Source organism: Chenopodium album, chromosome 14, assembly GCF_948465745.1.
Source record: "Chenopodium album chromosome 14, dcCheAlbu1.1, whole genome shotgun sequence".
Lineage (NCBI taxonomy): Eukaryota > Viridiplantae > Streptophyta > Magnoliopsida > Caryophyllales > Amaranthaceae > Chenopodium > Chenopodium album.
The window spans coordinates 35,307,893-35,379,981 of record NC_137847.1 but is presented as its reverse complement, the minus strand read 5'-3'; the positions used below and the strand labels follow the sequence as shown (position 1 = coordinate 35,379,981).

The following is a 72,089-nucleotide window of genomic DNA, read 5'->3' as shown; positions in this document are numbered from 1 at the left end:
CCCCATATTAACAATTGGGAACATGTCTTTGTTGTTACAAGGCCTCTTGAAGAGCGAGACTGTGAAAATGCATGGCCATGGTCAGATGGATTTTAGAAATCATATGCTTATTAACTATCGAACTCGAAAATCGAGAAACATTTCTGGAGGTAATAAGGATGACGAAGAATCTTATCTTATAGTTAGACCTGGCAAATGGGTCATTCGGGTCGGGTATGGGTCGGGTCATTTCGAGTCGGGTCAAGTTCGGGTCAAAAAGTTATCGGGTCATGTTCGGGTCGGGTCGGGTCATTTTGGGTTTCGAGTTTATTTCGGGTCGACTGATTATTGGGTCGGGTCGGGTATTGGGTCAACATTTTGGGTCGAGTTTGGGTCGGGTCAAGTTTGGGTCGAGTCAGTTCGGGTCGGGTCAATCTTTGGGTCCAATTTTCGGATCAACTTCAGGTCGGGTCGATGCATTGGGTTAAATTCAACTCTGTATATATATTTATTTATTTATTGATGAGGAACTCACTATATTTATTAAGGCAACTTTTTTCATGGAACATAGTAATTGTTTAACTATAAAATATTTTGTAATTTCATTTGGTATTGAACATTATGTTATGTACGCATTATTATTGTACTATTTTTTTCTGGACTTGTGAGAATTGTGACTTTAATTTCGAGCTTTAGTTAAATTTTTTAATCTTATGGACAAACTCTGTAGAATAGTCGTTAAATTTCAATCTTTTTACGAATTTTTAATAACTTGTACAGATAAAAGACCGAATAAATCGAGAAAATTTATGCTCAAAATATGTAAATTACTTACACTGTTACACATTACAAAATAATAAATAAAATTTTAAAAAAAAAAAAATTAAGTCAGTTTGATTGCCGTTTTTTTTCTATTTCGCGTCGGTTTGCTCAGATAAAGTCTTTAGCTTAAATAAATCTGGTCATTTAAGGTATAAGATAATTTTGGTTCGGGTCACTTTTGGTTTCGAATCTATTTAGGTCAATAAATTCAAGTTACAGATCGGGTCACTTTGGGTATCGGGTCAACTTCGAGTCGGGTCAACTTCAGGTCTCGGGTCAACTTTGGGTCGGGTCATTTCGAGTCTCGGGTCAAATTCGGGTCGGGTCTTTTTAGGTCGGGTCGTTTCGGATCGGGTCATATCGGGTTTCGGGTCAAGGTCGGGTCAATTCCACTTCGGGTCGGGTTGATTCGGGTTTTAGGTCAATTTCGGGTCACTGTTTTCGGGTCGATTTCGGGTCATGGGTCGTGTCGTTCGGGTCGGGTCATCGGGTCTAGGTCAAGATTGCCGGGTCTACTTATAGTTCATGAAGAGACGTTAAGTGACATAGGAAATAGGCTATACACAATTAGCACATTCGAACAAGTGTATTATTCCGATAGTGGATTCAGAATGAATTAGGAAAGCTAATTATTCAGTGAGATCAAGTGATCGGAATGACTAGCTGCAGGCCGCTTCCGATCAGTAATATTAATGCACAATTAATATTACAACTTTATCTTGACTGAACACTTCGGGTCACACCCAATCGTGTAACCGAACCAAAGCGACGAATTAATCCAAAGGATTAGATAAGTCAATAGTTTTAACGAACAAAGGCGTCGAATTCCAAGCTTAGAGCATTGAAGCCGAGCGTCGTAAGTCGAGTCAAATTTAGAAATCGTTGAGACGGAAAAATCAACCTAACAACAAGTCATCGCACCGAAAAATCCTAGTCTTGAAATGGCCTAGCCAATCGAGGGCTAGGAAGGCTAGCATGGCTAGCCAAAGCCATTGGCACAAGGTATGGCTCGGCCGCAAGGTCAGCATGCATAGCATGGCCGAGCATGCTTGCAGAGCAAGCCCTGCGCTAGGGGTGCTAATCGAGCGAGTCGATCACGAGCTAGGGGGTGCTCGACTCGTGATTGAAAACTAGAGCTCATGCTCGACTCGTGATCGTTACTCGTTAAGCTCGTTAAGGTAGTTCTCGACTCGTGATCATTTTTTTGCAGCTCGACTCGAGCTCGAAAATGCCCGTTACTCGTTAAGCTGCAATGGCTCGAATCAGCTCATTAACTCAAAAACTCGATTGCTCGGCTCGTAACTCGCTAAGCTCGATAGCTCGGCTCGTCATCAGCTCGTCTAATTTAATTTTACTGTTTTTTATAATTGTAACTTAACTATTTAATATTTTCAACTAATATAAACTACTTATTTTTACACACATAATTTTTTTAAAAATACCAAATAAAATCTAATAGAAAAAATGTTTTACAAATTCAAATTCTTACACAACAAACAATTAAAACATCAAACTAAGTACTACAATCATTATCAAATTTATCACATAACCAAAGAAAATGAATACAGGGAATCATTTTTTTCTTCAATTTGTCTTTGGTTGCAATTTCTTCCTTCAATCTTCTCCAATATCCTAAAAAAAATAACACATTTCAAATCCAAATTAATAAATAACAAACTTATAAATTAAGTCCAATACCTCAATATTAGGAAATTGGAAGAATGATTTCTTTTGGTTCTCCTTCTCCAAAGTTATTCTACAATCAAAATAATAGTATTTAGTTAAAATAATACTTGTAGTAGATACAAATTATAAAATATATATAAAAATAAAAATAAAAAAAGTTAATGATTGTTTTGTAATTGTTTCAATTGAAATTAAGACTAGTAATGGTCAGCAAAGTAACGAAATCTTAAAGCTAGCAAAAAGAAGGAATGATTTTATAGCTAGCAAAGTTCTGTTTCGATCATAAATCATAATATACAAACACTAAATCAAACGCCTAATAAATTGTATATTATGGGTAAACGAATTCAATTTCCACACGATATGAAATGCCCAATTAATTGTATATTTTGGCTAAAAATCACCCAAATTAATCATCTAATTTCTCAAGAACATACAAAATTGTCCAACTATTTGAATAAATTTATCAATAATCTAATAAAACTACAAGAACAAGTGAGCAACTACAGATCTACATGTACAGAAAGTAATAAAACACACCTGCCATATTAAAAGTTGTTTCTTTGTCAAAACTACCTTTAAGTTGATGTTGCTCTCTTCTTCCTTCCTCGATAATTCATATCCTCTATGAGCTTTACTTCAGATTTGAGAAATATTTGAAAAAAATTGGAGGGATGAGTGTAGTACAGTAGCGGCTAGGAGAGGAAGTGGTCTAGGGTTTTTGTTTTCTTTGGACTGAGTAGGAAGTGGCTAGTGGAATTGTGGAAACTAGAAAGTCTAGATTTCTAGAAACTACGGAGGTGAATTACTTTTTGTTATTATTATTATTATTATTATTAGTTTATTGTATATACTACGTATATATATTTGTATATGGGACTTTTTTTTTAAATAATTTTTATTATAATATTTTAAGAATAAAATATCATCGAGCTGCTCGCGAGCTTATCAAGTCGAGCAAGACCTTGCTCGACTTGTGCTCGTTAAGATTTCGAGTCGAGTCGAGTCGAGTCGAGTTGAGTTTTGACCGAGCGTTGACCGAGTCGATCTCAAGTTGCTCGCGAGCTGCTCAACTCGATTAGCACCCCTACCCTGCACGCAAGGCAAGGCCAACCGCACACCATCTGTAATACCCAGTATTTTTAATGTATTTAATAAATTATTTATTTAATCGTAAAGTCTATTTTTAGGTCAACCTATTTAATATTGGAATATAAGTAAAAACAAGTTTTAATATTGGGTCAATAATTATTTAATTTAAACGTAGCACATTTTAACAATAAGGCCAATGATCCTATTTACTTATATATTTGGGCCAATTATTTCTCCATCATATCATTTCTCAAGAGGCCCAAACAATTCTAATTTACCCTACTCTATAAATACCTATTGAATCCCCAAAATTTTACCACCCAAAAGGTCAAATGGTCAAAGGTATTACTTTTCTTCCTTATTTATTTTTCTTTCCTTCCCGTATCTTTTCCATTAGCATGGGATTTTGGTGGGGTTTAGATGGTAGTGCTCACGCTGCTACCACAACCTTCCCTACTCCTCTATTTCTACTTTCCTTTTCTTTTTCCCTTTTATTTCCCACGTGAGGCCACTTCTCATGGTTCTCCGAGCCTGCATGGATGCTGCTGCTGCTGCTCTTCCACCCGTCGGAAATCGACGCCGCCCACCTGCCGTGAGCCAGCCGTCGGCCGCTGGTCGTCCATCACCTTCACCATCCATTCATCACCCCTTTCTCATCTCTCTCCTATTTTGTTTTATCTTTTAGTTTGTATAATTATATATTAGTATTATATTTGGATTTTTATTGTTGAAACTTGTTTAATTAGTATTAAAATTTATTTTGGATGGTTAAAAACTAAGATTTCAGATTATAGGTTTGGTTTTATCATTCATATTCATACTTTATAAAGTTTAGGTTTTTGAAATGTTAAAGATGGGATTTTTAGGGTTCTTCTATAAATTAATTTGGGGGTTTTGATTACCCATTGATTTTAATTATTAATCAAGTATAAAGAGAGAGTTTTAATGAGTTTTAAGGGGTTTTTAATCAAGTAATATTGCTGGAATTTTATTTAATGTAGTGGTATTGTGGTTTGATGAAAAGGGTGTAATTACCCACTAAAGAGGAGTTTAACTAAGGGTTTTAAAATAATTTTCAGAATATTTTGAGTGGTTTAAGTGAATTTAAGTTGTTGGAAATTGTGTATACAAGTGTAATTGATATAAGGTTATTGTTCCTTTATGTAGGAGACTTTGATTTGGATTAGTTGATCAAGGTTGCGAATTTTGGTAACAATTCGAGGTACGTTCATATACTTGATAATTATTTGAATATGTAGAAGCATGCTAGGTGATTAATTAATTCCATGTAGTATCATGATAAGTATTGGTTGGAATTTGTTGTATGGTTGACGTTGGAGAATGATTTGTGATGTATGAGTTATTTGTGATGGATTGGTGATTGGAATTAAATATGATAGCATGTTGGATATGAACCACACTTTTATTATTAGCATCATTGAAGGCATGTTTGATGAAACTAAATGTTTAATTTGGTTTTGAATATGGAAAGGAAATTTTATTATGATTCATATAATTTTTATTGATGCTTTAAGCATGGGAATTGAGTTATCAAGTGTCTTAGTACGCAAGAATAAATTATATTGTGGTGTTTATGTGCACTTAATGTGTTTTTAACACCGAGGGATAGGATTTGCGGCGCGTTTAAGGTGTCTTTGACACCGAGGTAGATTAAAAAGAATTCAGCATTAAAAGTTATGTGCTCACTAATTATTCAAGAATTAATTTGGTATGATTAGTTGCTTGTATAATTATAATGTTTGATTTCTGTTATAGTTGAGAGTCATCACCAAGTCTAATAATATGTAAACAACGTAAAGTGAAAGAGATTACGCACCAAAACTCTTGGAACGTATGTACCTCGACTATGAATTTATGGGTTATGGGGTTTTATATATAACCATAACTTCTACTGGGATCGGAGTACAGGACACTGTATTTTCCTTTTATTATTATTATGCGTAGGACATCTGTCACTTCATGTGACATTTGCCTACCCAGTTAGCTCCCGGTGTAGTTTACCTCAATTTATTTGGGGAAAGAATTTGGTTGAAAACCCGTTCGATGCATAATCAAATTAAATGGACATTGGTATTTGTCTAGTTAATGTTGAATGTCTTGTATGCTTGTTTATAGGTGCAACAAGGTAAGTTGTGTGATGATAGAATGAAAGCATGTTGGTGTGTTTTGTTACGCTTATGTACTTAGCATTACTGATTGTGTGTTTGCATGTTTGTTTAGCCTTGTATTTGTCTTGGCCTTACGACGACCCATTTCTAATGGCGAGTAGTGGGGACAATTTAAAGATAAGCTTTCCATGTGATGCGGCATATTCATATTGGGGTTTGAGTGAAGAGCGAACCCTATTCTAGTTTTGCTTTGAATATGCATTATTATTATTTATTATTGGATTGTTATTGTTGTTTGTTGAGACTAACACATTGGTTTTAAATGCTTTTGATTTTGAAAGGGCCTGCAATGGTTCCAAGTTATAGGTTTGACTTCGTTGACTTTGACATGACTTTACTTTTATTCGGTTGGACCTTTGGACTTTGACCTTGTTTGAAAGGTTTTGAAAATGTCTTTCGTTGTGTACCTTTGATAAAAGCCTTAGCCGTTATCACGGTGGCGATAATGCCCTTGTTATTTCCTATTTTGTATTTTAAAAGTGTAAAACAGATATTTCAAGAGGGGGAAATTTCCAAGGTGTTACACCATCGCACGCAAGGCCAGCAACAAATGCTAGTAGGGCCTTGCACGAGGTAGTAGCAGCTAGCTAGGCTCGGCTAGCATGAGCAGTGCAGCAGCAACAACCCACAATGATGTGAGGCATGCTTCTTGGGCCGCACATGCGTGCGGGCTCACTAGAAGGCCCAGTCAAGCACCAGGCCGTCAGAGTGGCGCGCCTTGGTGCCAAGGCTGGGGCCAGCTGGCGCAGGCTGATTGGTGCACATGGGGAGCCCGACTTTGTGGGATTGCTTGGGGAGCAAGGGGTTGGTATTCCCCCCTTGTGGTCCTTACCTAACCCCTTGCTCTCCTCATGCCACTTGTTGTTTGTTGATTCATTTGGCTTTTAATTTGATTTTAGAATTAAATTAAATTTTATTTTGCTTTTTTACCAACTATCCCACATTGAAAGATGATGGGTTTTCAAGGGCACTTTTCCCTATAAATACCAATCATTTGACATTGGGAAAGAGCACTTGAGTTGGTGAACTTGAAGGATCTCCAAAGAGAAAGAAAATATTTATTCTAATAACTCTAAGTAATTTTGTTCTAGCCCCGACTAAGCTTCGGGGTAGGGGCCGATTCGGTTCAGTAGCGAGGGTGTAAGCCCGTTGGAAGTTTGCGCGCTTGCGGAACTCAAAGCTTCCAAGTCCGAGCTCTACGGTTAAACGAAGCACGCTTCAAAGGTGAGCTTTTTCTCTATTCTTCTTGTTAATTAATTGTGATTTTAATTAATTATTTTTGCATGTTTAGTTGCTTTAATTTATGTATGGATTAGGTGGGTTTCCTTCCACGTAATGTTGGACACACTCGAAACCCAACATACCGTACTTAGATTACAAAAATACATCATGATGCGCAGATCGTATTTAGTAATCTAATGGGCCATACTAGTCATCATATAGCAACATTGCATCATATATATTATAAAATTGCCACATAATAAATATCACGTAAACATGCTTGCCTAAACAACAACAACGAATGTTCATAATTAAGGAAACATGGTACTAGAAAATTTCATATTTTAATCTGTAATTTGATAATATCATATATTAATCATGACCATCTTTAGAATATCATATTTTTAAAATTAGGCTTGAGATAGAATCAAATCTTATTTTAATCTTAAAAGATAAATCATATTTATCTTTAGAGATTATACTAATAAACTTAGAAGATTCTATCCTAATTACTAGTCAATCACAAAATTTTAAATCTGTTACCTAACTAATTATGGATAATCAGATTGTCAACTCAATCCTTATCTTTTTTAATCTTGCTCAATAATCTTTAAAATCTTCAAAGATTAAAACAAATTTTAAAATTTGAAATTATCTTAGATAAAATAAGATTTTATCGAAAATTAAAATAAAATAAATAATTTTAATACCACATTTTTTTATTTTAAAATATGTTGCCACATTAGCCAAGGAAAGACCCCAACCAAAGCAGCAATAGCATCTGCACTACACGTAAGTCAGGGAGAACCCCAGCAAACGCACAACCGTAGCCAGGAACAAAGCCAAGCCACAGTGCAACCAGCATCCTAGTTGGAATTGTTCCAGTCAAACACCTTTATCCATGGATGGAATTCGCCCCTAACATCGTCTGAGAGATGCCATCGCGCGTCGCCGCTAGGCCGAACCCAACCACCAGTCGAACGCTAGCAGCAGGAGAAAGTGCAACAGTTGAACTTCACTAATGCCACCTATCCGCCACTCGCCGCCCTCCCTGCCCTTCTCTTAAACTACTTGGCAGCCGCCATGGCCACCGGGCGGTGGTTTGTCCATCCAGCCACGACTGCCCCTGTCAAAAATTAAAATCCTTCCCTTTTTTTTGAGATTTAATCTAATTTTAAAGACTTTTGTAAAATTTAATTAAATTAGGTCCTTTGAATTAAAACATAATATTTATGCCTTATTCAATTTTGAATTAAATTCTTAATTCAATTTCAATATTAAGGCTTTTCATAAAATTAATTCAAATTCAATCTAACACTTAGATCAAATTATTGATTATACAAAAAAAAATAAAAAAAATAAAAAAAAAATCATATTTTATGTATCAAATCAATCCAATTAAATTCATAAAACATAAAATATTCAAAAATTATCAAAATTAAGCACAAAAATCAAAAGTTAAGGCTTTATTTTAATCAAAATTTTCAAAAAAATAGGGCTTTATTCGGATTTTGCTAGGAAAAATTGAACGATTTAAATCAAATTTAAACAAATTCCAAAACTTAAATCTCCATTTAAAATAAAGATTTAACCATAATTAGAATTCTCCCTCTTAATTGAATTAAAATTGTGGACATCAAAGAATTATGATCAATATGCATAAATGCATGAGGCTAACTAATATCACTATAAGGTTTTAGGTACTATATTGCTGAATTTCACAAATCATATTCGTTTGCACCTAAACAGGATCTACCATTGACACGTGATTTCCACGAGCGATCGACCACGCACGATTAGGAGAATAAGAGCCCCAAGTGTTGCTCCTCTACTTGGACCACGGGCTAAAATTGAACCTCCACTAATGCTAGTTAGTTGGACACGAACACTTCGAGCAACCTTCTACGGAGAGGGGAGGAGAAAACCGGCCACCAACATCACTATACTACCACCGTGCACCACCTTGCACCAGGCAGCCGTACGGTTGTACGGATGTGAGGAAGGGAGTGAGGAGAGAGATTGCGTGAGGCTAGGGTTTGGTTGCTAGCTAGTCCTTTCTCAATTGACTACTTAAATGTGTTGTATCAAACCCTAAGCAAGACCTCTATTTATACATCACATGTATAATTAGAGTCTAAACCAAGCCCAAATACTCTCCCTTTAATCATATATGACCGACCACCTTCCATGAGGCCTAATAATGGGCCTCATTCCTTGAACAATCCATGATCCTTATGTGTGACGTCATAAGATCCATTCTATTGGGCTTTGGAGTATTTGACTAACCCAAAGATCATTTATCACGTCTAGCAACATACAATGACGACCCAAAAGAACGAAGTTATTATCTCCGTAATAGGGATCCGTTAATATAACTAGTAATTGGACTTGACGAAGACATAAATATTTCACTTGCAACAAAGGGGAATTATTTGTGAGACATAAAATATTCCTTTATTGAAAGTAATGAGAACCGGAGGTAGTATATCTTTTTAAAAAAGTTATGCTCAAACTACCAAACATATTAAGTAATTGTGTTAATTTTTGTACCAAATGGGGTATTACTCGTACCGTGTTGGCGGACCGTACCACAGGCCGAATCGTCGTGCCGCCCATGGGTTCGTGTCGTGCTCGTGCCGAAATTTCCAAATCGTGTTCACGACGTGGCCCACGGCCCACTCCTTGGTCTTCATGTTGTGTCGTGCCGTGCGGCTCGCAGGCCTGCACGACCTATGCCCAGCTCTACGTAGAATAAGTTATATTGGTAAACATATTGCAACAATATTTGTGTTTTCTGATTTGTTGTCCACCTGCCATTTTACCAAGTTAAAATTCTTTACCTTAACAAAATTTGGTTGTTTGATGAAGCTTTATCATCATCCTCCATTAATGAACTCCATGGTAGAAGGTTAATTTTTCTCCCACGACAAACACCTTATCCTATTGACGATAACCATTCCATTAATTTTCATCGTTTTTCTAAGTGGTTTCTTAGAAATTAGAGGCGAAGCCGTCGAAATATTTCCATTGTTAAACTTTGTTGGGAGAAATGAATGGACATTGTTGAAGAAACTAATCTTGATATTTCATAAGTTTTGAAGAAATTTCACAATTTGGATTATGAGGAATTGTTGGATTTTTTAGAGATGGGGTTTTGTGGTAGGGGCGGATACAGGGGTTCAAATGGGTTCATTAAATCCACAATTTTTTGAAAAAACTTTTAAAAGTAATATTTGTTAGGAATAATACTAGATGTTGAAGTGCAGCTTAGTGGCAATTTTTTTCATCCATCAGTCTGGGAGATCAAGGGTTTGACCCCTACCCTTATCTTCTTTTAAATTTTTTTTGGGACATTCATATGACATCGATTTTATAAAAGAAAATTCCTATCTCATTTTCCCCCAAATTGAAACCCTAACCTCAACTTTTTCTCTCTTAACTCAACATCGCCACTCCTCATAATTCCTAGATACGTCAATGTTTGTGGGGAGGTTAGGGGTGGCAATATCATCCAAACCCGATGGATAACCATCCACCCGATCCAAATATATGGATGAAAACCCGAACTTAAGCGGATGATGGATGGGTTGGGTGACGGATCTGGTCAAATACGGATGATGATACATCCAACCCATCGCCCGACCCATCCATCCACCCGTTAAATTTATATATAAAAAAAATTATCTTTTTTAATAACTTAATGTCTATTGTAATGTTAGGAATTGACATTTGTTTTTAATTTAGTAAAAAGGAACGAGTATTAGAAGGATGTATCAAACTTTTAATTAATTGATCACTTTTTTTTTCAAATCTTGATTTTAATTATTAAAGTGCAAAGTTGTATTTATATATTTATCCATGGATGACAGATGGATCGGATGTGCATGAAGGAAAATTAGGTGATGGATGGGTCGGGTGATGGATGGATCATTGGTGGATGGAGGCGGATGAAGTATCACCCGACCCACCTCCAATCCATTGCCATCTCTAGGGGAGGTGGGTCGTCACAGTTTAGGAGGATGGATTTAATAACAATAAGAAGCATTAGGTAAGAGGCGAACATCCGCATGTTAGTTTACTTTAACCATCCAAAGAGAATAACACTATTATGTTCCATAAGGTTAACTCAAGTAAATAGCAAATTAGCCATTTATCCTTCAATTTTTATGTGAGATTACATATTTACCTCTTGATAAATATTTCAAGGTGATTACTTGGGCACAACTCCCCTAGTTCCTTGTTTCTGTAAAAATACTGTCATCACTTTTACTCCAAACTAAGTTAAAATCTCGTGCAATACACGGTTGTTAAATATTTTTGATAATAATTGAACCAAATATAAAGTATATGTACAAAAGATATTCAAAATTATTTCATTTGGGTGTATATGGAATATGATTGTCAAACTGGAAAGAAAATATCATAAGGTATAAATAGTTTATAAAGTGAAGAGAATAGGGGAAGAAAAAAAAAAGTCCCTGGACTAGGGTTCTCTGTCCTTGCCTAGGGTTTGGTGTTCGTGGCTTTTTGTTGTGATTTTTTTCGTGGTTCTTCTCTGCAATTTTCACCATTGTTGTCAATTAATCCCCTGTTTTTTCAATCCGGCTGCTGCTTTACAACAACAATGGCAGAGGATATCATCAAGGATTGGGAGAAATAAAAATTAATTGATGAGGAGAATGTTGTAATTAAGGTGAATGAGAAAGATATGATCCTCCGAATCAAATTCGATCGACGCTTGTTAGAACACTGTGTATGATGAAACCCTACAATGTTGAGGCTATAAAGAGAACCTTGATGAATGTGTGGAGAATGAATGACAATATCGTGGTTAAGATGATTGATACTAATGTTTTTATCTTCTAACTTTCTAACGAGGAAGACAAAAAGAAAATCATTGAAGGGATGCCATGGTTTTTCGATGGAAAATTGTTACTTATTGGAGAAATAAATGGTGACGAACAATCTTCAGCAATTACAATCAATTGAACCCCCATGTGGGTGAGACTCATTGATGTTCCTTTTGATAAGCAAAGCTATAGAGTTATTAAGGAAATTGGTGACTATTTAGGGGGATTCATTGAATTAGATGATTCTGACCCTTTAGGCCTGGGGAAGTTTGTTCGAATCAAGATAATGATTGATGTCCATAAGCCATTGAGGATAGGGCTTTTCATGGCAACTGGTGACTCGAAACCAAAATGGATTAACATTAAGTTCGAAAGGCTCGCTGATTTTTGCTGCTTTTGTGGCCTCCTAGACCACACTTATAAAGAGTGCAAGAAGAAGCTAAGGAGATAGAGGGAGATACGAATTCGGAAATTATTTATCAATACGGCCCGTGGATGAGAGCATCTCCTTTAAAACTCCCAAACTCACGCAATCAGCATTGGATGCTGGAGAATTGGACAAAAAGTTCTTTAATAGGATGTGCTTGAGTAAATGTGGTCATAAAGTTTCATATAATGACCCAAATGCTATTAAATTAGAGCCTGTGGGGGTAGCGAGGAAGCTCAAATTTGCTGCTCTAGAGCTGGATGGTGGTGATACCAGCCCTCGTCGAAGAGAAGCTCGATTAAAGCCTGTGACAGATGCAAATACCCAACAACTTGTGTTGCAACCAAGGAGGGTGAATGCCGATGGTGATGTTGAGACTATGATGGGGAGTGTGCCCGTGGAAACTTCGACTGATGATGAGGGAGTGGCTAAGGCGAACCATGGGGATGGAAAGAGTATGAAATTGTAGTGCAAGATGTGATTGGGATAAGGGATGCTAGTGAGGATAACGGGGATGGTCTAGTGAATACAACATCAAAAACTTGTAATACTGTGAAAAGGAGTTGGAGAAAAATTGAAAAAATAAAGGAGGGGGACGTTGTAATGGGGGAGTTAAGGGGACAGAAAAGTAAGGGTGTTGGAGCAAAAAGGGGGTTAGATGGGTGTGGGAGCAGGGAATTTAAGGGGGCGTGTGGGGAAGAAAAATCCAAAAAATTAAAAATAATAGTGAGCTCAGTTGCTGGAGATGGGGTAAATCAAGTAGAGGGGTGTGGTGTGATCTAACCCCTTGAAGAACAATGAAAAATCTAAGTTGGAACTGTCAAGGGCTTGGCAACCCTTGGACAGTTAAAGCTCTTCGGGAGTGGTGTTGGAGAGAGAAGCCAAATATTGTCTTTTTAATGGAAAAAATAATTGATGAGGATAAGTTGACTAGAGTTCGAAATAGGTGTGGATTTACAGATGGTATTTATGTGAGTAGCTATGGTAATTTAGGTGGCATGGGATTTTGGTGGAGAGACATTAATGTACGGGAGAGTTCCTTTTCGATACATCACTTCATTGTTGACATTTTGTGATCATGAAGATAATCTGAAGTGGCGTGTTGTTGGAGTATATGGTTGGCGAGAGCAAGAGAATAAACACCTTACATGGGCAATGTTGCGAAGAATTAAGGCGAATAATACTCTTCCGGGTGTGATGTTTGGTGAATTTAATGAGATCTTGAGTCAAGAGGAGAAAGAAGGGGGCTAGGGGCATGCCTCGAAGTGAGAATCTTATGGATGCTTTCCGCAATGCAATGGATGATTGTGAATTGATAAACTTGGGGTACAAAGGTAGCATTTTTACTTGGAAGAAAGGAAACTCCCTTGCTACTTTGAAAAGAAAGAGACTCGACAAATTTATGGCGAATAGTGCTTGGTGTAACTTGTTTCCCTTACTATGTAGTGCACCATTTCCCGATTTATCGTTCAGATCATGCCCCAATTCTTTTAGACACAACCCATTACTATGAAAGAGGGAGGAACGAGAAAGTGTTCAAGTTTGTCTTGTGGTAGATATCTAATGAGGAATGTATCAAAGTTGTTGAAGAGGCGTGGTTGTGTAGTGTAGGATTACAATCGGCGGGCTGAATAGCAAGTTTTGGGGAGAGTTTGACGTCTTGGACCAATAAATGCTTCGATGACTTGAACAAAAAAATTAAAATAATAAAAGGCAAGCTCAAGGAGGCACGAAATAGGGACCCCGATGCTGCTATGCTGGAGCAGTGTAAAACTCTTTCTAGCCAATTGGATGTCCACCAAATGCAAGAAACGTACTGGTTTGCCCGAGCTAGAGCAAATGAGCTCAAAGACGGGAATAAAAATACCTCGTATTTTCATCACAAGGCTAGTAATTGGCGACGCATTAATAATATTAGTCGGCTATACAATGATGGTGGTGTATGGAGGGCAAAAAAAGAAGAGTTGGAAGGGAAAATTGAAGCGTATTTTGCGACCTTGTTCCAGACTTGCATCTCACAGAGTTCAATATTAGTCGGCTATACGATGACGGTTGTGACAGATGAATTGAATGAGATGCTATGTGTGGATCCGTCAACAGATGAAATCAAATTTTCTCTTTTCTAGATGCATCCTAACAAAGCCCCGAGACCCGATGATATGCATGCTCTATTTTTTCAAAAATTTTGGCATATTGTTGGGAATGATATTATTGGTTTAATTTTTTGAAGAGTTGGCGGCGTGGAGAATTGAGTTTGAATGATATTAATAAAACTTGTGTGGTTCTAATTTCGAAATATGAAGACCCTAAATGAATTACAGAATTTAGACCCTTAAGTTATTGCTGTAATGTGGTGTACCAAAAAATCTCAAAAGTTATGTCGAATAAACTGAAACCTTTTCTGGAAAAAATCATTTCAATTAATCAGAGTGCTTTTGTCCCTAAAAGGTTAATTATCGATAATGCATTGGTAGCTTTTGAGATTTTCCATGCTATGAAGAGAGGAGGTGAAGGAAAGGAGGGTACATTTGCTCTGAAGTTGGATATGAACAAAGCTTACGATAAAGTAGAGTGGGGTTTTCTGGAAAGAGTTATGTATAAAATGGGTTTCTATGATGGCTGGATTCGAAGGATTCTAGATTGCTTATCAAGTGTCTCGTTCGCCTTTAAGATAAATGGGAAAATTTCTGGTTTGGTATGGATCTTTGACAAGGGGATCCGATATCACCGTACTTATTTCTCATTGTCTTTTATGCTTTCGCAACCTTGTTATTGAAAGCGACTACAGATAGATTGATTCATGGTGCAAGAATTTGTAGGGATGCCCCCAGAGTATCACATTTATTTTCTGCCGATGATAGCCTTCTTTTTGCTAAAGCTACTGTTAGTGAGTGCTCGGTGATAGCTGACATAATCAGCAAGTATGAAAGAGCATCAGGTCAAAATGTTAATCTGACAAAAACAAATGTCATTTTTAAAAAATATGTGAGTAAGTCTCGTTGTGTGGAATTATTGGTATTTTGGGGGTGAGAAAAGTACAAAAACATGTAAAATATTTAGGCTTGCCAACGATCATTGGGAAGTCTAAGATAGCTATTTTTGCCAGTTTAAAAGAAAGAATTTGGTGGAAAATTCAAGGGTGGAAAGAAAAGCTGCTATCTAGACTTGAGAAGGAGATTTTGATTAAAGTTGTAGCTCAAATGATCCTGACTTGTATGATGAGTATCTTCAAAATCCTAGAGAGTTTGATTGATGAGATTCATGCAGTCATGGCTCGATTTTGGTTGGGTTCATCGGAAACATCTAGGAAGATGCATTGGCACAGTTGGGACTCTATGTGCAAACCGAAGTCCCAAGGGGGCCTTGGCTTCCGTAATCTCAAGGTTTTTAATCAAGCCTTATTAGCAAAACAAATGTGGAGATTATATAATAATCCGAACCTGCTTCTTCATGCAATACTCAAAGCCCGGTGTTTCAAAAATAGTTCGATTTTTGAGGCATATCGAGGGTATGATCCAAGTTACTCTTGGAGAAGTTTGTGGGGAGCAAAATTGCTGCTTCTTGAGCGGTTCAATTGGAGGATTGGGAATGGAAAAGATATGCGTGCTTGTTCTTGACTCATGGATCCCTGGAAATATTATTCCTCCTCATGATACAAATTTTGATCCTAAACTTTGATTGACCAGCATTGTGGCGAGTGGAGGGTGGATAAATTATAGCTGCTCTTTTCAAATGAGGTATGTGCTCTCATCCTTCAAATACCGCTATCTACGGATATGCTAGATGATATGAGTTTTGGGGGCATACGAAGGATGGGCTGTACAGTGTGAAGTCAGCATAGCACTAGGGAAATTGGTCTTAGCTCAGGCGGGTTCTAATGTAGGCAACTTTGTAGACCATGGGGTATGGCGCATCACTTGGGGAATTGGTGGTCCACCCAAGCTAGGGCATTTTGTATGGAATGCTTGCAAGGGAAGCATGGCAGCTTAGAGGGAGATGCATAGAAGACACATAGCTTCTGATGAGCTGTGTGGAAGGTGTGGGATTGAAACGGAATCTATATCCCATGCTTTATTAGATTGCAGAATGATTAAACATGTGTGGCGAAATTATGAGTTTGACTCTATCATTTCTGACTCGCCTAGGCATGATCCTTTCTCTGAATGGCTGCTATGGATGGCTGATAAGGTGGACAAAGTGAAGCTTAGGACTATCTTGACAATTGCGTGGGCTATGTGGTTCTATAGGAATCAGAGAGTACGTGACAATGCTACTCTCGATGCTGATTTTATTGCTGTAGGTTTTCTCCGTATGGTACACAAGTATAACTCGTATGCAACCAAGGTTCTCAAGATACCTAGGTTGCCTCGTGTTGCTGCGGTTAACAGGTGGTTGCGCCCCTCAAATGATGTTGTGAAGCTGAACGTGGATGCACATGTGGGTTTGAGTGCTAATGGGGGTTTGGGGGTGGTTGCTAGAGACTACAAGGGCAACATTCTTTGGGCTGCTGTCAAAAAATCTCCTGCCAATTAGGATGTGGAAGTAGTCGAGGCTGCTGCGGTACAATATGGTTGTCAAGTAGCTAAGCGCTTTGGGCTTATGCATGTGTGGGTTTAATGCGATGCTGAAGGTGTGGTGAACAAGATTAAACAGGAAAAGAATGGTCGTTCTCCTATTTTGTTGATCTATGATGACATAGATCGTCTTGCCAAGTCTTTTCATGTTTATAATATTTCTCATGTACGTAGAGCAGGAAATACGATTGCCCATCTTGTAGCTCAATGGGATAACCGTGGTAGTGACGAACTTGTATGTTGTGGTAATTTCCCGCAAAGCATTTTGGCTAACTTGACGTGAAATAAAATTCCTACTAACGTCTTCCCTAAAAACAAGTGTAATAGAAGGATTTGCTTTTAGTATAAGTTAATAGATGCTTTGACTTTTTAAAGGGTCGTTTAGTTAGATCATTTGAAATGGATTTGTATGGAGCTAGAATCCATTCCATCTATTGTTTTGTTTGGGGAGTGTTTTAACTACAAAATCTCGTAACCAGGTGGTCAATGAATTTTAATTCTACCCCATTTGAACAATAAAACCAGACAAGTTATACTGACTTTTAATGAACTAAACAGCTTCTAAAATTGTTGATCCACATTGATTATGATCGCATGAAAGTTCTAGATTTGTACTTTTGTTGGCCAAAACCGATTACTTGGGCGTGTATTAAAGAATTATATTAGGCTATGGATGTTGAACTTGTATAATATAAGATGATTTTACATTGATGCCTTGATGGCTTGAGATTTATAATTCTGTATGAGTTGGTTTGGAGCTAAAATGTATTGAATCAAATAGCTATAGTGCTATACTAGGAGAGAGAAGGCAACAAATCAGAACAAAATTTGCACCTCATGCCACACAAATATACAATTGCAGTAGACTATACATGTTCATCAGCACCAATTAGTAAGCAAAAATAATTAACAAATGACATTGCTTATCTCAACCTAATCATAATGCATCTGCCGCTGTTTGAAAGTCAGTAATCTGATATCAAGAAGCTCCTGACGAGTCATCTGTTCCTTTCCAAACTTTGTAGGTATTTCACCCCCGATAAAATGAATATATATATATATATATGCACAGTAATGAGTGATCTGTTAAGGTGGTTAGCAAAGAATGTCGCTGGCGTAGGTTGGCTTTATCCTTTTCCCAACGAAGTAAAAAAGGTCAGGTATTTTGGGGGGGATCTGTGCCTTCCAATAACAAATTTGGTTGAGCACTAGAGATTTCTCATCCTCCAAGAGATTTCTGTCTATATCCATACTTCATCCTCTCAAAAAGTTTCTCCTTAATTTTCCGTTTCTTATCCATTTTTATCCTGTATCTTTGCCCCCTTTCTCTTTCATATATACCTTGCCAATGCACCTCCCCTGTCAGAGGCCACAACCAGGCTTCGCGTTGCAGGTCACCATCATCCGCAGCTTCTGCAAGGTCTTCGTCCATGATTTTCAAGAGTGTGAAGTTGAAGTATTTAACCCACATGAATCCCTTTCGTTGGTCTACTGGGTGCTGCTCTTCAAGCAGACCTGTATGTGGATTGACATATACCATCCTCCGTGCACTATGATAAGCCCAGACATTGACTAGAAGCTCCAAAATCCGGCAGTAACAATGCTTTTTCTGCAAGAGGAAATAAGCAATTTATAAAACAAATGTTATCTTTTCAGTTATACATAGGTCATAGGGATGGGCGCATCAATTTAGCAAAAAAAAAAAAAATACCTCAACTTCTGAAACTCCCAGTGGACATTGAGTTATTTTACTACTGTCACTATGTATGGCATCAAGAGAATCAACAAACATCCTGTGAGAAGGTAGCAATTTACAACAACACAGTCATTTTTTCTATATCATGGGTGACATCTTCAAGAGTTCTAAGTAAAATTTGAAACATCAAGCAAGAGTAAACGGAAAAGGTGAGTCCTTTCTTTACAGTTACCTGGTAAACATCATAAATTCCAGAAACGAAGGAGTTGGCATGACCCAGCTGTGCAAGGCAGACCAGTGGTCAGAATCCTCAGGCATTGGGGGAAGGGCATCAACATTTGAAGGCAAGCCATACATATGCCGAAAAGCATTTTCAAATGCTGTTCTGAGAGTGAAGTTTAGCAAAAAATTGTCAAGTTATAAACAATAAACTTATGTTAGAAATAATTAAAGTTTTAAACTATATGAAGCCATAAAGGATTTGGAACTAGCAAATTGTATTATCATATGCACTCAGTGTATAGCTCTATTAACATAATCAATTGAATCTATCAATTTAGCACAGGCACAATATAAGATATGATGAGAAGCCCCTAAAGGGCAAAAAGAGAACACAACACAATAAAGAAGAGAATTTCACTTGAAAGAAGACATGTTCAAGAAAACAATATTGGTAACATCTAGTACAGAGGATTAACATTACCAACTAGCAAATAAAGTGGTAATTTAGGAAGTAAAGTTCCCCAAAACTTAAGAAAGACAAGTACTTATATTTCGAGTTAATATAAAAGTTGGGTACTAAAGTATGGTAAAAGTTGCAGTTTGGGTACTGAACTTTGGGATGTTGCAAATTGGGTACTAAAGTTTGGATTGCCTGTAAGTTTACCTATGAAAACTGGTTACCAGCAATTACCAAATTTAAAGGCAAAATAAAATATCTGCATATTTTGGGGGAAAACAACAGTGTCAAATAAAATACTTGTACATGTCTTATCAACACCATCTCTTCTCCAAACCTCTTCATCGCCGGAATCTCGTCGGAGATCACCTGGTATGACAAAGGAGCTGGCGGGAAAAATGCAAATTTAGCAACGATCGATGACCTCGTTTCCCCCAATTTTTCTTCTCTCTCATCAGAATTTCTCTGCAACTTCCCTTCTTCTCCGAAAAACAAAAATTCGAGCTAATATAAGAAGGCCTAGGCTACCCAGATAAAATTCCATCACAAATCGATAGCCCAACAACAAACAATTGAGCTGAAAATTGAAGACCCAAAAAATAAAAGTTCAAACCCAAATTAAAATCAATAACCCAGAAAAATTAAAGTTTGTATATGTATAAAGATGACCCTTTAGAGTTTGTTAAAGGACAGAAGTCGTCATCATCTTTTGAGAGGAGAGAGAAAGAGAGGGTATTTGTGAATTCTGATGACGGCGCGGCGACAATGGGTGTGAAGTAAGGTAAGGTGAGAAGGTGTTTATTTTTGTTTTTGGTTTTTTTTTTTTTGGATCCAAATGAAGAGGTACATCCAGAAAACAAAGGAAAAAACAAAACAAATGTGTGATTTTAATTGAAATTAAACGTAAGAAAAGAAGATTGGGTAAAATTTAGAAACAAAGCAGTTTACTCCGAGCATATTATTGATGGATTACATGGTTGCAAAAAGAAGGGTTTTTGTAAATTGTTAAATTTATGGGACACCTCTTTTTACTCAATCATAGTGTAAAAAAAAATTCAGTTTTTTTTATTTATATGATATGAGGAATATTAAGGTTTTAATTTTATTATATTTCGTTGAGAAGAACAAGAAAAGTATTTTGGCTTTTTTTAAAAAAAATAAAATACATGGTAACCTGGTAGTGCAGGTAATAAGCCGGAAAAATATGCCGGAAAAAGCCAACTCAGGCAGGTCATAGTACCCAAATTGCTAAGGTTGAAAGTTCGGTACCCAATTTGCAATAAAGCTCAAAGTTTAGCACCCAACTCTTATATTAACTCCTTATATTTCATATGTCTAACCATCAGTTCTTGACTTTTTATATTTGATGCATTAGGAAGCAAAACTGAATGATTTACTCCCTTCGTCCCCAATTAATTGTCTCAATTCAACCAAATATCTTACCACTAAATAGAAATCTCATTTCACCTTAATATATTAGTTAATTCACTTTTAATCAATCAAACCCCACTATCTTGTTTTTTATATTCACCTTTAATCATCCAAACCCCGCTTTCTCAGTTTTTTTTCACCTTTTTAAAAACGCGTGCAAAAGGCAAATGTGAATTTTATTTTAGGACAGGGAGTGATGTATTTGCAGATAACAACTTCGAACCAAAAACATTTTTTTTTTTTTTTTTTTTTTTACATGTGCTAAGAAACAAGCCCTTCCATTGAAAAAGGAGAGACTGGTGGTGGTACTGGCAACAACTAACCTAATTTGATATTCTCTAACGAATTTCAAGCATTGTCCCATGAAACAGCAAGGTCCTTATTTTTGCACCAACTTCTTTACCCTGTGTATCTAAATTATGCTGTTGGGGTTAATGTTTTTATTTATTTATTTAAACAGCAGATAGGTGTAAAGTTGTTTGAAGATAATTGATATAATGCACACCAAAAAGAACTAGAGTACATTTTAATATAAAGACAAAACTCGTGAAAATATTCATTTCGTAAAAGCCTACTTATGAAGAAAGTAGAATATCCTTGAAATCACAGTCAAATCAGCCATCAACAATATTGTGAAAATATGGAGTACTACAAGACATCATATATATATATATATATATATATATATATATATATATATATATAAACAATCAGATCCATTACCTGCAGTATCCTCCATTTAAGACATCACATACTGACCAAAAGGAAGTCAAGCTATTGCTTTCTGAAAGATCCATGTCCAATCTTGTCCAGAAGTATATAGCTTCTCCTTTAGTTTGATGCTGTATTGTATCTTCAAGAACCTTTTCTGCTTTTAATGACAGTGAAACCTGTTTTGCCACCACAAAATCAAACCTACAGTCTGATCTCAAATAGGAATATAAAAATGAGCAGCACGGCCTAGCATACCAGTGTTACAGCCAATATCATATGGATTTATTAAGGCTTGTATTCTTGTAAAAACCTAACCGAAGTTGCAAGATTAAGACCCAGGAAAAAAAAATCGTGCAAAGTTTACCTCTCTACCCGAAGCTTTCCATGACTGAAACCCAACCCACGGTCTCTTGTGAATATCATCCACTTTATGTGCAATAGAAAACATACCCCCCATTTCACAGAGAAGATCCCGATAGTGGGGGTCGTTTAAGATGGGAAGCCTATAAGCTGCATCCACATCATCTGAGCTTAACCTCCGTGTTCTTCTAGACTGCAAGTTGGAAAACAGAAAAAGATGAGTAAAACAGTTTTTTTTTTTTTTTTTTTTTTTTTTTTTTTTTTTTTTTTTTTTTTTTTTTTTTTTTTTTGAGGAAAGATGAGTACGACAGATTAATCAATAAGTTCTGGACTGAACAAAGGTAATGTCAAATAATAAAAATCCTCCAAAGAGAATTTTAATGCATTACAACAAGCGAACCCACAACTTAAATTTCATTATTAGCATGGCTAACAGTTGGGCTTTACAGTTTCATTGAACACACAATCTACAAATTAAAGCTAGAATTTCATCAGTTTCCTAAATTAACATGTAAAATTTTCACAAAAAAAAAAAAAAAAAAAAAAAAAAAAAAAAAAAAGAAAAAAAAAAAAAAAAATCAAATGATCTTCACAGTAAATGGTGGTAATAGAACTTACAAGACTTAAACCACGATACAGGGAACCATGATGCAAAAGTGGCCAAGCCCCAGCACCATTATAAACTTCATAAATGCACATTAGACGACCTGTTCTTTGTAGCTCTCCATCATCCCTTTCATTTGCTTCAAACCTGAGTTTCTCAGATTTACGAGCATTTCGGTATATCTCATCCCAAATACCAGGGTCCTTCTCCATTCTTTCGTCAATCTGTGCACCAGAAATTTATGACACTCATAAGTTCCTGTGAAAAGTCCATAGGACAAAGTAAAGAAGAAATGGAGGAGGAAAAAAAAGTAATGCCTGATCCATTTCTCGCCTCTCATACTCTTCAAAGCTTGCAATTTGTTCAACACCATCCAAATCTTCATTGCTCACAAGATCCCTTTCTATGACATCACTGTTCTCCACCGATATATTTTTCAAGTTCGCAAAACTATTAAAATCTTCCTCAAGCTTTTGAACAATGCTAGATCCTTCTACTATATTGCCTTCCTCGTCATTACTTATCATGTTGCCAACTGTCTGCTCCATCACTTCACTAAAGGAATTCCATTCCCATGAATCCTGTCGAATCTGAGATATCGGAGAAGGAAGCAATGAATCTGAAGGAAAATGAAGCACATCCTCCATAAGCTTTGCATGGCCGATTATGGATTCAAAAGCTAATAAATTCCTAGCAAGAAGCTTCCCGGAAGAGCCAACTGCACCAGCAAATTCAGAGAGTTTCCCTTCACTTGATATTAAATGCGAGAAGATTCTCAGCAAATCATCTGGTTCGTGTTTAGAGAAAATCATTCCATGGACACCATCAACAACCTGCATTTTCCAAAATGATTTTATGACAGACAAACTCAAAAGTTAGTTACTCAATTTTCATAATAAACTTATTTGGATGTAAATAAAAACTCACGTATTTGCTTATGACTGGAAGATCAGGTACAACTACAGGAATCCCAAAAGACATCGATCTAATTAGTAACGATGGGAAGGCTTCTTCTTCTTGTGATGATCCATATAGAACTATGTCAGCCATCAATAAAGCTCCATTCACATCATGGTCCAGGCTATAGTGCCTCATGGAACCTGGACTAAGTTGTAGGTGAGCAGCAACACCCTAAATCAAATAAAAGAAACAGCATTGCAATATTAGAATGCAAGAAAGAATACAATAAATGACAAAAGAAGATGATTGCTACTAAAAAGTCATATTATTAGGTTCAGCGAGCAGCAAGTCTGTGCCCTATTAGTTATTATGACTGACATTATAAACATAAACAAGTACCAGGGAGTTATGAGATAGCTACTTCCTTTATTACATATGCTTGACAAAAGGATTAGTTTGATCAATAATTTGATTCTTCAATAGTAATGTTACATTATAGATTAAGGAAACCCTATACTAGACAAGTAACCAAGAAAAACACATGCTTAATGTTCAAGGCTTCAAAACGAACGGACTAGGAAAAAGGCTATATAACTCGATGTAAATGATATTTTCAAATAATTTTTCTAGGCCAGAAGTTTTCCTAAAGGAGTCTTTTGACTAAATTTGGATTATTATGGGAAATGGCATTTATGAGGCTATATTATGTATCTTGGTATGTTTTACTTTCTGTATTAACTGATATTCAGTCAAACAAAGTCTTAAAAATGGCAATTTTAAAAATAAAAATATAATAAATTCTAATTAGTGTACATATCTTGGCACTGTAGTACTTTTGCAATATAAATATAAGATTTAGATTCAAGTGTTTCAATAAGTTTTATGGACAATAACTTCATGCGATTTTCTCCTCAAAATCAATCTCCATTCAACTCAGTGAGTTTAATTATGCCTTGCATGTCTTCGCAAGTCAACCATATCAAACTATCCTCATAACTGAGTGGCTTTTAGTAGTACTGGGGGACTTTAAATCTCATTTCTTGGTGAGAAAATTCAACTCATACATTTAGAAAGCAATAGCACTTAAGAGTACAAAATAGCGATGGATATTTACCTCTAAAGCATCATTAGATCCATTACTCGTGTTTCCACATAAAAAAATAAATTTAAAGGATCCAGCAGAATCCATCCCCTTGGCATACTTAGCAAGAAGGGGTCCAATAGTATGCATTGCAACAGCATAATCCCAAGATAGTTCATTGTAGAAGAAGGAACTTCCAAGAACCACAACCAGCACATCATCTACATCATAATCATTTTTCTTCCGCAAATCATTTCTGGAGTGGGTTTTAAGGTAGCTTTCAGCAGCCCACACATCTTTTGGTGATCCAGGAATCACAAAGAAGTTTCCACCGTCAAGGGCACTATATAATAACTGTACACAATGATATAAACTGAGGATAGCAAAGCAAAATCTTATCCAAACAAAATGTACTTCATAAATAAATGAAATTGAAAAAGCTAGAGAATTTTAGGAGTTTGATATAAACCATAAGTCAAATTAATTACCGGCAAGGAAAAATCATGGAAGACAACAACATCAGCTCTGCCAAGTGCATGTCTCCAATGGGAAATAAGATGGTCCCAACCCATTTTGTTATAATGTAGAAGGCTCTTTGCAAGCTTGTCCTCTTGAATAATCCATATAAGTGGCACAGAACAAAATGGCTCCTGCATGAGGCTGCACAAATATAAAACTCACTGACCAGAACATCTGTATCTAATGGACAATATAAAGGTTGAACAATCAACTGACATTAATCCACACAATCACGGTAAATTCTATGAGGTCCTTGCAACTAAAAAATTATACCATACCTCAGTAGCACCAAGTTCAATTACAGAAAAACTAAATGCAGTGTAAAAAAAATTATATATCTTCAATATAAAACGAGCAAGAGAAAGGTAGAAGGTACCTTGATATTATTTCTTTTGCCTCGAGAGAGTCTGCAATGACACCTTCAAAACTGTATAAATAAAAGAACAAATTATACGGAGTATCAAATTAACTACTACAGACAGCCAACTGATTGATGTAAGTGATTAATAGTGCAAATACTTCTCTTACTACAATCATCCAATAAAGTGCAATAGATTAATGAGCAAACATACAGGGACCAATCAAAATGGTCATATCTTTCAAGATTTAGAATTGTCATTTGACCTCCTATTTCTTCCCACATTGTTCGTGCTTCACCATCCTTCAGAGCATATAACTGCCAATAAACAACACAATTGCGCATGAGGGTCCTAGTCTAAATTGATTACAATTTATTAACAAGAAAACAGACAGTCTCTAATGCAGAGTTCAAACAGATTTCATTAGAGGAGCAATAAAACCTGAAAAGATGAATATGAAGAAGAGCCACCATAGCTTTCCTATGATGAAAATAGCTTCTTTTCTTTCCCCACAACACTCTTCCCCCCCCCCCCCCCCCCCCCCCCGCCCCTCCTCCCACCCCAGCTCTCTTTTTTTTCCCCAGGCTCCTATACTGACTAAATGGAAGGATGGAAAACTAGAGAGACAAGTTTTATTTTAGTGAAACTAACATATTGCTAATTTTCATAATACCAGAACTCAATGCAAGACAAGACAATGAAAATTGTTTTTCAATTAATATAACCCAATGACCTATTTTAGAAATAAACAGTCACACCCATGATACAGAAGGAAAAACAATGATGAATAATTCAAAAGAATACCTTCAGTGTGTAGCCAATGTGTCGTAAATTCTTCATCACAGTGAATAGCATTAATGACTCAGAATTTTTCTTCAAGTTACCTAAAATCTGACACAATATGAAATACTTAAAAAAAAAAAAACATATAAATATATAAATAATCTCAGGGGAAAGAGGAGTAGAAAGGAGGGAGTACTGTCATATGTTGTCATATCTTTTATAGGACTTTTACCACATCAAACATAAGGGTTATTACAGGTTAGAAGAATTTTACAGAAGCTTACAACATTGAGCTATAATAACCCGTCTTTTGCTTTCTGTAGTTGGCTTACATGTCTCTTTACATTGTTTTCCCTTACAGAAGGAGAGGATAGTAGACAGTAGTGATAGAATTCATTTGCTATTTAAATTAAATATCAACTATAAGCACTCTACCAGCTAAAATAGACCAAAAGCTGTTTGCCTAGACCATTAAATCCACATTAAAGGTTTTAAACCCTTTTCTTTTTTGATATAAAACAAAAATTTTCAGCATATTTTTTCAGCATAAGGGATCTAAGCATCTAACAATAAATAGAATTTCATACATATTGGACTGAGTTTGTAGTCAAATTGAGCAATGTTTGTCTAACCATTCCCACTGTTTATATCTCCTACACAATATGTTACTCGGACTCTCATACTCATGACCAAGTGTCAGACATGACTATTTCATTAAAAAATAATCCATATTTTTTATTGAGAAGATGTCAAGTTTCCATACCCATGCTGGAGTGTCAAGGATTTGACACAAATACTTCAGATGAAATGAAGAGTCCGAGTAAACATAGCCTACACATCGAGAACGGCTTAGGAGAAATAGGAAGATTCAAACTGCAGCATCATAAATGTGTCATTGATGAACCCAATTAAGGTTTGCCAACCAATAGAGAACTATTCGCTGATTAAATGAAATAAATTGTCATAGACTCACAGCCAATAATTTGACAAGTTAGCAATTAAACAGGTTATTTGTATACTTGCAGACTCTAATAATTGTATTTTTGGTTACTGTATTCTCAAAGTACTAAGGAACTGTTTGTTTAAGGGTATTCAACAAAGGGAAAGGAAATCAACTGCCATAATTCCCTTTGTTATTGTTTGTTAGACCAATTCAATGATTCCCTTTACCCCTCCTTTTATTCCCCTACTTTCTTTTACCATGATTCCCCCCCCCCCAAAGGAATCATCCTAACCCCCAAACTCTTCTTGAACCAACCAAATTAACAACCAATTCGACCATCTAAGAAACACCACACCACCACCAGCTATTGCTGGAATCATTCTAACAGAACCGAAACTTCCTTAAACACCACCGGAATTGCCAAACCAACCACCAGAATCACCTGAACAACCGCCAATATCGCCCGACCAACCACCGAAAGCGCTCCATCATTTGCAAAACCACCCCAACTCACCCACCATAATTAACCCACCACCTTCGAAAACCCTCAATCCACCACGAAAGCACCTCCAAAATCACCAAATACCACCAAAAATCTACCTTACCCACCGAAACCACCCTCCCATATCAAAATCGTACCCAACCCACCATAAAAGTATAAAACCACCCTTCCACGGTTCCACCACCACCCAGCCCTCCCAAATTCACCCAAACTACCTAAAAAAACCCTAACCTGGCCAATATCCGCTCTAATAACAACAAAACAACTCTAACCATATGAAATGTGCTCCACTTACTCTAAAACTAGCCCCAAACATCAAGAAAAAACCAAAAAAAAAAAAAAAAAAAAAAAAAAAAAAAGAGTAGAACTAAGAGAAACAAGAGAGAGAAAGCATGTGTTGGCAGCGATAGAGGGGAGTGCTGTTGGCCGTCAATAGAGGGGGAAGGGTGTCGACGGTAGTGAGTGGCGGCAACACTGAAGGTAAGGGAATGACAATGATGGTGGTGATGGTCAATAGTGGTGGATTGTTGGTTGTTGATGGAAGGGTAGTCTAGATTCCCTTTCCTTATTTCTAAAACAAACACCTTAAGATAAATAAGAGAGTTGCTTTCCTTTGCCCTACTTTCCCTTTCTTAATGTGTTTCCCTTTCCCCTTGACAAACCAAACGCCCCTTGACAACTTTGAACTTAGGAGTCCTTATCAAAGTAATATAAACAATGCACCAGTGAGCCATAATAAGAAAGAAAGTGAATTACAGCTATGCAAAGCTAGCTACACCTATAAGCACTTGCTCAGGTAAAGATCTTAAAGACTTAAACCATAATAAGGAGGAGAATTACAGCGATTGGAGCCCATACAATAGCCTGGCCTTAGGCTAGAAAATTAATAGACCGACTAAGAGTTCCTCCTTCAACTATAATCAGAAATCAGAAAGGAAATGAAATACAATGATTGGAGCCCATACAAGTTGACACTTGACATAGCAATATAGCATAGTTCTAGAAGGCAATATGATACTCCAGATACTTAAGACACTCAAAGCTAAAGAGCTTAAGTTTGTCTACTGAAACATTCAATTTGTTAATCAAACATTGAGTTGTAATTCTCACAAAATCGTAATGCTTTCTCCACAATTCCACAATTCATGCAATTAAATTGATAATCTCTCACGCAAACTTCTCTCTTTTTCCTAAAAAATCAAATTGCAACACTACATAATTTATCTTCCCATATACCCTTTCGATCTATCATTACAGTCTAAATAATCAAATCCCAATCAATCACCAAGAACATCAATAGTACAAAAGATTAACTTTGTTCTTTCTCTAAATTCTCTCATCTATTTGGCAAGAATCTCATCTCTTTTAATTCATTTCTTCTTATCATTTTAAAACCATACTGGACGGATCAGCTGACAATGCCAATGCATGACTATGAAATGGTAGTTCGCACTCCAAAATGAAAACATCAATCAAGAAAAAAAAAACGTGACACTTTGAATTAAACTGGGTTAGCAATACGAAGCCTAAGCATAAGGATTAGATATATGTTTCGTAAACCCATACTTGATACTCCCTCCGTCTCTAAATGTTGCTCGGATGGCGAATGTAACAACTTTTAGACGGAGGGAGTAATAACTTGCAATTTCGTCACAAAATCACGTATCCGATCATTATTATTAATGTTTAGTTAATACTTATTAGCTCGCTAAAGACTACTCTATCAATCAATTTATTAAGAATGATGAAATATTATTCTACAATTATATTATTTTATCACAACTTAAAAATAATATAATACAAAATTAGAAGAACAACTTACAAGAGCAAGCTTAGGAGGTCTAACGCCATTCCTAGGCAACTTCCTAAGCAGATCAAGGCGACCTTCGTCACGAAACCTTGCCGAAGCGACGAACCTCAAACCAGTCCCAAGCCTCAACCCGCGCGTCGACGCATCACCGCCATCACCGCCTTGCCTAAACACAGAAGTTATAGAACTCTGCAACACCATTGAAGCGAACGCAAATCCAAACACAGCAAGCAAAATTACACAATAAATCAACGAATTTCCTTTCAATTGAAACGATTTCCGACGCGAACGAAACCGGTGACCGGCGCTTGAAAATTGACGATCAGATAATTTAGAAGCGTCGGAATTATGCGGAAGAGGATGAGCGCGTTTGAAGAGAGATCGATCGTGATTGGAACGAAACCCTAGATCGCCATTGTCGTCCGAAGCGAGTTCTGCCAAACTCAGTGAGTTGCGGCCCATCACTCGACGAGTGAGAGAGAAAAAGAAAATCGTGAAGTGAGTTTTGAGTGAGTGTGTGAGTGGAGTGATGAAATTAGGAAATGTGATTGGAGTAACTAACTATCATAAGTCATGATCAAAAGCATCTAATTTTATTTAATTGATTTTATTTAATTGGATTTTAATTGATTTTTTTAATTAAGGGTTTGAGTTTATTTTAATTTTTTGGCTATTAAAAGAAGGGGAAAAAGTGGGAGGTTTGGTGTATGATTACGTAATTTTGGGGTATAATGGAAGAATTGAGTTAAGAGACAAATTTTCCATGTGATCATGATGGGTGTGTTTTTAATTAGGGTAGCTTAATGCGGCGGACTGTGCTCCGAACGTCATTGTCGATGTCGTTATATGATGATCTTTAAGGTTTAAGGTTATGGTAGAGGAGATTACGCGTTTATATTATATCCGTAAAGAGTATTTGTGACGGTTAAGTTATTATGTACTGGTATTTAGAGTCATCTTTAATAAATCAATAGTTAAGTTGATGCCTTTGTAATTTTTGCTTGCTTCGTCATATTTTTTCACATAGTAAGAGCGAGCAAAGTCATCACTCTCCAAGGCAATGGTACCGATGAGATCTTGGCCTATTGGTTAAAATTTAGGACATGTGTACAATAGGCTCTAGCGTTCAATTTCCCCTTCCTCCATTTGTACTTTGTAATGTCTTTATGGCTCATGCGTATCAAAAAAAAAAAAAAAAAAAAAAAAAAAAAAAAAAACTGGTCACCAAATGTTTAATTACGACAGAGTATCTATTCCAATTGGTTGCCCTTAAACCTGGCAAAAGTTGACACGACAATACGACATGAACCAGACACGATAAAACCGGGTTAGTGTCTAGGGATTATGACACGTTTAATTAAACAAGTCGACATGACACGTTTAATTAGTCAAGTTGGTTTGGTGTTGAAATTCTAAACATGAAATCAACACAATTTAACCCGCCTAAGAAAGAAAACCAACAATTTATGAAAATGAGCCTAACATTTTTTGTAACACTACAACACGACACGAACCGAACATGAAAAAAGTGGGTTAGTGTCAAAGGTTTCAAACCCGTTTAAATAAATTGGTCAACACTACACATTTATTAAATGAGTCAAGCTAATGTTGAGGTTTCCCAACCTGTTTAATGTAGGTACACCACGTATACGATCATGACATAACATGACACATTTGTCTGTTGTAGTTGCCCTTAGAAATTGATATTGGCACTCTTATTATTGATGTTGGCACATTTCCATGTGAGGAAACATAGAAAACAGTGCTTTCAACAATGGGTGTTGCAGAATCATTTTTCGTTGTCCTATAATTTGGAAAAATGATTTTGACACGCCATTTATTTTTTTTAACCAATAACATTGCAACATGTGTTATTACCCTATTTAATGGTTTTTTAGTTAAGTGCTAGTCAAATTCAATTTTATGAAAATTGTTAAGTGGTAGGCAAACTCAATTTTTTAAATTGGTACGTAGTGTTAAATTTTTTTTTTTTTTTTTTTTTTTTTTTTGTAGTGTTAAAAACCATTTTCGAGTTTTTTTTTTTTTTTTTTGTGGTGTTAAAAATAAAAATATCTATATTATTATTATTATTACTCCATGTATTTTCATATGTTTGTCCCATTTAGTATCTACACAGTTTACGATATAATATTGTAATAAAAATAAATGTATAAAAAAATTCAAAAAAATGCATATTCGGAAGCTAAAGGCGAATTTAATATGATATCATAAAATAATGTTTTGAAGTATTAAAAATGTTTAAAAAATTATATTTCATTTTCATTAGAGTCGCTCAAGATATCAAATGGGACAAATAAAAAATGGAATGGATATAATTTATGTCATCGGAGTAGATACTAGTTTAATACTTCATTCATTTTTCAATTATTGATGTACCCTTGCAAAGTTATTAAAATCAAGATTCTACTTTGAATCGGAAGGGGCTCTTAGAATCGAATCGTAAAATCGAATTGCAGAATCGTAAGATTCTCCTGACATGCATAATCAAGACGTCATATCCAAATTTAATTAAATATATTTAAATTATGAGTTTGAAACTTAATTAATAATAGAAAATAATTGTTTACCCATTAAGCAACCAATAATTGACAATATATATTTATAAATAACTATGTAGGCATGCTTTAATATTGTAAGGATTTCGCTAGTTAAGAGAAATATGTAAAATCGGGTAGAATCGTAAATCAAATCGTATGACTTACATGAATCGTAAAATCGTAAGATTCTAAGATTTAAATCGGGATTTTAATAACAAATGCCTTAACTCCATAGAGAGTTTCACACAAACCAATAACAACAATGAGTGAGAGTGGAATAATTTCGCACATAAAATTATTCTAAAATGTGAATGGATACATCTATTGTTCTCAAAAAGATAAAAGATGCATCAATTGAGAAACCAATAAGTATTATTTAAGTGCAAAAGAACAAGGTGTAAGGCCATGTTTAGTTCACCTTATTTTTGCTTATTTTAAATCAAATCAGAAATAACAAGTATAATGTAGAAGGGACTCACAGTGAGCCCGTTCACATTCCACACATGTATCACCCTAGAAATTCTTTCTAATTAAAATACCTGTTTTGCCCTTTTTAAATACGAAATAGGAAATTCTAAGACATTACCGCCACTGTGATAACGGCTAAGCCAATTATCAAAGACACACAGCGGAATACACATTTCAAAAACCATTCAAAATAAAACTAACTTCAAAAGTGAAATCAAACGAAAATAGATTCAAACTAAAGTCAACCTACAAGTTGGAACCATTGTAGCCCCTTTCTAACTCAAACCAAATAGCTAAAACATTGTGTTAGTCTCACAAGCAAATAAATAATAATCAAAGTAAATAAAACACATCATATGCTTATAGAAATTAGGCAAGATTCGCTCTTCACTCATGCCTCAACATGAATATGCTTTATCACCTAAAAAGCTTCTCTTTACTTTGTCCCGACTACTCGCTATTAGAAAAGGGTCATCGTAGGGCCAAGATAAAGACAAGGCCAAACAAACATACAAACACACAATCATTAATAATGCTAAGTACATAAGCGTAAATGAAACATACTAACATGCTTTCAATCTAGCATCACACAACTTACCTTTTTAGCACCTATTTACAAGCATACAACATACAACTCAAACAATATACAATTCAGTTTCTTATTTAATTGATTACGTATCAAACGGATTTCCAACCAAATCCTTGCCCCAAGTAATTAGGGTAATCTACTCCGGGAGTGTAGACACCTGATTGTGGCTCCCCCAAAACCAAACCCATTGATGAGTACTTTTCACGTTTTTTATTATCGAGTTAGGTGAAGAGTTGAAGAGTCGAAGAGTCTCGTGAATTTTCCCTTTTCTAACCTTTCTTTAAATGTTTTAATTCAAAATAATTCATTTCGTGTCCTTAAAATCATTCATTTCGTGTCCTTAAAATCATTCATTTTGTGTACTATTTATAAAAATCGTTCAATCCATTTGATTTTGGTCCATAATCTGGGTCCAATAATTGTGTAGCTGGATGGGATTTGAAAAGAGTTTTCCAACGATATATTATAAGCCCAAATCCGAGATATAACGAGGAAGTTATGACCAAAATACTAAACTGAGCCCAAAACAAGCCTTGCATGCGGACCCAATGATCAGTTGGAGGGTCCATTAACCTTAACTTCATTCATAAACCAATTAGGATTTATTACAAGCTTCTAGAATTATTTAGAAGGTTGTTTTGAGTTCTAAATCCATTAGGATTGATTATTATCTTCTAGATTCTTCTAGAAGATTCTAATTTATCCTCTTTTTGAAAAGACAAAGACTAAGAATTTTATATCGGATATACTTGTTTTTAATAAATTTAATTCTGATAAAATAAGGATAAGTATGGATATACGACAAACTTAAAGGAATTATGGCTCTGTCAAGTGCAATTACTAGATATATAACGGATCAAATTATGGAGATAATTAAATTCGTCCATTTGGGTCGTCGTTATATCATAGCTAGAGGTACTAACGATCTTTGGGCCAGTAAAATAGGCCAAATCCCAATTAAACGGATCCTATAAGGTCACACAAAGGGCCTAGATCCAGCATTAGAGGACGAGGGTCATGATGGGCCTCATCCCCTAGGTGGCCGGCCATGATAAGGAGTTTGGAGGGTTTTGGGCTTCCTAACCTAGTCTAATTATAATATGATTATAAGTAGACTAGGTGCCTGGGTAATTTCATAGTACAGTTTTACTATTAAGTTGAAACCCGAATTAGCGAACACGAAACCAAGCCTCTCAAACTTTTTCTCTCTCTCACAGCTCTCTTCTCATCCCCTTGCACCAGTGGTGTGTTCGGTGGTGGTGGTGTTTTGTGGTGGTGTCTGGTTGTCTGCAAAGGTGTGATCGTGGTCTTCCCCTTCACTCGACCAATCTAGTATTGGTGGACAGCTCGTTCGAATCCTGTGGACTAAGTAGAGGAGCAACGCTTGGAGCTCTATTCTCTCCCTGATTTTCCGATCGAATAGCTTCGTGGAATTCACCTTCAAAGGTATAATTATGTGATTATTGGGTGTTATGCATGCGATCTTGATTTAGGTGCTTATGAATATGATTCATGAAATTCCGCTTATAGTACCTATAAAGTCTTACAGTGGTACACTACTAGAAAACAAGCAAATAACGACAGAATTTTTCCGTCAGAACACCCTGTTTTTCGTCAGAAAACCATTTTCGATGGAAATTCCGTCAAAACTGGTTGTCAGAAAACCTTTTGTAGGAAAAAGACTTTTTTCGACGGACTTGTATTCCGCCGGAAATTTTCGACGAATAATGGTTTTAAAAAAACAAAAAAAAAAACACCTCCCACCAGCCCACACCATCAACTACCACCCCACACCAGCCCCCTAACCCGTGCCACCAGCCCCCCTAACCTGTACCACCACCCACTACCCAACCACCAAAACCTCCACCAGAACCCCTACCCACCTAACCCTAACCCACCCAAATACAGATCTACCACCCAGACAAACCCAGATCTACAACCCTAACCCTAACCCTAACAAATTCGGCTGAACCACAGCCAACCACCCCACCACCCACCTAAAACCACCACTGTCGCCGCTGAAACAAACCACCACAACCTAAAAATTAAGAAAAAAAAAAATTAAAATTCCAACCCAACCCCCAAAACCCGAACTCCAATAGCCACTAAAACATATATATTAAAAAAAATCTGATAAAACAAAAAAAAAAAAAGACACATACCTTAATTCGACCACACAAAACCTTGAAATTGGGTTTACAAGGCTAAATTCGACCATTGTAGGGAATATTTCAAGCATTATCCCAAGCTTGAACCCCACTGTGATCATACACTTAAGCATGGTGGCGTCCAAAGGGAAGGAAACTAGAGCAAAAGAGTCGCCAACAAGTTTTAGGAACTTGTAAACCGTTCACAGGGTGAAGGTTACACCCCTTAACGATCCAGGAGAACATCAACTCCAATAGGTCTAGAACCAATACTGGAAGTTCGGGGATGAAGGTACAAATCCAACCTAAAAGAGACTGAATCTGCCCTAATAATAGGCCTCTACTTTATTCTTCTCGTATTCATGTGCGCTTTCTGACTAACATACAATCATTAAATTAACCCTAAACCTGTTTATCTATGTTGGTTAAATATTAATGCACAGATAAAACTATTATTGGAGATCACTTGTATTATAATCATATTAGCCTAAACAAGATTATTAATTATCTTATTAAGCGTCATTACAAGTACAAATTCCCTTTAAACATGCATAAAAGGTGTGATAAAGCAATAACAAATAATAATATATATCAAGCAACATGATAATCATAATAATAATAATCATAATCATAATAATCATGTTAAAGCATAATAATAGCAAGATCTTGGGCATGGTACTAACAAGATTAATAACAAACCCTAGCATGTCACTAAACATCAAAAAATCAAAACTTTAGCCCTAACATGATACTAACATGATATTAGGAAAGAAATAGGAAGCATTCTTTTAATCATACTTGATATTAGAAACATATTCATTACCCTAAACATGATACTAGGAAGCAATAAAACATCCTAACATGATACTAGGAATCAATAAAATAATCTAAGCATGATTTCTATATCAAAAGATCAATAAAGCAATTAAATTACTTACTTGGATGCCTCGTACCTCTTTCTAATAACAAAATACACACGTTAGTAACTTCAAGGAAAAGTATAAAATCAAACAATTATATTAAATAATTGAAATAGAGATTTAGACCAAACCCTCAGAAATATCAAACCTTTCACGTCTAGGGCGAAGGCAACTTCGAACTTGGTTAGGTGTGTCTAGTGCTAATGTATGAGGAATTGTGTTTGTAAAAGGCTAGGCTAGAAAGAGAGAGAGAGAGAGAATAAGCTTTAGCTTAGAGAGAGAAGAATTAGAGAATTCTGGTTGAGAGTTGATGATTTGAAAACGGAGGTCCTAGGACCCTATTTATAAGAAAATAGTCCGGAATCGATAGAAAAGAATTAGAATTCGAAAAGGAATAAAAACACTCTTCTCTATCGCCAACGACAGGGCTTGTCGCCAGGCGACAAAACTGTCGTTTGGCGATGTAGAAGGTTTTCCACGCGTTTTCAATCAAGTCATAAAATCCGTACGAAGGGTAAAATCGTAATTTCATTTAAAACACTTCTTTTATTCCAAATAAAACTCATAAAACATAATTATCAATCCTAATCCCTTTAGGATTCAAAAGAACCTTTTAGAAGATTCTAGAAGACTATAATCAATCCTAATTGCATTAGGAATGATAATTCATAATAGGCCCTCCTCTAGATCATTGGGCCGCATATAAGAACCAAACCGGGCCCAGTTTAGTATTTTAGCCCATAACTTCCTCATTATTCATTGGAATTGGGCTTATAATATATCGTTGGAAATCTCTTTTCGAGCCTAATCCAACCACCATTATCGGACCCTTGTCATGGACCACACTAAACTGGATTGGCTATTTTCATAAAATAAAGCAGGTTCTTGAAAACAGAAAGAAAGATTTTTAATAAAAACTAACCACAATCATTAGACTTTCCACACTTTCACTTCATTCGATTATGATTCGACGCGAAAGGTATTTATCACTGGGTTTGGTTTTGGGGAGACACATTTGGGTGTCTACAACCATCTAGAGTTTTCATAGTTGAATTTAACTTGAAAACCTTTGTTTTCATCATGAGGAGAGAGAAAGGGTGAAAAAGTAGTAAATTGTAGTTGATGTTGATTTTGTTGGGTTTCGGTGAGTCTGACCCACCGCGGAAGGAAACCCGAGCTAAGATCACACTGACAATAATTATAACCATAAAGCATAATTAACTTAAATAACAAGATTAAGAAAGAGATTAATACCTTTGGCGTGTGTTTTGCTCTCTAATTGAGCTCTTACTTCGAAAGCTCTTAGCCCCGCTCACACGAGGACCTCCAACGAAGTCGACCCGCAACCCGAGCACCGAAAGTGGTCTATTGCTTAGGAGTTAGCTAAGCCCGACCTTAAAACCCGAGTAATTAATTGTGTTCAAAGGTTTTCACAATGGTGATGCCTTTTTCAACACTTACTCAAGAAATTTTCCCAATACCCCAAGTTGGGTATTTATAGGGAAATGCAAGAGTGAGAAAAGCTCATCCATCAATGTGGGAGATTTGATTTTTCCATTTTATTTTAAATCAAAAATAAAATTAATAATCAAGCTACTAATAAATCAACAAGTGGCATGCTCACAAGAGAGGTTAGGTGAGGACCATTTGGAGAAGGGGAGGACCAAACTTGCTCCCCACTCCTCTCCCATAGCTGGCCAACACAACATCCTCAACCCAATTACTTTGCACCATGTGGCACCCCACCTCTTGGGCACCAAGGCACCCAAGGTGGGCTGCCAGCTGCTGCTTTACCTTTGGCCCAGCAGGCCACGCACCAATTGTGCGGGCTGCTATGGCCGAGGCCTGCTGCTAGCAAGCCACGCACCTTGTGCGGCTGCTAGTTGCAGCATGCTAGCATGCCATGCACTAGGTGCGGGCTGCTAGCCACAGCTTGCTAGCAAGCCTCACACATGGTGTGGGCTACTAGCTTCGGCTTGCTGGCATGGCTGCCAGCCTCGGCCAGCTGCTAGCATGCCACGCACATGGTGCGGGCTGCTAGCTGGCCATGCCAGCCAAGGTGCGCTAGCACGCATTGCTAGCCACCTTGCTAGGCCATATGCCGCTAGTACTCGGGCATTTCGATGCTAGGGGTATTTTAGTAATTTTGTTAATTTATTAGTAATTTTCTCGTCTCGTCTTTTATTATTTTCGACTCGACTTCCGACGCTCGGTTTTGACGCTCCAAGCTCGAATTTCTGACGTCTAAATATTAATACTCGGTCGACACATTAATTCCTTCCGAATTAATTCGTCGCTTCGGTTGCTTGGGTGTGACCCGAAAGGTTCAGTCAAGATTAAGCTGTAATATTAATTATACATTAATATCACTGATCGGAAGCGGCCTCCACCCAGGCATTCCGATCACTTGACCTCACTGAATAATTAGCTTACTAATAATTCCGAACCCTCTATCGGAATAATACACTTGTTCGAAGGACACCATTCCTTTTAGATTTCGGTGTCGATATTGGTGTTATTGTTGATGTCGGTGTTGGTGGTGTTGTTGTTGCGGTGATGGTTAGTGTTGGCGGTGGTGGTGGGAGATAAAGAGGAGAACGAAGGGAGAGAGAAGGAGAACGAAGAGGAGAGAGCAAAAGATGAAAGAGAAGAAGAACAAGATGAAAGAGAAGTAGAAAGAAGAGGAGAGAGAGCAGAGAACGAAGAGAAGGAGAGGAGAGAGAAGGGGAAAGAGGAAAGACAGAGAGAAGGACAAGGGGAAAGAGGCGGAAAAAAGAATAGGGTTTTAGGGTTTTCTAAAGGTGTTCATTTTTTTCTTTTTTTTTTTAATTATATTCCGTCGGAAAGTACAAATATTCCGACGGATTTATATTCCGTCGAAAATTTCCGACGAAATTGTTGAATTCGTCGGAAATATCCGACGGAATAAAAATCCGTCGGAAATTTCGACTTTTTCGACGAAATAATGTGTCCGTCGGAACTAGTCTGTCGCTATTTGCTTGTTTTCTAGTAGTGGTATCAGTTAGCCTCTTGCATGAACACAATTGATTATAATAATACGATTATTTGAATTCCATGTTTATAATTTATAATCAATTAAGAGGGAAAATTAATTTATTATGGTTCAATTATTATATTAAATTTGATTTAACTCTTGAAATTGATTAAATATGATTTAATTATGCTCAAAATAACCATGAAGAGGACTGAAAATTTGCTCAAAAATTTCGAACACCCTAAGCCTAATTTCGGATTTTTCAAAAATTCAAAGCCCTAAATTTTGATTTTGTGCTTGTTTTTGATTAAATTCGATTTGATTCATGTTTCATAATTTTAATAAGAATTGATTCATGCATAAAAATATTTTGTGTATGAATTAAGAGTTAGAGTTAGAATTAAATTGGGATTAATTTTATGATGAACCCTAACTTTAACATTGAATGGGCATTTAATTTTAATTTTGGATTGATTTAATTTAATTTTAATAAAGGTTATTTTAATTAAATTAAAAATAAAACTAAAAAAAAAAATTAAGTGGCCGGCAGCCGCGGCTGGGTGGCGCAGCCACGGTGGCTACCGACCAGACATCAGTCCAAGAGGGAGGGAGGGCAAGTGTTTCGGGTGGTTGGGCAGCAGCGTGCAAGCATTGCACGGCTGCTACCTCGGCTTCCGCTGTCCTGTTGCTGCTGCCTTGCGCGGCAGTGGCTGCTGTAAAGCAGCCAGCCACCGTGGCTAGTCTTGGCTGGCCAAGCACTTCTCGCTGCTGCCCTTTGCGACAGTGGCTGTGTGAAGCAGCCAGCCACCTTGGCTAGCTATGACTAGCCAACAACGGTGGCCGGCGGGTGGCACACGGTTTTAAAAAAAAAAAATTATTTTAAAAATATTTCAAGATAAATTCAGAATTATTTTGGGATAAAATTAGTTTTACTTGAGATAAATTTTTTTTATTATAGGATAAAATAAAATATTTCAAAAGTTGATTAATTTGATATTATCCATATTTAAGTTGTTAATTTTGGTGATTATCCATAATGAAAGTGTTTAATATTGGATACGATTTGTTAGGATATTCTGAGCATATTTCAAAAGGATAATAATTAATTTAAATAATGTGATTATCCCATAATTAGATTAGGATATAATTGATTCTAAAAATTATTTGATTGGCTAATAATTTGGATAGAATCTCCTATATAAGTTAGGATAATCATGGAGAATAAATATGATTTATCTTTCAAGATTAAAATATGATTTGATTCTGTCTCATGCCTAAATTAAAATATATGATATTTTATAATTGGTCATGAATAATATATGATATTGTCTAATTATGATTAAAAATATGAGATATTTTAGGAAATGCATTGACTTAATTATAAACATTCGATGTTGTAGTTTAGAAAAGCATGTTGAGTGATTTATTATATGGCGCTTTTATATAATATATGATATTATGTTGCTATATATAGACTAGTATGGCCCATAGATTCTAAATACGATCTGCGTATCGTAGTGTAATTTTTTTAATCTAAATACGATTTGCGTACCATTAAGTATTTTTGTAACTTTTATTTAAAGTAAATCAATTAGTTATTAAAATAGTGTAAGTCCAAATAACCCATGAAATGAAGGCCCTAAGGAGCAAGGTTGTAATACTCCGTATTTTTATACGATTTTATTTTAAATAAGTATTTTGTGGGGTATTTAAATAATTTGAAATGAATTATTTACGATATTTTAATTATTTATTTTAAATAAGTTTGGAAATATTTTATAAAAGAAAAGTTTATTTAATTAATTATTTTATTAAGTCGGGATTTAATTTAGGAAAGTTTTATTTTAGTAAAGTTTAATTAGGAAAGGGATTAGGAAAGAGTAAAAAGGGAAAGTTTAGGTAAGAAGGGTTTCTAGAGAAAGGGGTATAAATATTCAACACTTGGGCAAATTAAACTTTGAATAGAGTGGAGAATACCCAAGGTAAACTTTCTCTCCATTCTCCTTTATTTTTCTTTCTTTTTCCCCTTCCCTTTTTCGGTTCACCACCGCTGGCCACCACCACCACCGGTGGGCCGCCGGCCACCACCAGCACTAGCCAGCGGCAACGGCGGCGCCACCAGCAGCCGGCTGTGGTGCCGACCTGCTGTCCGGCCACCCCCTTTTCGAAATTTTTTTTTTAATCTTTTTATTTTTATTTTGTTTAAATCCTAGATCTAATTATAAATTATGAGTTTTGTGTTAATTTTATGATGATTGATATTAAGTATGGTGCAAATTAATTTTCAGATTTTAATTCTAATTAAAAAGCCCCAATTTTGAAACCCTAGATTCATAAATAATTGATTATTGAAGGAATATGATTTAGGGTGGTTTAAAACTTTAATTTAAGGGTTTTAAAGCATAATTACAGCAAGTTTTTATTAATATATATTGCTGAAATTTTTGGTAGTATGCTAAAAATTAAGTTTCTTGAAAGAATTTTAATTACCCATTAATTGGGATTAAAGCAAGTATGAGGTTTTAAATAAATTTTTAGCTTGTTTTAATTAAATTATGAGTGGTTTAATAAGAGTATATATATTGCTGGAAATTTGTGTGGAGTAGATTTTAATGCCCTATTATAATTTTGGTTTGTAGGAGACTTTGAAGTGAGTGATTTCTATTAGTCGTGGCGATTTTAAGATCGTATTCAAGGTACGTTCACGTACTTAGCATATTTTTGATGATGTAGTAGCATGTTAGACTTGATTAATTAATTCCAAGTAGTATCATGATAGATTATGATTGGAAATTATGATTTGGTTGATATTAGTGATTGAATTATGAAGTATGATTTATTTGTGATGGATTAATGATTTAAAAATAATCGTTTGGCATGTTGAATATGAACCACACTTTTATTTATGGCATGATAGAAAACATGTTTAATTAAACTAAATGTTTAATTTGGTTTGGAATATTAAAAGGGAATTTTTATTATGGTTCATATAATTTTTATTGATATTATAAGCATGGAAAAGGAGCTATGTAAGTGTCTATGTACACGAGGAATAAATTGTATGTTGGTGCCTTAGTGCACTTAAGGTGTTTATTTCTAATACCAAGGGATAGGAATTTTGGCGCATTACACGTTTAAGGTGTCTTTGAAACCGAGGTAGATTTAAAAAGGGTTTAACATTTAAATATTATGTGGTCACTAATTATTCAAGAATTAAATTGGAATGTTTAATTGTTTGAATAATTATTATGATTGAATGATTATGGTTTGAGAGTCATCACCAAGTTTAATAATATGTAAATAACGTAAAGAGAAAGAGATTACGCACCAAAACTCTTGGAACGTATACACCTTGAGTATGAACATATGGGGGGAATTATGGGGTTTTATATTTAACCATAACTTCTACTGGGAGTACAGGACGCTGTATTTTCCTTTTATTATTATGCTTAGGAATTCCGCCACTTACGAGTGGTTCTTTCATACTGGCACGGTTAGCTCCCGTGTTAGTACCCCTTTATTGGGGCAGGTTAGGGGGGGAAACCCGTTTGATGCGTAATCAATACTAAATAAATTATTTAGTTACTTAGTTGAGAAGTTTTGTTGTATGTTGCGTGATTGTAAACAGTTGCAACAAGGTAAGTTGTGTGTTGATAGGTAAAAGCATGTTAGTGTGTTTAACTACGCTTACGTACTTAGCTTTGCTGATTGTGTGTTTGTGTGTTTGTTGGCCTTGTCTTTACCCTGACCCTATGATGACCCATTTTTAATGGAGAGTAGTGGAAACAAGTAAAGAGAAGCTTTTCAGGTGATGAAGCATATTCATGATGGGCATGAGTGAAGAGCGAATCATGCTAGTTTCCATAAGTTTATGATATGTTATTCGCTTTAATTATTTTATGATATTATTGCTTGTGAGACTAACGCAAAGGTTTTGAATTTGGTTCGGATTTGTTAAGGGCCTACAATGGTTCCAAGTCGTAGGTTGACTTGTTTTACTTTGGTTTGACTTTACTTCCGTTAGTTGACTTTTAAGTTGAGTCGTTTTAAATATTTTAAAAAGAGAGTCTTCCGCTGTGTGTCTTTGATAGTTGCCTTAGCCGTTTTCACGGTGGCGGTAATGTCTTAGATTTTCCTATTTTGAGTTAAAACAGAGCAAAACAGGTATTTTTAAAGAAAGGAATTTCTATGGTGCTACAAAGGTGGATGGAGATCCATGAAGGTTCAAGTGGGAGCTTTTCAATTCTAGTTTCTTAGGATTAAGGGGCCATACTATGTCATGCTTTATTTTATGCATTAGTAGATTATGCATGTTAGATTTTATTTATGTTGATTGATGATGCACTAGAGTTCACTAAATAATCACAACATAATAAATCTAGGTCCTAGTAATATTGAGATTGTTTTTTCAATTGAAAACCTAACAAACCTTTGATGATTAATGATTGGTCATGCCAAAGCTGGGTGTCATTTTATCTCTTGGGGGACTTGGTGTAAATCAAGTTTTACAATTTTGATTGGTTATACTCAACAAGGTTACCTAAAGAGTTTAAAACCTTGAAGCAAAGGGTAATAATTAAACATGTGATGGTTAATTATTCAACCAAAGAGTTACAAGAGTTGTAATCAGTAAAGAGTTTATTCACCTTGAAAATGTAATGGTTGATGGTAGGGCTAAAGTCTGATAAATTATTGCATAAATAAAGGGTCTTGGAATCACTTAAAATTCAATAGAGATCATTTAATTATTGAATAAAGTGTTTTAAAGTTACCTATTTAATTCGTTTATGGTACTTTAATTTTGATTAAATATAATTATTTTGCCTTATTTTGACATAGATGGGTAGCCGTAATCACAATGACAACAACATTTACAATCTTCGACCATTCCTTGAGAAGGATAGGTTGACAGGGGATAACTTTTCCAACTGGGAAAGAATGCTAAGACTTATTCTGAAATCTGAAGGTAGAGAGGATGTAATTGACACCCCATTGCCGGGACCTTTTCCAGAAAATGCTACTGTGGCAGAGATCCATAAACACAAGGAAACTCTAGAAAGGGTTATGCCTATCACTTTCTTGATGATTGCTACCATGGAGCCTGGTCTTCAAAAGCGTTTTAAGGATCAAGATGCATATAGCATGATGCAAGAACTCAAAGCCTTGTTTAAGAAACAGGCACGAGTTAAAAGGTACGAGCTTTATTGAGAGATTTTGGATTGTAAGATGGAGAAGGGTACCACAGTTCATGATCATGCTTTTAAAATGATCGGCCTTATTTAAAATATATGGAGAAACTAGGGCACCCATACAGTGATTAAATGGCAACAAACATCATTCTCCACTCACTTCCAGAAACATTTAACCAGTTTATCATGAACTTTAATATGTCTGATGTTGCAAAGACTATGAATGAGTTGCATGCTATGCTGGTTAGTGCTGAAAAACAAATGCCTAAGTTAAGAAAGAGGTTCTTATGGTCCAAAAGGGAAAGGGGTTCAAGAAGAAGGGGCAAAAGGCTAGTGCTAAGAGCAAGGGCGGCAATAAAGTTGCTAAGGCTCTTGAAAAGCGCAAGGCTACTCCAAAGTCCAAAGCTGCAGATGAAAGTGAATGCTTTTACTACAAGAAGAAGGAACATTGGAAGCGCATTCCTCAAGAATAATGGAGCATCAACCTTGGGTATTATGTTATAAACATTTTAACTTTCATCACTTAGGCATGTGATACCAAGTTGCACTGCTAAACATTATTCATGTTGTGCAGAAACTGCAAAGAAGTAAGGTTAGCAAAGAAATGGAACTTAAGGGTGCACTAGAAGTGTTCTAGTGGCTAGAGAAAGCTTCATAGTTTTAATTTCTGATTGTTTTATGATGATTTTAGACAATTTTCAGTTTTGATGAAACAATATTTCGGTTTTCTATTGAGATACTGATTTGGTTTTACTTGGCTTGGACAATTGTTGATCCACGACCAAGGTAATATATAGTTTTCGTTTTTCTAGATATGAGTTAATTTTATTTTATGACATTGATATAAGTAGATCACTAAAGCAAAATTAGATGATTTAAGACAAACTTACTTATAACAAAGTAGGGTTGCATCACATAAACCAATTGCGCATCTAAAGATTTCAAATGGATGGACTCTAATTCTCATTTGATTATGAATAACTTGAGAATTAAAAGTCATGCTTGTTAGGTAAGATGACCAGGTCACCTTTTAGTTGAAAGGGTGAAAGAGCTAAAATGACCTTTTAGAACTCATACATATGATGTGTGTGGATCAATAAGTTCAAGAACTAGAAAAGGATTTAACTATCTCATTGCTTTTACTAACGATTTAAGTAAATATGTCTATAATTACCTAATGAAGTAAAGGCTGGAATCATTGAAATGTTCAAAATTCCAGAATGAAATGTAAAATCAGTTTGAGATAAACAATTCAACACCACAATATGATTGTTGTGATAAATATTTAACTCAAAATTAATGATCATTTAAGAATTTGTTGAATTAATTCACAATCCAGGAACATAACAATTAAAAAGTGTCAGAAAGCAGGAATCGAACTTTGCTCGCCATGGTCCGATCCAAGATAAGCTTTAATGATTTACAAATATCATTTTGAGGATATGCATTACGACAACAAATTGCGAACATACTAAACAGAAACTCAACCAAAGCAGTTGAAAAGACATCATAAGAGTTATGGATTGGAAATATTCCAAAAGTTGCATTTTCTAAACAAGATTAAGGGTTATGAAATCTATGTAAAATGTTTACAATGATGACATAATAGACCCTAAATTAGATGAATAATTCTTCGTTGGTTATCCCATGGAAACTAAAAGGTATTATTCTTACAATCGCTAGATAACAAAGTGTTTGTTGCTCGCGATCGTGTCTTTATAGAAAAAAATCTCTTCCTACAAAGCCAAGTGGGGGTAAAGTTAGATCTCAAAGAGGTTCGAGACGAGAAACAATGAATGTGAATAACAACACAGCAGAGACGAAAGCGCATGAAGTCAGCTAATTTGATAAATCATGTGTCGAAGGAAGATAATTCAAATAGCGAGGCTTCTATCGTCCCACTTGAATGAAAGGCTTCAAAGAGTTAAAGAGAATAATTCTATTGTTTCTTATACCTATCATAGGTTACTTAGGATCAAAACAAACAGTTTGTTGAAATTCTAATAAAAGGTGGATTATAAAATTTTCCTATAGGAATGGTTGGAACCCACAACCTACAAGCAAGCTTTTGAAAGTACCAACCCATGAAATCCATAATGGACTCCATGTCTGAAAAGATGTGTTAGCCCTTGATAGTCTTACAAATGGGATCAAACCTATTAGCTAAGTAAGCCTATTCGGATTCTTCTAGTGATTGCTGAAATTTTTTTATTACGAAATTTAGTAGTTGGATATCAAAACCGCCTTCTTGAAATTTTTATGATGGAGAATGTGTATATGATATAACATAAAGGGTTTGCACGTAGATCCAAAAATCCTACATTGTTTTGCAAACTTCAGAAATCCATTTATGGATTGAAGTAAGCATCAAGGAGTTAGAACATTTGTTTCGATTAGGCAATCAAATAGTTTGATTTCCATAAAGAACAAAAAGAAATCTCGTTGATACAAGAAGTTTATGGGAGCAATCAGATCTTCTTAGTTTTATATGCAGATGACATACAACTGATAGGGAACGACACACCAGTGCTTAAATAAGTCAAGTAATGGTTAAGGAGTTGTTTCTATATGAAAGACTTAGAGACGTTGAGTACATGTTGGGAATCAAGATCCACAAAATGAATCTTGAATAATGATTGTACTTAATCAAGGGATTTATGTTGATAAGGTTCTTGACAAGTTCAAAGATGCAAGACTCTAAGAGAGGACCTCTTCCCATGTCTCATAGTATTACGCTCAGTAAAACTCAGTGCCTTTAAAAGCCAATAGAGTCGAGGGGTATGGATAATGTACCTCATGCATTTGCAAAATGTCCATTATATATGCCATGGTATGTACAAAACAAGATGTTACACATGACTTGTGCATGTGTAGCAAGTTTCAAGCAAATTCAGAATAAGCATACTGAAAGCTACTAAGAATAAATCCTTGAGTACTTGGGAAGGACTAAAGGAATGTTTCTAGTTTATGGTGGAAAAAGTAAATTAGTTGTCAAAAGGGTTATACGGATGCAAGTTTCCAAATAGACAAGATGACTTTAGATGTTGATCTGGATACATTTTTGTCTGAATGGAGAAGGATAGTGGGCTTGAAGAGTTCAAACCAGAGCGATGTTGCATACTCAATGTCAGAATATGAGTGTTTAGCTATAGTAAGAGTAGTTAAGGAGGAAGTTTGGAGCAAATTATCCTGTGACTAAAAGGATGCCTTTGCTAAAACAAAGGAGCCAGGGTCACATCACAAATCGAAACAAATAAATAAGAGATATCACCTCGTTTATGAGATCATTGGCCAGTGGGACGTCAAGATCTACAAAGTTTTATTATGAATGAGAATATCACTTATTTACTTACTAAACCCTTTCAACAGACTAAGGTATAAGAGTCTTACTAAAGTCTTGGATTGAAGAAAGTTATGTAATTTAAGTTGTGTATGTTTTGAGAAATCATATTACAAAGAAGCAATTACCTCCCCTAATTCAGCATCTCGCATAAGATCAACCTTGGTGAGACCCGCAAGTAAAATCGGCTTATTAATTCTATACTTCTTACTATGCCGTTGCTAAGATCCCCCACCATTTGTACACCACCAAAAAAAGTTCCCAATCGAAAACCCTAACCCTAAATCACCAAAGATCGAAAATTTAAGTTAAAAAAACCTCAATTTTCGGAATTAAACCAAAAGAATTTCATAACTCTATCTATACCTTAAAAAAAAAATCAAAAATCCAGATAATAGAATGTAATACCCCGTATTTTTTATACGTATTTTTAATTTAAATAGTATTTTTAACACCTCGCGTAGGGTGAGTGAGTGCTCTACTAGGGTTTGAGTTCCGATAGTAAACGTGTGCCTTTTTCTTGTATTTTTCGATTGAATTTCCTTGGTTTTCAGCGACTATTTCCTCTGCAATGGCCAATTCAAGAGATTCCTTGTCTTTGGAGGATGAATTGACGAAGGATTAGTAAAAACTCAAATTAACAGAGGATGAAAATCGAGTAATTGGAGATGTTGATGGTGTTTCGAATGATTATTACCAAAAGACTAGACTTGATCTTGCCCTTGTAGGGAGGATGTTAACTAATAAACCTTATAATGTTGAAGCGATGCAGCGTGTTTTAAAGGGTCTATGGAGGCTGCATGGCAATGTGGCGGTTCGCGTGGTTGAGACAAATTTATTTATCTTCTAATTTTTCAATGAGGAGGATAAGAACAAAGTTTCGGAAGGAAGACCTTGGTTTTTCAATCAACAAATGCTGCTATTGAAATCAATCGATGGTAATGAACAACCATTGGATGTTGTCTTTGACAAATCCCCTTTCTGGATCCGTTTATTGGATGTGCCTTTTGGTCGCCGGAACTTAAAATTTGCGCAAGAAGTTGGTGATGCTATTGGAGAATTCATGGACTTTGATGACTCTAACCCAGTTGGGTGGGAGGAATTTATGTGAGTGAGAATTATGATGGATATTATGAAACCATTGAGACGTGGTATCAAGGTTGCAGTTGGCCCTGCTATGACAAAGTGGGTTGGCTTCAAATATGAAAGGTTGAGAGATTTTTGCTACTATTGTGGCAGGCTTAGTCACACTGACAAGGATTACCTAGAACAGGATCATGAGGAAGAAGAGAGCGGTGTGGTGTGGTGTTCCAGTATGGACCTTTTTTGGTGGCGTCACCACATCAAAGGTCTTGATTTTTTTCTAGTTGACAGAGAGAATGAGAGGAAGTGGGTTGAAAATCTCTCTAGCAAAAAGCAGGTTCGCAAGGTGTCATATAGTAACCCCAATGCAATCCGTATGGGGCCTCCTAGTGCTGCTCGCAAGCTCCAATTTCCATCCTCCAACCCTGACTCGTCTACTCCTAAAATGAGGGAGGCTTCCTTGCAGGCAGTGTTGGTATTAAGAATTAGCCCAGTCGAAAATATGATTCGTGTCCCTTCAACTAAGGAAGCTACAGTCAATAACCAAGGGGATGAGTGTGAGGGAGTTAAGGAGATTTCTAGTGAGCTGGGTTTTCAAACACAGGGGAGTGAGAAATATATTTCAAAAAAATCTTGGAGGAGAGTTGAGAGTGTCATTAGAAAAGAGGGAGTTGGGAATTTTATGGGCACTTCTGAAAATAGCAGTAGGGTGATGCTAGGAAGGAAGAGAGGGGTAAGGGACGTAGAGGAGAATAATATGGATGTTTCTTTAGAAAGTGGAGCTAAAAAGACCAAATTGTTGCCTAGCAACAAAAGCATGATTGCTGATAACCTCAAAGTCAAGGAAGATTTGCTTGCCTGAATGGTTCATGAAAGTGGGGAGTACTCTGAACTCCAAGATTTGCGAAGGTGGTGCTTGAAATTTGCCTCGGACCTACTTTTTATCTCAGAAACAAAAATAAAAAAAGGTGAGTCCGAAAACTAAAGAAGCCGTTTGGGTTTTGATTGTAGTTTTGGAGTTAGTAGTATGGGTTTATCTAGAGGTCTTTGTATTTATTGGAAGAAAGACAATATTGCCTTTTCTTTAGTCTCTGTTTCAAATAATCATATTTGTGGTGATATTGTGGATAATGATGGAGTTGCTTGGCGCTTTGTTGGAATTTATGGTTGGCTGAAAACGGCTAATTAACACAAAACATGGCAACTTCTTAGGAGTTTGTGTGATTCTTTTGATGGACCTTTACTTGTGGGAGGTGATTTTAATGAGATTCTTAGCTATGATGAGAAGGAAGGGGGTGCTAACAATGAAAGAAGAGCTATGGCGGGTTTTAGGGAGTCCTTACAAGACTGTAATTTGCATGACCTTGGCAGTTTTGGGCAGCGCTTTACATGGGAAAGGGGACTAACTGAGCAGACTTTGATTAGAGAGCGTCTTGATCGCTTTTGTAGCACGAACTCTTGGCGGAACTTGTACCCACAGGCTGAAGTTGAGAATTTGGTGAGGTATAAATCAGATCATACTCCGATTTTGTTGAGAACACAGCGTGCAAAAGGAAGGAAGAGGAAAGGGAAAAAAATCTTGCGCTTTGAGACAGCATGGCTTCTGGACCCTTCTTGTGAAGAAACAGTTAAAGGAACTTGGCTGGGGTCATTTGTGGAATCAATCGAGGCTAGACTTAGCCTCACTCTTGAGGCACTGAAACTTTGGAGTGGGAAAAAATTCTCTGACCTTGATATGAAAATTGAAAAGGCCGAAAATAAATTGAAAGAAGCACAGGGGCAAGGAATTTCTACTGCAAATATTGAGCATTGTGCTGCCTTGGAGAAATCTCTTGATGAACTTCATGAGAAGCAAGAAGCCTATTGGTATCTCAGATCTAGAGCTGCTGAAATTAAAGATAGGGACCGAAATACTAAATATTTTCAACACAAAGCTTCTCAGAGGAGGAAACGAAATGAAATTAAGGGTCTCTTGACGAGAATGGGAATTAGTGTACTGATGGGGAAGGCATAGAAGGAATGGTTGAAAAATTTTATGAAACCATTTCACTTCGGCAGGCCCTTCCTTGGCAGAATGTAACCAAGTTCTTGATGCGGTTTACCTTCGATCAGTCCTACAGACAATGAGTTGCTTCTCAAACCATGTGACAAAGATGAGGTTATGCGGCTATATGCTTTATGCACCCTTGCAAGGCCCCGGGGCCAGATGGGCTTCATGCCATCTTTTATCAAAAAATTTGGCATGTTGTTGGTGATGCTGTTTTTGAGAGAGTGAATCAGATCCTTAGTGGTAATCTCCCTCCAAGCTCGATTAACAATACAAATTTTACTTTAAATTTGAAGGTGACCTCTCCCACCTCGATGACTGAGTTTAGGCCAATTGCGCTATGTAATGTTTTGTATAAAATTACCTTGAAGGTCATTGTTATGTGTTTGAAGGTAATTTTGCCAAATGTAATTTCAGAAAATTAGAGTGCTTTTGTCCTAGGGATATTGATAATAGATAATGCCTTGATTGCCATGGAGCTCTTTTATACAATGAAGAAAAGGAGCACAAGTCGTAAGGGAACCATTGCCATGAAACTTGATATGAGCCGAGGAAGGCATATGACAGAGTTGAGTGGTTTTTTCTGGAGAAGCTTCTTTTGAAAATGGGTTTTGCAGAACCTTGGGTGAGAATTGTAATGAGTTGTGTCACTACCGTTTCCTACTCATTTATCATAAATAGGAATGTCTGTGGCAAACTTGTCCCTTCCCGGGGCCTTCGACAAGGAGACCCTCTCTCTCCCTATCTCTTCATTATTATTGCCGATGCTTTTTCTGCTCTTATTAAGAAAGCTTTGGATCACAAGCTTGTTCATGGTGCGGGTGCAAGTAGGAATGGACCGAAAATTTCATATCTCTTATTTGCTGATGATAGTTTACTCTTTGCTAGAGCCAACTGTGAGGAATGCTCCAAGATAGTTGATATACTCAACATATACGAAGCAGCTTTCAAGCAGAAAATTAACTATGATAAATCGGAGGTCTCTTTTAGCAAGGGTGTGTGTGTTGAAGAGTTGATTCAGATGATGGGAATGAAAATGGTAGATGAGCATGAAAAATATTTGGGCATTCCGACTATTTTGGGGAGTTCGAAGAAAATGGTCTTTGCTTTCTTGAAAGACAGAATCTGGAAAAAGCTGAACGGGTGGAAGGAAAAGCTTTTGTCGTGATCTGGAAAAGAGGTGATGATAAAGTCGATGATACAAGCAATTCCTTCCTATCTAATGGGAGTTTATAAGCTTCCTAGGAGTGTGACTGATGAAATCAGGTCTATGGATGCAAAATTTTGGTGGGGACACACGGATCATAGCCGGAAGGTATATTGGATTAATTGGGAACGTTTGTGCCAACCTAAGTGTCTTGGGGGACTCGACTTTCGAGATATGGCTGTCTTTAATGATGTCTTGCTTGGAAAACAGGCGTAGAGATTAATCTCAGCTCCAGATTCACTTCTTGCTCGTGTTATGAAAGGTAAATATCATCCTCACTGTGATTTTGTTGATGCTTCTTTAGGCTTGAATGGGAGCTGTTCTCGGCGTAGTATATGGAGTGCAAATAGTGAAGGAGGGGCTCATTTGGAGGGTGGGGGATGGCAAACACACTGATGTGTATGCTTACCCTTGGCTCGCAGATGGACAGGGGAACTTTGTCATATCCCCAAGGACAGAGGGCATTGATAAGGTGTGTGATTTATTGGATGAGCAGAAACTGGACTGGAATTATGACCTGATTGCGGAGAATTTTGTTGCACGTGATATTAAATGTATTATGCAGATTCCTATAAGCATTCGTAAACCCAAGGATCAAATGACTTGGGCTTTCTCGAATGATGGCCTTTACTCTGTGAAGACTGCGTATTTTCTTTGGAAGTCTTGTAACCTTGATGATTTCCATCAAGCGTGAGCTGTTATCTGGAATCTTGAGATGATACCAAAAGTCAAGCAATTCTTATGGCGCGCCTGTACTAATTCACTCCCAACTCGACAGCTTCTTTACTATAGGCACATGGTCGATTCAGACTCTTGCCCTTGGTGTTCTGCCCCCTCCGAATCTTTGTGCCATACTTTCTTCTTTTGTCATATAGTTAGAGATTTCTGGAGGGAACTTGAGTGTGAAATGCTGGTACCTAATGATCGAATGAAGATTTCAAGGATATGATGGTTCGTTGGCATAAACTAGACTCCAAAAAATGCTTGAGAGGGGCTGCCTTGCTATGGTACCTTTGGTGTAAAAGGAATGATAAAGTTTTCAATGCAAAAGAGGTGTCGCATTTAGTGGTGAAAGAAAGAGTGAAGCTTGTTGAGGATTGCCTTAAGTACTTGACCAAAATTTATGGGACTGTTAGTGCACGAAAGCGAAGCCCGAAGGTTTCGAGCCCCCCTGCTGATTTTATCAAAGTAAACTGCAACGCTAGCTTGCGAGATGAAGGGTGGATTGGTCTTGCTGGAGCTGTGGCAAGAAACGAAAGTGGTGAAGTTTTATTTGCTGGCTCTCGAAGAACTAGAGGTAATTGCCCCCCTGAGATAGCAGAATGCAAAGCCATTTTGTTTGGCTTGAAACTTGCTAGAAGATATGGGGTGCGGAGGTTAGTGGTGGAATTAGACAGCCAAGTTGTGATCAATCGCCTCTCGAAAGCAGCTATTTTCTTCTCGGACCTAGATTCTATGCTTGATGATGTTATGTTTGTATGCAAAAATTTTGATTTTGTTTCTTGGTCCCATGTTCGTAGGGATGGGAATTTTGTAGCCCATCACCTTGCTAGGATAGTACCGTTTGGCCTCGAGCATGTGTGGGAGAATCATTGTCCTCCCGACATTGCCCCATATGTTCTTATGGACAATTTGTCCAAATCTTAATTAATGGTACTTCTAGCTTTGTTTCAAAAAAAAAAAAAAAGTTGAAATTAATTATTTATGAGGTTTTATATATTTAAAGAGTTTTATTAAAGATTTAATTTATTTATTTAATAATTTTTAAATATATACTTTATTTCATAATTTAAAAAAAATATTGGGGCACTTGATTTTATGAAGGGTAATTTTTAAAGTCAACATTATTTAAAGGAAAGTCAAATTATAGTTGGAATAGGAAAGGGATCATTAAGGGTAGGAAAGGAATTTTAGGTAGGAGGGTTTTTGAGAGAGGGTATAAATACCCATCATATGAGAAAAAATCAAACTTTGCCCAAGGTGGAAAAATACCCAAAGGTAACTCTCTCTCTTTCTCCTTTTATTTTCTCATTCTCTATCTTATTTTCCCCTTCCCTTTTTTTACACCACCACACACACACACACCACCACGGTGGCCAGCTGCCACCACCACCACAGCCGGCCGCCGCCAGCACGGCGCGGCAGCAGCAGCAGCCGCGGGGGAGGTGGCGTCGACCACCCTCCCCCTTCTTTTTTTTTTCGTGCACTTATATAAAAAAATTATTCTTTATGTTTTAATCCTTAATCTAATTATTAATCTTGGGTTTTGTGATGATTTTATGATATTTGATTATAAATATAATGTATATAAATTTTTAGATTTGGTTTTGAATTAAAAAGCCCCAAATTGAAAACCCTAGGTTTTTAAATTATTGTATATTGATGGAAATTGATTATGAGGGGTTTAAATTATAGAAATAGGTGTTATAAAACATATTTACAGCAAGTTTTGATGATTTAATAAAGCTATAAATTTTGTTAGTAAGCCATAATTAAGTTTCTTGAAGGGATTTTTGACTACCCAATAATTGGGATTAAAGTAAGGGGTTTTAAATTAATTTTCAGCTTATTTTAAATGATTTATGAGTGATTTAAGGAGTGTATATATTGCTGGAAATTTGGATGGAATAGGTATTAACCCCTCTTTGTAATTTTGGATTGTAAAAGATTTCCAAGTGAGTGATTTTGTGTAGTCATGGCGATTTTGAGATCGTATTCAAGGTACGTTCACGTACTTGGTATTTATTTGATGATGTAGGAACATGCTAGACTTTGAATAATTAATTCCAAGTAGTATCATGATAGGTATTGATTGGAATTTGTTATTTGGTTGATGTTGGTAATTGAATTATGAAGCATGGATTATTTGTGTTGGTTTGGTGATTGGAAATAATTATATTGGCATGTTGAATATGAACCACACTTTTATTATTGGCATGATTGAAAGCATGTTTTATTAAACTAAATGTTTAATTTGGTTTGGAATATTGAAAATGAATTTTAGTATGGTTTATATAATTTTTATTGATGCTTTAAGCATGGGAATGGAGCTATCAAGGGTCTTAGTACACAGGAATAAATTATATTGTGGTGTCAATGTGTACTTAAGGTATTTCTAACACCGAGGGATAGGTTCTGAGGCGCATTATGCATTTAAGTGTCTTTGACGCCGAGGTAGATTAAAAAGAATTCAACATTAAAAGTTATGTGGTCCCTAATTATTCAAGAATTAATTTGGTATGATTGATTGCTTGTATAATTATAATGTTTGATTATGTTATGGTTTGAAAGTCATCACTAAATTGAATAATATGTAAAATAATGTAAAGTGAAAGCGATTACGCACCAAAACTCTTGGAACGTATATAACTCGAGTATGAACATATGGGGGGAGTTATGAGCTTTTATATTTAACCATAACTTCTATTGGGAGTACTGGACGCTGTATTTTCCTTTATGTTATTATGTGCAGGACGTTCGTCACTTCATGTAACATTTGCCTATTCGGTTAGCTCCCGGTGTAGTTTACCTCAATCTATTTGGGGCAGGGATTTGGTTGGAAACCCATTCGATGCGTAATCAAATTAAATGGATATCTGTATTTGTCTAGTAAATGTCGAGTGTCTTGAATGCTTGTTACAGGTGCACCAAGGTAAGTTGTATGATTGATAGGATGAAAGCATGTTAGCGTGTTTCATTACGCTTATGTACTCAGCTTTGCTGATTGTGTGTTTATATGTTTGTTTGGCCTTGTCTTTACCTTGACCCTACGACGACCCATTTCTAGTGGTGAGTAGTGGGGACAAGTAGAGAGAAGCTTTTTTCAAGTGATGAAGCATATTCATGATGGACATGAGTGAAGAGCGAATCATGTTTAGTTCTCATAAGAATATGATGTGTTTATTATTATTATTATTATTATTATTATTATTATTATTATTATTATTATTATTATTATTATTATAAAAAAATATAAAAAACCTACAAATTCAATCAATTTACAAGAAATTGGTGGGGAGCCGAGGTACAATCTGGGCCCCCACCCCTCTAGTTATAGCGAACCTGATCATGTTGAAGATGTGAGTAGCTGCACGAGCACCAATATCCTGAATCTCAGCGAACCCCTGAACCCGCTTCAGCAATGCAATAGCATCCTTCTCTAATTCCCCCAACGAAGAAAAGGAGAAAGGAAGAAAACCATAGCCAATAGCCTTACAACGCGCCCCATACTTGTCCCGCTTACGCTAAGCCGCCGCCGACACAACACGACCAGGAACAAAGTCAGACAACCCCGATTGTGTCAAAGGTGATGACCCCGTCAACAACACATACATCAAGGGCTATATCCCAGGAATAAAGCAACACATCTGCTAGTCGAAGAGCCCTGTCGTTCCCTCTAGTCAACCCAACGTTAACCTCCTTTCGAGCAGACATCCCAGACCGAAAACAAATATCAACAAGGGTGTCACGAACAACATTGTGACGATGTTTAATACCCTCCATCCCAGCACAATACACTGCATGATCCTCATAAATATCCCCATCAAAAACACTTGAGCAAGCAGAACACGGTGTTGAAACGGAGAATAAAGGAACACCCAACCGGTAGCAAAGAACACAACGGTAAGTCTTACCATTCATAGTCTGACCCAAACCCGATATCGGGACCGTCCGCAACCAGGCCGAAGCATGATCCCCCTGTTGGGACTTCCATAAGGCAACCTAACGCGGAGATAAGGAGAAAGTGGAATTTGCAGATGTAGTGACCTTCGTGAAATATATATCTGCCAATTTTTTCATGAGTTTGGGGGCAGCGATCTCACTAGGGTTACTCATAAGGTCAGTCTCCATAGTCTTGTTAAAAAGACTAAGAGCACCATTAAAAGTCGGTCCCGGACCAACAATACCAGAATTGTGAAGAAGCGTACCTGAAGACCAGAAAACTGCAGACGCGACGCAAGGAAAGTATAGTGCCAAACATCACCCGCCGAATAGACACCCAAACCACCATAAGAAAAAGGTAAGGTGGCAAGTCGCCATTGCCAATCACCAAAACCAGGCCCCGAAGCAGTTACAATGCGCTCCAAAGAAGCCCAAAGGGCCACGTCAAAAGAAATCTGTGCCGTTTCAAAAAGACGAGGAGGACAAGTGCGCATAGAAAAGTAGAGTTTTCAAACCCCAATACAAGCACGAAGAAGAAACAACTCGCATTGGGGATCATCGAGCTTATCAACAACATCCATTAGCACAATGGTCTTCGACACTCTCTGCAAAACAAGCTCACCACAGAAAGAGGAATCGGCACTGACAGGACCACCCAGCTACTTAACATCATGCACAGGACGACCAATATCTGGAGGAAAGACACCGACGAGACGGTTATGAAGGTCCTCCGAGGGCCAAAATACTTCCGTTTTCTCAACATTGATATGGAGTCCGAGACGAGGTCCCTTAGCCAAAATCAACTCCAAAATCTTTCCTACCACTAAGGTGTCATCTAAATACCAAGCTTGCAAACATAAGTCAAAAGAATCCCTGATTTAGCACACTAACGGATGAAGAACCAAAGAAAAAAGCAAAGGGTTTAGAGGATCACCCTGTTGTACTCCCTAACATGACCATAAGATATGCTCCCCGTAAAATAGCCTGGCTAGAGTAGAGTAACAGAATTTAACCCATCGCGAGAGAGCACGCAACAAAGCCAAACGGTTTACCAAATTAAAGGCATTATGGAAATCCACCAGCAACATGGAGAGGCCAACATCACCACCACGCGCCTCAACTAAACGATTAACAGCATGAAGAATAGCCTCACCATCCGCCGGCACCCCAACACCAAACTGAAGACCTCTTAGATAGCTTCCTAGACGCGGACCTATTAAAGCAGCCCCAACCTTTGAAACCAGACGCCTCCAAACGGTACCCACAGCAATAGGCCGAATACCACCACCAGGCTTAACAAGAAGCGTAAGAGGAGCACTAGCAATGTATTCTCCCAACTCAGCAGGACATTTTCCAGTGAGAAAAAAATTAACCACCTGCGTAATAGAGTCCACCAACTCATTTGAAATAGCAACTGCATCACTACTCAAACAATCCATAAGGTGTTGAGCACACAAGCCGTCTCTACCACAGGACGTACCTCGCGAAAAACCCCTAATCTGATCCAAAACAACAGTAGGAGTAGCAATAAGGTGCTGATCAACGAGAATATACGGTAAGATAGGAGCCGAAAAGGAAGGGTGCTTAGCTTGCAAATTTGCAAGAGTAGCATCATTGTAAGGGGCAATACCAGAAGATGAAAGAACCCTAACTGCAGCAGTGTAATGTCCGTCAGAAATCCCTCATCAGCATCCAACAAAGGTGGAGACACATCAGCCAACGTGTCTCGCACAAGCTGCACATAACCACCAGGCTCACACCAAGAACGATTAGCAGCGGTGATACTCTCTTCCTGCCGCTGTCGCCTGACACCCGAAGAACACTCTCGACTACTCCTCGAAGAAAAGGTTTTAAGGACACAGAGAGGCAACTCAAGCAATTGTGCCCAACAAGAGGTGTCATCAGGCTTGCCAATCACCTTATCAAGGGCCCCTTTGAGAACCCGAGAAAAACCCAAGCGACACTTAGGAGGGATAGATTTCACCGAACGAAACCGCTTAGACAGCAAACTATTAAGAAGAGAAACATCAAAAGCAAAATGAGGCTCACTAGGCACATTGAGATCAGATACGTCAGAAGATGGACCCTGCGATTTAGGAAAACCATAAAGAACAAACCGAACAACACCATCCCCAGAATTAGGTGGGTCCACAAATCATCAGAACCAGGACCATGACAACATTTCATACGAACAGTATGAGTCTTGAAACACTCCCCACATAGCCAAATTCCCATACGACGAAAGGTTGACTCCGCCTCCAAGAAAATAGCTAAATCGGAAGTAAGAGAGTTTTGAGTCAAATCCCGCGCATTCGCACAACAATGACGGTCGCGGAGATGAGTAAGCAAAGAAGTTTATGTGAGCCCATTAACCCCACCATCTTTACACCCATTGAGACCCACAAATGGGCAATGAAACTGAATAGGAGGCATAACACCTACGTAAAATGCCACGAGAAGACCGCAAAATAGCACATCATAAACTGATCCAAAAAGCCCCAAAAACGCACCAAAACTGCACACCAAAATCACACCCCAAATGCACCAAAAACTGCACCAAAAGCACCTCAAACCTGCACGCCTAAAAACTGCACCAACTGACCAATAATAAAACAGTGCCAAAGACACCCCGAAACTGCACCCAAATAGTTGAAATTCGACCAGAAAACTACACCAAAACAACAGCCAAACGAACCACCAAACTGCCCCTAAATGGACCAGAAAACAACACCCACAATGCACCAGAAACTGTAGCAAAAATGCACTAAAAGCCGAGATACTTGCCAGATAATAACGCTTGAAGAAAAGGCCGCGAATAGCTGAACAGAAAGCTGTAAAAACGAACAAAATCCACGACGAGAAAACCAGCAAACAAGTAACCGCACTTCCCGCCTGAAATAGCCCAAACGTAGCCCAAAAGCAACCCAAACACAACCCTGCACCTTGAGCGCCAGGACAAACTGAACAAAAGACGGGCCAAAAACCTCCCAAAACAGACCAAAACCAGGCCTAAAACGAAGCCAAACTGCCCAGAAAAATAGCCATAAAACTGACCAAAGATAGAACCGCCTGAAAACACCTGATAACTGTCCGCAAACTCGCTTTGAAGCTGCCTGAAAATAACACTTAGAAATTGCACCAAAAACGCCAGAAACTGCTTGAATTATGCCCTAAAACAGCACCAAATGGAACGTGGAAACCGCCGGAATAATGCCTGACTTGAAGTCGGTGACATGAGCTACCTTCGTCGGACTTGAAGGCACTTAAAACTGCCGGAAAAGTGCCGGAAACCTACTCTACACCCAGCCCTAATCGCCCCTAACAAGAGAGAAGTTTTTTTTATTATTATTATTATTATTATTATTATTATTATTATTATTATTTATTTTTATTATTATAATTGCAACTAACGCAAAGGTTTTGGTATTAATAAGGGCCTACAATAGTTCAAAGTTGTAGGTTGACTTTGTTTGACTATGTTTGATTTCGTTTGACTTTGGTTTTACTTTACTTTCGTAGGGTTTTGACTTGGAAGTTGATTAGTTTTAAATGGTTTTAAATATAGTCTTCCACTGTGTGTCTTTGATATTTGCCTTAGTCATTTTCACGGTGGCGGTAATGTCTTAGATTTTCCTAATTCATATTTTAAAAAAAGTAAAACAAGTATTTTAAAGAGAAGGAATTTCTAGGGTGTTACATAGAAAAAGGGGGAGAATTTCAAGTTACTAGAATTATCGGTGCTAAATTGCTAATTCAATGAAGCTAATTGATTATAAAGTACAAAAACATCTTACCTTAGCTAGCACTCTTCAATGGAGGAGAGAATTCGCAAATCACCTTTCAACGGAATACTTGGAGAACGCTTTAATGGAAGAGAGAGAATGGTCAATGAGGGAAATATCAAGAGAGAGTGAGAGGAGGAGATCAAGAGAGACAGTTGAAAATGAGTGGAAGATAATCCATTTTCCATAAAAGGACGTATTGTAAGTATAAAACACCCAATAATCCTAATAGAGTACACTGACAAATGACAATATGGTAAGTTTCCATGTGGCAAGAGTAACATGACTTTCAAGGGTATAATAGGAAGACTACTATAGAAAAGTAGCATGCCAATTGCAATTCAAGGGCAAAAGAGTACTTGTATATTTTGAGGCTTAATATAGTCACCACACTATTACTAAGGGGATCAAAATTTGCAAATTCTCAATTTAATAGTTATAGATTTTGTAATTGATTTTATGTAATTTGATAGTTGACCTGCGTCTCAAAAAAAAAGAAAAAGTTCACCTCATAAGCTTTATCAATGGAAGAGTGAAAACCCAGAAGCCCCTTCAATGGAAAATTTCTTCTTTATATCTTCCCCTACAAAAATTCAAATCCAGATTTCAATTTCATAATTCTAAAACAAAAAATCTATATAAATTCAAATATCTAATAATAAAACAAAAAAATTAGAAAGAGGAAAGTACCTCAACAGCAAAAAGATAATAACTAATATTTAAAGAGAATAATATATATTAATTTTTAATAATAATAATAAAAATAATAGATTAATAATAAATAAATAATATTTAATAATAATAATAATAAGGAAATATTGATTTTAATAATCCCACCTTTAGTTGGTTCGCGGATAATAATCCCACATATCGATTATTATTTAATAAATCCCACCTTTGGGGTACATCTTCTTCTATTGGTCAACCGGTAACCTAAAAAATGGGTAATTTTTTTTTTTCCTCATCAATCTTCTATAGCAGTCAGCCCCAATTCTCTCACCTCCCCTTCCTTTCCCACCTCAATTTCTCTCTCTTCCTACAACATGGGCAGGTACACACTCATTTTCCTTATCAACGTTGGGTTCAAGCACTAACGTTGGATTGGATGTTAGTTTCAGCATAAAGGAAGCAGTTTTGGGTGTGGGGGGTTTCGTGGATGGGGTGGTCGAACTTAGGCGGGATTTTCGTGGGTAGGGGTTGTTGCCTTGCTGGTCGTGCCCCGTGAGTGGGGTTTTTCGTAGGCAGGGGACGCTGGTTTCGTGGGTGGGGTTCGTCGGCCATTTGTGTGGTTTTACTGGGTGAAAGTGCCTGGTTCGTGGGAGGGGTTTTTCTTGGGTAGGGGTAGTTGGCCGTGGGGATTTGGGTATTCGGTTTCAGTGGAGGAGGAGGTTGGGTTTGGGTTGCCGGTTTTTTTTTTTTTTTTTTTTTTTAATTGAGGTAGGTTGCCGGAATTAATGGAGGGGAAGGAGAAGGGGAGAAGAAAGGAAAGAGAAAAAGGGAAAAAATATTAAGTTTTTATTTATTTTTAATAAAATTTAATTTTTTAAAAAACTGAAAAAATTATATTTGGATGAATCACGAAAGGACACGTGTTATGTTAACCTATTTGCCAACCGGTCAAAGGTGGGATTATTAAAATCAATTTTTCCTAATAATAATAATAATAATTAATATTTAATAATAATATTTAATGATTATAATAATAATGCGATAATAATAATAATAATAATAATAATAATAATAATAATAATAATAATGAAATCTGCTCGGCTCGGCTCTGCTTCAATCTGCTCGACTCAACTGAATTCTGCTCTCTCTGTGACTCCTTCTCTCCTGTGCCCAAAAGTTCAAAAGAAAAGGGTCTATCTAAAGTTTTCATTTTTTTTTCTTATTATATTATTATTCGATCTCCTTGAGTTGTTGGCGTAACTTTCACGAGTGCATTGTGTCGGGTCGGGCTAACCATATTTTAAGCAGTCGGGTCAACTTGAGTTGAGTTATGAAATACAATCTCCTATTTGCAGCACAATAGTCTCACACTCGTCACCTCCTTCCTCTCAACAATGGCGGTAAAATTCATCAAGCTACCAAAAAGGGCTCTCTCCCAAACCCCTTTCTTCAACTCCCTCTTCTTTCGTCGCCATTTTTGCGACAAGGTACGACCTTCCTCACTCGAAAACTCCGACCGTGTCACCTCCGCCGCCAAAAACTTCCATAAAGTTGACCCTTCAAAGGTATTATTTTCTATTTATTATCTTATTAATCTCATTTTCAGTTTTTCAATTTTAGTTTTGTGATCGATTAATTTAAACTTCGTTAATTGCACTGTTAATTCTTGTATAAAAGCGGCAGATTACTCAATTGAATTTTTACTGGCATTATAAGCTTCGTGTTTTGAAGAAATTTAAATTAAATTTGTTAACTTTAGATTTTTATATTGTGCTGTTGAATTTGAAGATTTTTAAATTACAGATCAAAATTAATTCATTGTTGAGTTCTTATTATGCTATATTTGTTTTGGTTAATTTATAGGGAAGATTACTGACTGGAGCAACAATTGGCTTAATTATAGCTGGAGGAGCTTATGTTAGTACAGTGGATGAAGCGACATTCTGGTATTTTGTTTTCGATTCATCGTTATTTTGGATGCGATATGTGTAGCCATTATTAGCATTTTGGTGATTTGAATGTTTGATAAAACTTAAATATTTGTTACTAAGCATTGCTAATACCATCTGCTCGTAGCATGAAAGGAAGGGCAATAGGAAAAAAAGAGCCCTATGATTTATGGAAGGCAAAACATAGTTTAGTCTTGAAACTCGTGATAGGATAATGTCGGCAATGTCGCTTAATTTTTAGTTTAGGTAGCCTTGAATCATGGATCAATTGGCAAAGAATAAGGTATCCTCATTGTGGCTGATTGACAGTCATAGGAATGTGATAAAGCTTCCCACTTCCCAAGCTCTTTATGATAGCTCTTTGAAGTGCTCATATACTGATTATTAACTTTAATGTAATTTGCTAACCTCATAGAAAATTGCGCTTTTTGTCATAATTTGCAAATGGTGGCAAATAAAGAGTGTTTTTTTGACGAGAGAACTGTTGGAATTGTGGTAGTACAACTTGTAATGTGTAGTGGAATTGTCATGTGTAATTGATAATGAAGGCATTGTGAGTTTGATGATCATGTGGGAGAAGTGAGATTTGATTGATTGATAGTGAAAATCTTTTAATGTTGATGCAAAACCATCTAAGCAACATATTTCAGTGCAGCCAATCCAAAAGAAGCTAGCATTACATGCCAGTTACCTGTAGGACTGACTGAGTTAGTCAAAGCAGCAAAGATGACGGAGTTAGACGCTGAAAACTAGGAAGACATGCTTATGACTAGGAAGAATCACCTATCAACAGAGGCTACTTGAGGAGTGAGATTGTTGTTATTGCTGATCCTGGGTAAAATTAGGAATTTCCAGCTTCAACTAAGGTGACAAGACACATATTGATTTTTGAGAGTTATTAACTAATGTAAAATTCCTCGAGTGTTAAGTTTCTTCCTCATTTCCATAGATTTTAATGATGGTATAATTTAGGAGTTTAGTATGATTGGGATTCATGAGATCTTACGGAGTACCATTTAGAAACTAATATTTACGGATTTGCTTCACTCTGCTTCAAGGTGATGGTGTTAAAAAGGTTATGCTGTTATTGGGACTATATTACAGACTTTTCATATTTTGTCTTAGGTCATTTGTTTTATTGGTTTCTTTTAGTTTTAAGTTAGTTTGCGGGATGGAAATATTCCCAGGAGTTGGTTCTGTTGAGAAGTTTTACAGAATGATAATCTAACATTGTTGCATTGACAGTGTCAAACAGATTACGCATTTAGCAAAGCTTGCAGCTTTAACATAATTTACCTTGTCAAACATCATGTGAGTAAGCAACAATATGATTGTAAGGACAGCGTTTAAGTAATTCACGATTCAATCAATTACTGAAATCAAGTACTTTTTTTTTTTTTTTTTTGGTCCAGCAGTCTTCAATGTTGAGTCATATGGTGGTGATATTTGGTTCATGCGATCATGGTGGATTATAGTATCACCTTTGATTGGGAACGAATTGGGCATATCTATCAAGTCAATTTTGAGATTATCCTCCCTATGTTGAACCACTATATGATTGACAATGCTGAAACTTCAAAGTTGTTTGCTCTCTTAATTGTCATCAGATCAGAAGAACTGTCAGAGGAGATTTCTTTATCCAAGACCAGAATGCTATTGCTTATTTGAACCTTTTCAGCTACCAAATCATTTAAATTACAATCAAATTTTCTTGATTCAGATAATGTGCTTCTTAAGTCATTAGTTTCCTCAGTTGTGGGCCTCAATGGGAAAGTCTCTACCTGCACATCCTCAGTTGGAAGTGTTGAATTAGTTTCTAGTCACCTTTACCTTCTGATTCCTCACCTGCTTCAAAAGTCTCACATTCTGGTGATCCTTCTGCTAACAGCTTATCAAACTCCTCAGACGTTTCATTAATCTGCACATGATTTACAAAATGAACATTATCCCTTTCACTCACATTGAAACACTGCCCATTGCTATTCAAAGACACCTCCTCCAAATTTGCCTGTTCCTGATGATCCAAAATGACAAGGCTATCAGTCTCCTCACTTGTTGATATACATGCCACCTTAGCAGCATCTTCCCCTATTTTTTCAGTCCGATGTTCAGTAGAGTGCAGAACAACATCCATATCATAATGTCTGGTAGATTTCCCATTGTTGTCTAAATTGAGCACCATAGTATCCTTTTTTTTCTTGACTCGAGAAACCATTCAGTCCACTTGCTGTCTGAAACAAAACACCTTGAGGTTTAGAAGAAATTGTTCCCAATGGATAATCAACTGCAACGGTATCACCTTTTTGCTCTTCATAAGTAAATTGTCCAGTACCCAGAACCCTATTCTCTTGAATTATCTCCCTAAAAATATCCCGAACAGTATAAAACGAACCCCCAACCTCTTTATGAGTTAAATTCAGAGATGGAAAATTTCCATTTTAGAACTCTGGTATCTGCAAACCAGCAATAATAATGAAATAGCTAAAATCTAATTCCTCAGCTCATACACTTTAACATATAAAAGAAACGTACCCTACTTCAACCAACTTATTACCCAGTCCTTTTATACTTGCAATTGAGTAAAATGTTGTTAGAAATCAAGGTTTAACTTATAAAATAAACTTATGTGTAAATTGCCAAAAGTATATAATGAAGGGAACTGCACACTGTACAGTGATTGAATTCTTGACATTTTTGTCTGTTAATAAGTGACTCAGACTAGCTTGTCATTATTGTGATTTATTGTCAACAATTTTTTGGTAACACCATAGCTGATTCTTTGGAGAAGTATTATGTCATATCTTTCTAATCCCTCATTATGATAATAGCTGTAATCTTCTTCTGCAGTGGTTGGTTGTTTTCAGCGACAAAACTTGTGAATCCATTCTTTGCCTTATTAGATCCAGAGGTTGCTCATAGATTGGCTGTCTCAGCTGCTGCTCGTGGATGGGTTCCTAGAGAAAAAAGGCCAGATCCTTCCATTCTAGAACTGGAAGTCTGGGGAAGAAAGTTCTCCAATCCAATAGGTCTTGCTGCTGGATTTGATAAAAATGCTGAGGCTGTCGAAGGTCTGCTGGGTCTTGGTTATGGCTTCGTAGAAGTTGGTTCCGTTACTCCTGTTCCACAGGAGGGCAATCCAAAGCCTCGTATCTTTAGATTGCGGGAGGAACGGTAAGTATAATTTTGGAACAATCAGCATCAAATGCTTTTTTTCATGATTCTAGCTGATCCTTTCTACCTTTGATCCTGCATAAAGATGTGTATAAGCGTATGCACACTTTTGGGTGTGTTTGTTAATTTCTGCATAAATACATATATAGATATACATTTTACACCGATGCACGCCCACATATGCACATGCACCCTTACATCCTGATTTATCAATAATGCCTGTGATAGAATCACAAATTAATTTTAGTGATCAACTATAGTTTCATTTCATTTGTACGATTACCTATATTCCAGTGTATCGTCACTTTCCTATGAACAAAAAATTATTAATTTGAAAATTCCCCATTCTTGTAAATTGATCTTTTTATCCAAAAATTGTGGCACTATAGTAAGGCGAATCATCTAATATCTTCTTAGAGGTTATGTTTATATAGAAACCACCCAAATCTTTGGCAAAGCCTGCCTAGTGTCTATGGATATAAAAAAATGGGAAAGTTGGTTTAGACTTAGTTGTCCTCATGTCATCCCTCAGCTAAACCCGTGTAACCACAGCCCATAACTTACATCACTTCTTGTTCAAGCTTCAATTTTTTGATGCGCATCGTTAACATTGGTTTGAAGCTGGCAAATTAGGAGAGAGAGCCTGAATAGGAAGCCATAAACAATGTTAATTTATTTAGTAATGATAAGAACATGTGGCTTCATGGGTTTCATATAGTTTGTTGGATACATGCAAACATTCTCTCTCTAATATATTGCATTTGATTGACATATAAACAGTGCAATCATCAATCGCTGTGGGTTTAATAGTGAGGGTATACAAGCTGTTGCTAAACGTTTAGGTGCACAGCACGGCAAGAGGAAGTTAGATGAGAGTTCTAGCACTTCCCCAACTGCTAATGATGGGGGGAAACCAGGAGGAAAGGCTGGGCCAGGAATTCTTGGTGTCAACCTCGGCAAGAATAAGACAAGCGAAGATGCTGCTTACGACTATGTACAAGGAGTGCACACATTATCTCAGTATGCAGACTACCTGGTAGATATTCTTTTGTTTCTTACTTGCTTTATGTTTAATAATTATTGAATTTCTAAGTAAATTTAGCTACTGTGAGTCCAAATTTCATTTAAAGGAGCTACCAAATATTCAGCCTATATAAATATAAATATAAATATAAATATACAGATTTGTGTGTATACCAACTTTGTAATTAGGTGGCGTTCACATTCACCCATTTGCAACAATATAACTAAAACACGTGTTTATAAGCATTTACCTAACTAAGCTTTCAATATTCTATCAAAAAAGTTGAAGGGGCAAGCTTTGGCCTTCTCAAAAGCATCTTGGTGTTGAATTTTGTAGTTTTTGCTATTTACAGTACTTTTTATTTGTGGACTGTATCACTGAGATTAGTTTTCTTTTATGTTTATGGTAGTCATTAAATCTCCTTGAATAAAGAATTACTAAACTCATACTCCCTCCAATCCTTTTTGTTTGTCCAATTTAACTTTTTGCAAAATTTCAAATGCATATATTACACAAATTTGTGCAATATTATGGTGAAAAGTTGATATTTTTAATATACACGTAGATAAGAATCTAATATGATCCCGCATGAATGTATCTTTTGATAAAGTTTTCTTTTCATATTAAATACTCTAAACAAGTCAAAAAAAAAAAAAAAAAAGAAAAAAAAGAAAGAAAGAAAGAAAAAAGAAGGAATTAGAGTATATATACTACCTCTATATTTTGGTTCTACTCAATTGCTGTAGATATGTTGGTTAAGCAAATTTTGAAAAATGTGAGTGAATGTAAAGTGGGTAAGAGAGATTGTAAAAAGGTGGATAGGGGTAATTAAAAGTTGTTTAAAGTGAAAGAGTGTGAAAAGATTTAATTATTGTGGGGTAAGATGGTAAAAGCCTAAAGGGGATATGCCTCAAATAAAATAAAACAGAGTGGGCTTACAAGAATGAACATAAATGGAAAATACTTTGAACAAATAAGAATTGGGGGATTATTTATTAAAGATATAAACTTTATATATTTTAGTCAATAAAGCTACTTACTAACTTATTAATTGGTTTACTTTGTGATGGGAAGTTGCCAAATGTGTTTTGGAATATAAAACCCTTACAAGTTTTCTCCAAAAATTTATTTTAATAATTTAAATATGTATTCCTCGTGGAAAATGTCTATACAAGATCTAACTTGAGGAGGTCCTCATCATGGGCTGAACATATCCAGGGATAACCAATCCTTTTGGCTTCCCTTCAGTTGATGATGTGGAAACATGTAATTGGGTTCCTTTTTGAATTTGCTAGCAACAATGTTTTTGGGCGGTTAAGTATTGAGTTTAAACATTTTTCATGTTAACTAATTCCCTTTTTTGATCTAAAATTAAATTCTTTTTTTAATAGATTTTTTTTTTTGTTGTGTTCGTGTACTATTTGTCTATTTGGGATTAATTTTCTTTTTTCTACATTGTTTCCATACCTATGTCTATTTAATGTAATCTAGGTTATGTAGTGTTTTATTTTTAGTCTATATCTTTAAATAATGGTTTCAGCTTTCAGATTATGTACTCCCTCTGTTTTGCATAGTTGTCGACCTTGTCGGGCTTGCCCCACTTTGATTTCTACTATATTCACATAACCCACTTTGACCTTATTTTCTTACTAATATATACAAACACATTATCTTGTTAAATGTTGAATTTATCTCATTGTTTAATTTTCAGCTTTTTACTAATTTGTAATTAAAGATATTAATGATCAAAGTTGTGCATTGGAAAGCTTGAAAGTCAAAGTGATTTAACTTACCAAATACAACTAATTTGTATATCACAGCAAACTTCTAGCATGTCCAATTGTCCAAGAGTCTGTATCTGAAGTCCATTATATCTCTGTTGGCTAGTACCAAATAACCGATTTTTCCTAGTATTTAGGGATGCAACTAATCTGTTTGCATTTTTGTGTGGGCTTCATAGCAGTTTGAAAATAACTATAAAATTTTGTGAAAATAAGCAATGTATATGGTGGGGGGCTCGTCTTGTTGATTGAAGAAAGGTTTTTTTTATTTTGTTTTACTTTATTTTATATTAAAACCATGTTCCCTTTGTTTGGCCAGTTATGATTATCCAAAGACTGGGAAGAATTTACTACAAAATTTACTTTGGTGACTTCCCTTATCTGGTGCTTAATTAATTATTTTTGTTTGTCCTCTCAAAATGCTGGTACATCATGTTGATTCTCTTGATTCTGTCCCTTATGTCTTCTTTTGTATCAGCTAGAGTAATTTTTCAATTCGTGTTCATGTTTGTGATAGTCATTGGTCCTTATTGCATCTATGTAAAATCTTACACTTTGTTCGGATAGAAGGAAATGGAAGGAAATGGAAGGAAAAGAAGAGGAGAAAGGGAGGAGGACAATTTCTCTTGTTTGGGTAAAGGATTGGGGGAAGGAAGGGGAATGAGAGGGAGGGATCAATAAGTATAATCCCTCCAAAATAGGAGAGTTTTGGAGGGAAAATGGAGCTAACCTTTCCGCTTCCTTTCTCTTCCCTCCTCTTCCTTTGCTTCCTCCTTTGTTATCCAGACAAAGCATTAATTACTCTTTATTTTTGTTGGCTGTCACAATAAAGTTTAAGTTTTTAGCTGATATCACAATATGTTTATGGTGGTGTTAGCTACCCAAATCTGTTTATTGTATGCAATTTTTGTAAATCTAAAGTGTCCTTTTTTTAATCAGGTGATCAATGTTTCATCACCAAATACACCTGGACTGCGTCAGCTTCAAGGAAGAAAACAACTTAAGGATCTTGTTAAAAAGGTTTTGTCTTCAGATCCTACGTATATATCTACACATTGCTTTTACTCTACTAACTATGTTGTGGAAAATCATGTAGGTTCAAGCTGCTCGTGATGAAATGCAATGGGGGGATGAAGGTCCACCTCCGTTGCTTGTTAAAATTGCCCCCGACTTGTCTAAACAGGACCTTGAAGACATTGCTGCGGTACTTGTTTGATAGTGAACTGTATATTCTTTGTTAAGTATCTATATACTATATTAAGATTTTCTATTTCATCCCTTTCCCAGGTTGCGCTTGCTCTCCAAGTAGATGGACTGGTAAGCTTTCTTCTTCATATTAGGTTATCATGCCTTTTCTTAGATTGGAATTTCTAACTGTATGATTTCTTATACTATGAGTAATGAGTGGCACATAATTGCATGACTGCACGAGCATTTTCTGATGTGCACATGTCTAAGACTTGGTTGATAAACTTTGGGAAATTTGATTATGGTAATAGATTACTTTTAACTTATAATGTGCTACATTCTAAAAAATTGTCTGGTTCTCTGCAGATTATATCAAATACGACTATTTCAAGGCCTGACTCCATCAGCCAGAATCCTCTATCTCAGGAAGTCGGTGGTTTAAGTGGGAAGCCTTTGTTTGACTTATCAACCAGTGTCTTGAAAGAAATGTATAACTTAACAAGGGTATGGTTACTCCATTCTGAAAAATGAGATGATTCTTTATTGCTTAAAAATTATCTTCACTTCTTTCACAGTATGTAACTTTCTGAAATATCCTAAGGCACTAACACATGCATAGGCGTAAGGAGAGTGAATTCTTCCACAAATATTGAATGCCTGTTTGTTGTAGCTCATCATATAAATAAGACTAGTAGTCTGAAGACTGATTGTTTTTTTTATTTTTTTTTATTTTTTTATCTTGCTATTATTTTACTTATTGCTTCTAACTGTGCATTTGCTTGCATCCTGATTTCAATTAGTTGATTGGTGATCCAACACCACCTTCTGTCATCTAACTGTTTATAATATTCCTCATTTCTTGAAGTTTGTCTTGTGAATTGTGATTATGTTTGGTACTCATCATTTGGAATTCTGTGAGTGAGCTTGATTTGAGATCTCTTTCTAGCTAGTTTAAAAGTTCCCTTATACCAGGGAGTTTTGTGTTACCTATTGGCTGAGCACCATAATATCATTTCTGTGAATGAATTGTGGCTTGTTGATTCCTTCATTGCTCGAGAAGTCATAAGACCAAGCGAAAATTTCATCCTGATCTTTTTTTATTTTTTTTTTCTTCGTTTTATTATGCGGATATTTTTTTGGGGGGAGGGGGTGCTGTAGACCTGTAGTTGATGGTGGGCTTATGATCAATTGGCTCCATTTACATGCAATTGAGCCCCAATTGCAAACATGCAAGCCTACACAGTAAAGTAGCAGGTATAAGTTGGGTTTTGGGTGTGTAGCTTTGTCTATATCTGTTTGTCAAGGAAGATATAACCTATGAGCCGTGTTTTTTTGTATTGCTATGTTTCTTAGGATATTTGTTCCCCAATTTCACTCTTTACAATTTGTTTAACAGATATTTTTTATTTTATTATTTTTTTTTTTTAATAATAACAGGGGAAGATTCCTTTGATTGGCTGTGGTGGTGTTGGCAGGTTATTTTTTAACTCATAGCAGCATTACTTCGTTAGTATGTTAGTGTAAGTAAGATCATATTTAACCTTATAAGCCATTTGATTGATTTTGCTACTCTATTGTCTTTAAATCAGTGGTGAAGATGCGTACAAGAAAATACGTGCTGGAGCTACACTAGTTCAGCTGTACACTGCATTTGCCTATGGAGGACCTGCCCTAATTCCGCGAATAAAGGTATATTATTGCTTTAGCCACCATTATGGGTAGTTCATGTGCAAATGAGATGCTATCTAGGTGCTTGAATGTGAGATCTTTCCTGCTTCAGTAGTGATTATATTAGCTGAAGAGCAGGGCCTTAGTGGGGTGCACCCACGAGGTCACTCTTGCAGTAGTACCATGCTCAGATTATCTTGATGTTAAAATATTCTGTTTCACATTCTTGATGATCTTATCCTTAGGCTGAATTGGCTGAATGCTTGGAGAGGGATGGATACAAGTCGGTCCATGAAGCTGTTGGTGCTGATTGCATTTAAGTTCTGGACAGACAAATTGAGTGCCATGAGAGCTACCTTAACCTGCTACTTGTGATTTTCTTAAGGGTTCTCAAGGAGAAGCAAGAAAGTGTAGCGAGTCCACGTTGCTGA

At 36.5% G+C, this 72,089-nt stretch overlaps 3 protein-coding genes across 6 annotated transcripts in view; 2 read left to right on the top strand and 1 right to left on the bottom strand.

Annotated features, from left to right (window-relative positions):
- Positions 1-17,654: 17,654 nt before the first annotated feature.
- Positions 17,655-29,749, bottom strand: LOC145580207 (uncharacterized). 4 transcript variants are annotated; one of them, XM_081637612.1, is made up of 15 exons: positions 29,234-29,372; positions 26,730-26,797; positions 25,988-26,074; positions 25,397-25,500; positions 25,201-25,251; positions 24,794-24,965; positions 24,339-24,659; positions 23,252-23,455; positions 22,642-23,157; positions 22,339-22,548; positions 21,725-21,913; positions 21,370-21,536; positions 18,769-18,921; positions 18,552-18,633; positions 17,655-18,449 (listed from the first exon to the last, which is right to left on the bottom strand). In XM_081637612.1, exons 3-15 carry the CDS (start codon positions 26,036-26,038, stop codon positions 18,060-18,062), a joined length of 2,610 nt encoding a protein of 869 aa, XP_081493738.1. In that variant the 5' UTR covers positions 26,039-26,074; positions 26,730-26,797; positions 29,234-29,372; the 3' UTR covers positions 17,655-18,059. The 4 variants fall into 4 exon arrangements, with proteins under 4 accessions (XP_081493738.1, XP_081493737.1, XP_081493736.1 ...); XM_081637611.1 differs by having other exon boundaries at positions 25,988-26,067; XM_081637610.1 differs by lacking the exon at positions 26,730-26,797 and having other exon boundaries at positions 29,234-29,749.
- A 19,788-nt stretch (positions 29,750-49,537) lies between these two features.
- LOC145577992 (uncharacterized) lies at positions 49,538-50,524 on the top strand. Its single transcript, XM_081635404.1, has 2 exons — positions 49,538-49,676; positions 49,764-50,524. Exons 1-2 carry the CDS (start codon positions 49,538-49,540, stop codon positions 50,522-50,524), a joined length of 900 nt encoding a protein of 299 aa, XP_081491530.1.
- Positions 50,525-62,049: 11,525 nt separating this feature from the next.
- LOC145579171 (dihydroorotate dehydrogenase (quinone), mitochondrial-like) overlaps positions 62,050-72,089 on the top strand; it is a 10,347-nt gene continuing 307 nt past the window's right edge. Inside the window, exons 1-11 of the mRNA XM_081636430.1 lie at positions 62,050-62,442; positions 62,741-62,823; positions 65,674-65,997; positions 66,778-67,033; positions 69,742-69,822; positions 69,899-70,006; positions 70,090-70,119; positions 70,357-70,494; positions 71,428-71,465; positions 71,580-71,679; positions 71,904-72,089. The exon at positions 71,904-72,089 is cut by the window's right edge and continues 307 nt beyond it. Coding sequence (XP_081492556.1) covers positions 62,272-62,442; positions 62,741-62,823; positions 65,674-65,997; positions 66,778-67,033; positions 69,742-69,822; positions 69,899-70,006; positions 70,090-70,119; positions 70,357-70,494; positions 71,428-71,465; positions 71,580-71,679; positions 71,904-71,978 — 1,404 coding nt within the window. The 5' untranslated portion in view covers positions 62,050-62,271 and the 3' untranslated portion in view covers positions 71,979-72,089. The remainder of the gene's footprint in view (positions 62,443-62,740; positions 62,824-65,673; positions 65,998-66,777; positions 67,034-69,741; positions 69,823-69,898; positions 70,007-70,089; positions 70,120-70,356; positions 70,495-71,427; positions 71,466-71,579; positions 71,680-71,903) is intronic.

What these genes read in the sequence shown, in the direction of transcription:
- LOC145580207 (XM_081637610.1), bottom strand. Translation starts at nt 29,683, where the DNA reads ATGGGCCGCAACTCACTGAGTTTGGCAGAACTCGCTTCGGACGACAAT. An exon ending in GACCATTTTGATTGGTCCCT is followed by an intron (nt 25,252 to 25,396) that starts GTATGTTTGCTC and finishes TTATTTATACAG; the next exon opens with TTTTGAAGGTGTCATTGCAG. An exon ending in TGGGAGTTTCAGAAGTTGAG is followed by an intron (nt 18,450 to 18,551) that starts GTATTTTTTTTT and finishes TTCCTCTTGCAG; the next exon opens with AAAAAGCATTGTTACTGCCG.
- LOC145577992 (XM_081635404.1), top strand. Translation starts at nt 49,538, where the DNA reads ATGGGTTTATCTAGAGGTCTTTGTATTTATTGGAAGAAAGACAATATT. An exon ending in GCGCTTTGTTGGAATTTATG is followed by an intron (nt 49,677 to 49,763) that starts GTTGGCTGAAAA and finishes TACTTGTGGGAG; the next exon opens with GTGATTTTAATGAGATTCTT.